The sequence below is a fragment of the Oryza glaberrima genome, chromosome 3 (assembly GCF_000147395.1).
Source record: "Oryza glaberrima chromosome 3, OglaRS2, whole genome shotgun sequence".
Lineage (NCBI taxonomy): Eukaryota > Viridiplantae > Streptophyta > Magnoliopsida > Poales > Poaceae > Oryza > Oryza glaberrima.
The window spans coordinates 19933855-20005943 of record NC_068328.1 but is presented as its reverse complement, the minus strand read 5'-3'; the positions used below and the strand labels follow the sequence as shown (position 1 = coordinate 20005943).

The following is a 72089-nucleotide window of genomic DNA, read 5'->3' as shown; positions in this document are numbered from 1 at the left end:
TGTAAGAAATTTACATAAAATATCATAATTAATAGATACAATTGCCTTCCCAGGACTTTATCCATGTATGGCAATCATCTTGAAGTACGTCAACTCAAACCTGATATCAAATACAAGTCGTATTGTCGGAATCGGCTGCATCACTTAACCCAGTTTGACTCGGACTTAACCGATTCTAATCGTAGCTGATCTGGGCTCCAGCCGATTCTTGCTCTGTTCTCGAATTGATCTCCGCCTTCGGCTCCACTTCAATCTAATCCTCTTTTCCGATGCTGATATTACCAAATTTGGTCGTTAACACATGCCCCCCAAGTCCGGAATATTTGGTACTGTTTCGGATTTTCTTAACATCGACTCCGAGCAAGTTTTGCACTTTACCGTTTTCCTACTGTTATTCAAGCGCTTTAAATACTAGGGAAAATTGGAACCATGCCATTATAATTTTGCAAAATTTGAGATATGCCATCCTGACCCACATGTCATTAACTCATGTGGGTCCTACATGTCATTGAGATACCGATGGCATATCTCAAACTTTGCAAAATTATAATGGCATGGTTTCAATGTACCGATGCCGCAGAGAAATCTTACACCATTACTCCCGTTTTCACCGCTCAAGCGAAACTCTGCCTTCTCTCTCTCTACGGCGATTCTTCCAACGCACAAAGCGATTTCCAGGCGACTTCACCCCCGGCGAGATCTCCGCCCACAACGATGTCGTCCTCCGCCAGCCCGTCTGCCGCGCCATCAGCTGAGTATGCCGAGGTAAGTCCCCATCGGCTAGATACCCTTTCTCAACAGCAGATCGATTTTCCTCGCCTCACATTGCTCTTCTTCTTTCCGGTTGCTTTGGATTTGCAGCACCTTTCCAACCTAATTGCGATTCCCAGCTTGTCGCATGAAAACCACTATTTTCTGGGTCCAATCGGCAATCTTGACCCCACTGATTTTATCATTGGTGAAACCAATAGGATCCCCTTTAGGCTAGCCAACCTTAACCTGAGGCACTGGAAAAATACTTTCAAGTCTTGGCCATCTCTTGAGAAAACCACCCCTGAGAAAAGTTAGATCACATGGTACCAGCGCGTATCGGCTAGTAAGAAAGTTCACTGGGATGAGATTGGAATCGGCCAAGCACTTGACCTAACCATAGCCAACTCAGCTAAGGACGAGCCCTTAATGGCAGCCGCCTCTTATTTTTGGTCCAACACCATTAACGCCTTCTTGTTCAACCAAGGGCCGATGACTCCAACTTTGATCGACATTACCATGATCACCGGTTTAGATGTAACTTCATCGGCTAATCTCATGAGCATGAACACCAAAAATCAGTTTGATTACAGAACCAAAAGCATAGGTGGCTGGTCTGGCTATGTGGCGGCATATATGGGCCAAGGATCTGTTACCCCTCGAGAGCATGTAGCTTTCTTGCTCATGTGGCTAGAAAAGTTCCTCTTCTGTGGATCCAGTTGTGGCCCTACAACCAACTGGCAATTTGTAGCTGAAGCCTTAGAATCAAAGAAAGAATTTCCATTAGGCAAGATCCTCCTCGGTTACTTATACCAAACATTGAACAACGCATCGGCCAAAATAGCCGTTGGCTCATTAGTTGGTGCAGGTGGACCATGGTGGCTGCTACAAACCTGGTTGAACCTGATGGTTAGGAAAGTTGTCAATCGGCCGCCTGTGATAGAAGCTGAGTTCCCATTGCCAGAGCCGATTGTAGGAGACGATGGAGAAGAACGCACTCATCACAGATGCACATCATACGGAGAATATGCATCCACACCAACCGATGCTCGAGCGAAGCTATCGGCTGAGCTACTCAAGGACTGGTTCTGCAGCTTCTACGAAGATTTTAAGAAAGATGCACAGGTCTGGTTTCCTTATGAAGACTCAGCAGATCTTGAACTTCCATCAGACTTTAGATTTAAAGACATTAATCATGAAAAATTCCAAAAATCCAGAGAAGTTCTTACAGCTGCAATCAGCCCATGCATCCTTCCTGTCGACATTCACCAAGGGAGAAACATCTAAGTCTCCTACGAGTTTTATCACCCAGTGAGCTCGGCCAGACAACTTGGATTGTGCCAACTCCCAATTGGCTTATTCTTTGCCGACAAGATTCAGTGCCGAGGAGAAATCAAATCCACTCTAATGATGGATCGGCTACTTAACCTACCAGGACCCCCTCTGGGCAGTATTGATAATATTGAGTTGGCAGGATTTAGAAGCAAAAATTTCGACAGATGGTGGGGTGAATGGAAGTTGCACTTGTTTTATCAATCAGCTTCGATGTATATGACAGATCTATTCCCTGATGTCATACCTCAGGTAAACCTCACCATTGTTAGCTTGAATAATTGTTAGCCTATTCATTACTTGACTAATCTCTTGTTCTTGTTCTGCAGACAATCCACTCTTCGGCTAATTACTCATAGACTTTGTGGTTGCAGAAGAAGAAAACTGTTGTAAAGAAAAAACCAGCAGCGACAATTGTCAAGTCGGCTCCACCAGTAAGATGTCTTTAATTCTTTTACTTAATCAATCTCAACCGGCTCTATATAACACTTGTCTATTCTACAGCCTCCTCCTCCTCCTTCTCCTCCTGTACAACAACCGTCAAGTGACCGGACTCCATCGGCTGTAGGGAGTCATCACATCGAGGAGGAAGAACAACCAGCTGCTCCTGCTATCCCAATAAGTTTTCCTTTGTCTCAATAATTAGATCGGCTACATTTTACCCAGCTCTTACTCTTTCCGAAATTGTCTCTGCAGGTTTTAGCCGATCTTTTCTCTTTTGACATCAGAGATTATCTTGATGAGGCAGAAGAAGATACTTGAAGCAAAGCTTTAGCTCCTCTATCTGACGATGTAAAGAGAACACTTGAAGATATCTCTCAACGGCTAGCTAGAAGCCTCTTCTTTAGATAGCTTGGTAGTTGACTGCGGATCAATTAGGACACGGCTGCATGAAGTTCAAGCTCTGATTCCCGAAGAATTGGCTGATGTCCTAACTCCAGCCGCTTATCTTGAACAATATCAGTTCAAGCTGGAAAAAGCCAAGCTAAGACTAGCCGAACGCCGTGAGCGCAAGGAGATTGAAGCCACAATCCAGGTCAATCGGCAGCTTGTGCATGAAGAAAAAGTCAAACTCGATCAGCTATCTAAGGGTCCGATTAAGTCCAATATTGATCGGCTCGAAGCTCACAAGATCGATCTCTTGGCACAGCTTGAAGAATGCAATGCTGAACTGGATATGGAGCACAAAAAGCTAGCCGATCTCCCAAAATCTATCGAAGAACAAAAGGCAAGGCTCAAATCGGCTATCAAGAATGTTGCTGACCTAACAAGTCCCTGAAGGTCATCTCTGGAACTGATGCTCAAGATTCCCAAGCCATTGAAGAAGTTGACAAATTAGGCTATCCAGTAGTACTTATCTCAATAACTCTTGTGTAATAGGACTTAGAAATTTTTGTAATCGGCTAAGATGCCTTAATACCCCGCTGTTTTAACAATACCTTTGTGCCGATTAATACAACTTCTAAATTTGCTCAAAAATTTTCACTTTCATCATGCGATTTTTGAATATATGTGCCCGCCTAATTTTATAATGTCAACAGCATTAATAAAATTATACAAGCAACTTAGGGCGATATAGTAATACCGGCCATTGCACATCGGTAAACCATAACCGATTACAATTGGAAAAAAAAAACTAAGGGCAATATAACAATATCGACCATCTCTAAGCGATGAAAATTCATTGGCTATCATGTATCGCAACATCAGCCGATCATGCATTAACCCAAACACTTAGGTAATATTTCTTCAAATACTTGCCATTTAGTAATTCCGTTCTTCTGGAGCCGATTCTAACCTCCCATGGCAAAACAGCCTCATGTCCATAAACAAGCTTATAGGGAGGGACTTGGATCGATCCATGACACGCCATCCGATAAGACCACAATGCTTCGGCTAACCGAGTATGCCATTGCCGAGGATAATCAGAAATTTTTCTCTTAATCAATTTGATTAAGCTCTTGTTAGATGCCTCGGCTTGCCCATTAGCTTGTGCATAATATGGTGAAGAATTCAACAATTTGATACCCATGCTATCGGCAAACTGAACAAACTCATCGGACATGAAAATTGAACCTTGATCGGCTGTAATAGTTTGAGGAATACCAAACCGATAGATTATATGTTCTTGAACAAATTGAATTGCATCCCCAGAATCAACTTTCTTCAAAGGAATCGCCTTTACCCATTTGGTGAAATAATCAGTCGCCACCAATATAAACTTATGTCCTTTACTCGATGGTCGACTTATCATACCGATCATATCAATTCCCCAACCTCTGAATGGCCATGGCTTAATAATAGGATTCATAGCCGACGCCGGCGCTCGCTGAATTGCTCCAAACTTCTGACAATCTTGACACCCTTTATAATATTTGAAACAATCTTCCAGCATTGTCGGCCAAAAATACCCTGCACACCGAAGTAACCACTTCATCTTATGAGCCGATTGATGAGTACCACAAATTCCTTCATGAACTTCGCCGATTGCAACTTTAGCCTGATCGGCACTCAAACACTTAAGTAACACTCCATCAATCGTCCGATAGTAAAGCTCATCATCCAATAGAGTATATTTCAACACCTTATATCTCAATTTCCTAGAAGCTGATTGAGATGGATTATGTAAATATTGATGCACATCATACCTCCAATCACCGGCTGTTATTGCTGCAATTTCAACCTTAACATCTTTGATCATCGGCTTATACCCCGATGCCCCTTGGGCCAAATCATTAGCTTCAATATTTTGTTCTTGAGACACATGCTTTAAAGTAACCAGTCGAAATTCCTGCATCAGTTCTTGGCACTTCTCATTATAAACCATTAATGTATCACTCTTGCATTCATATTCCCCTGCCAATTGACTGATTACCAGCAAACAATCACCCATGATTTCAATAGCATCGGCTTCAACTTCCTTGAGTAATTGCAACCCTTTGAGCACTGCCTCATACTCGGCTTGATTATTAGTCGCATAAGGTTTTATAGTATAAGCAAACTCGAAACATGCCCCCCGAGGGGAAATTATAACCAAGCCTATACCACAACCATGAGTACACACCGATCCAGCAAAGAATAAAGTCCATGGCACAACTTCAACCGAGCCGATTGAATCATCACAATGTTCCACAATAAAATCGGCTATAGCTTGTCCCTTAATAGCCTTCGGCGACTCATACCGAAGATCAAACTCAGTTAAGGAAAATATCCACTTTCCAACCCTTCCTTTTAAAATCGGAGCCGATAACATGTATTTGACAACATCGGCTTTGCATATGACAGTACACTCGTTAGATAGTAGATAATGCCTCAACCATGTACATGAAAAATACAAACACAAGCACAACTTCTCCACAGGGGAATATCTAGTTTCAGCATCCAAGAGCCGATGACTGAGATAAAATACAACGCGCTCTTTTCCATCCAACTCCTGAATCAAGACTGAGCCGATTGACTTGTCACCGGCCGATAGATATAATCTAAAAGATATCCCTTTCTGTGGAGGAATCAAAACAGGAGGAGAGCTAAGATATTCTTTAATATCATCCAAAGCCTTCTGTTGCTCTGCCCCCCAAGTAAACTGCTGATCAGCTTTTAATCTCAACAATAGTGTAAAAGGCTCTAACCTTCTAGACAGATAAGAAATAAATCTTCTAACAAAATTTATCTTGCCGATCATCTCTTGTAGTTCTGTCTTGTTCTCCGGAGGCTGAATCTTCTTGATCACATTAACACTCCTTTGAGTCACCTCAATCCCCCTCTCATGAACAAGAAATCCCAAAAACTGGCCAGCCGATACACCAAAAGCACATTTTGTCAGATTCATCTTCAGGCCATATTTTCTGGTTCTCTCGAAAACCTTCCTCAAATCGGCTATATGGTCCTCTATTTCTTTAGACTTAACAACCACATCATCAATGTAGACTTCAACCAACCAGCCGATTAGATCATGATATATGTAATTCATGGCTCTTTGATATGTAGCTCCAGCACTCTTCAAGCCAAAAGTCATCACAACCCATGCAAATAAGCCGATTGCACCAGGACATCTAAAAGCTGTCTGATGGATATCTTCTCCGGCCATAAAGATTTGATTATATCCTGCGTTTCCATCCATAAAACTCAAAATTTTGTTCCCTGACGCAGCATCAACCAGCTGATCGGCTACTGGCATTGGGTATTCATCCTTTGGGGTAGCTTTATTCAAGTCTCGGAAATCAATGCACACCCTGACCTTACCATTCTTCTTAATAACAGGAACTATACTAGAAACCCATTCAGCATATCGGCAAGTACGAATAAAACCAGCATCATATAATCATTTAATTTCAGCTTTGACAGGTTCAAGCATATCGGCTTTGCATCTTCTCAGAGGTTGCTGGTGTGGTCTAACCCATGGTTTGATAGGTAGCCGATGTTCTACAATCGATCGCCTGAGTCCAGGCATCTCATAATACTCCCAAGCGAAGCAATCTCTGAATTCTTTCAACAGCTCTATCAACTTGGCTCTAAATTCTGTGGATAAATTCTTACAAATAAATGTCGGCCTTGGTCGATCACCTGGACCTATATCAATTTCTTCCAAATCATCGGCCGACATAAAACCCTGTCCTTGTTTGTCATCGAGATCATCTACCGTGTCCTTGATGTAGACATCTGAACCCTCCACAACGCCCTCAAAATAACAGCTTGGGTTCTCCATCTTCAATTGGCTGTATATTAGAATCGGACACTTTTAGAAAATCTCTATCCCAAACTTTTCCAGATAAACAATCGAGACCATCCATCTCCCAAAGAGCTAAATCGGCACTAGCAACATTGACTGACCTGTCGGCTGGCACAATCTCAATCTTGTCGTCTTGCCACTGAATCAAGCATTGATGCATGGTTGAAGGAATGCAACAATTAGCATGAATCCAATCCCTTCTAAGCAACAAGCTATAAGAACCATTCCCATCGATGACAAAGAATGTTGTAGGGATAGTTTTGTTGCCAACTGTCAGTTCCACATTCAAAACTCCTTTGGTTTCTGATAGATTGCCGCCAAAGTCTTTGAGCACCATGTTTTTCTTGATGAGATCTTCAGCGTTTCTGCCCAACTTTCTGAATGTAGCGTAAGGCATTAAGTTAACTGGAGCCCCACCATCGACCATCATCTTGGACATTGGCTTTCCATTGACATAACCATTTATATACAATGGCTTAAGATGCCGATTCTCTGTCCCCTCTGGCTTCTCAAAAACTGCCTGCTCAGGCAACAAAATCAATTTAGCTGATTCTTCTTCAACTTCATCGACATTGGCTTGCTTGGTCCCAATCTCGGCAGGTAACGTGAAAACCATGTTGACCAAAGCAGTTACGACACTTTTCCCCTTAGCTAACCTTTTTGCCTCCTCAGCTATAGCTTCATCGGCTACAGGAACCTGATTCTTAACACGCCACTCCTGCCTCGACTTTGTTTTCTGCAGCCGATGGTTAATTTCCTGTTCAACATCCTAAAAGCACTCCCTATTCCTCAATCTTTGAACCCTTCTCTTTTGATTCTTCGTGAAAATACCAGAAGGACACCACTGATTTTTCCTGATTTCATTGTCCTCTTGGCCATGATCTTGATTCACTGGACCCAATCTTTGATGAACAGGAACTCTTGTCTGCCTTAGCCGATTGCCCCTACCATATGATCGGCTTGAATTCTCGGCAATATCACTGCACCCAGGACAGTCTGCAATAGACGGCAGCATTAGACCTTCATTCCAACAAAATCTAAAGAACTCACAACCTCAATGAGGATCAAAACCATCGTCGTCTTCTTCATGATGCTTCTCCTGCTGCTTGTCATACTTCCTTTGATATTTGTTGATAATCTTAGCCGAATTCACCTGAAAACCCCTTGCACGGCCCCTATCGGCTGTTCGGCCAGCTGTATGCACCATATTAACAGGAAAAGGATTGCCATCAACCTTCATCAGCCTCTTAGAGTCGTCAAACTTGATTTTGCCTCCCTCAATAGCCGCTTGGATCTGCTGCCTGAAGACCTTGCAATCATTAGTCGTATGAGATCCAGAATTATGCCACTTGCAATATCTTTTCTTCCCCAATTCTTCAGCCGATGGAATTGTGTGACCGGCAGGAAGTTGAATCTGTTTCTCTCGGAGTAGCAAGTCGAAAATCTTATCAGCCTTGGTTATATCAAAGTCATACCTTTCCTCTTTACCTGAGCTCTTTACCCATTGGCATGGTATAACCTTCTTACTCCTTACCCACTCGGCTGCAGCTATCTCAGAATCATCATCTTCATCATCCGATCCATATTTATAAGGGCAAACATGATTAACCTTCCTAGAATTTTTCCTAGCCTCTGCATACCTTTGTTCATGCAAGGCTACCTTCTGTGTAAGATGTGACAGGCTTTCAAAGTTTTCAGATGATAACTTCTCCCTAATTGGAGCAATCATACCCTGAAAAGCCAAATCGGCTAACTGGGCATCAATCAAACTCAAGCTGTAACACTTATTTCTCATCTCCCTGAATCTCTGGATATACTCATGTATTGGCTCATCATGCTTTTGCTTGATTGACGTCAGATCGGACAGTTTCATCTCATGAATCCCACTATAAAAATAGCTATGAAACTGCTTTTCTAAATCAGCCCAACTGTTAATTGATCCATATGGTAAAGAAGAAAACCAAGTAAAGGTTGACCCAGCTAAAGACAACCGGAATAACCTAACTTTCAAAGCATCCACAGCCGATGCTTCACCACATTGAGCTAAAAATCGACTAATGTGCTCATAAGTTGATGTACTATCTTGCCATGAGAACTTTGAAAAATCTGGAACTTTGAACCGGTTGGGCAAAGGAACTCTCTCAAACCACTTAGGATATGGCTGCCGATATAGATTTCCAGCATCTTTCGGCCTAAGCCTGAACTGCTCCTTCATGACATCTGCAATCAAATCGGCCCATGGCCGCTATTGAGGTGTCCCTTGAGGTTGTTGTGGCATCGGCTCGAATTGGTTGTATTGAAGAACAAATTGGGGCTGAGCCGATCCTGCTTGCTGGTATTGAACATGAGGTGATGGTGGCTGATATTGATAATTCAAATTGCCCCCTGGTAATTTTGAAGATCCGGCTGAATATTACGCACCAAATGTTCAGGAATAACTTGCGGAATTACCGTGCCATCTGGTTGTACGTGATGTACTAAATGCTCTGGGACAACCTGATTTGTAGCATGCTGCACAGGCTGCCCACCAGGTGTTGCAAACCCTGCCGATGCATTCATTGAACCTTGCTGTTGAATCGGCTGGACAACCTGTTGCCTTAATGGAGTTTGCTGAACCGGTCGTACAACTCATTGAGCTGGGGGTGTTTGCTGCACTGGTTGCACAATTTGTTGGATTTGGGGTGTTTGCTGAATCGGCTGCTGCGGTTTGGATCAACAGTGTTTTGGGGAGGCAAAAACATAGATGCAACCTGGTCTTGTGTTAGCCGATCCACATTCTGTCCAGCGTGTTGTGGTTGTTCTCTTATCAGCAATCGGGGATTGACCAATTGGCCTGGAGCCGAAGGTGGTATAGTAGGTGCGGGAGCCGATGCTGGTGCCATCGGCTGAGCCGATGGTACAATAGAAGGAGCTGCTTGAACGGGTGGATGAGTGTTGGTGATCAAAGGCCGATAATTTGGAAATACTCCTCCTTGCAAATAAACTGGGCCTGCAGCTTGGTATTCAGCTATTGTACCATCGACCATTGACTTCATCATATTTGACAATGTATTGACTAACATCCCAGATAGATTGATCAAAGCATTGTGCACGGCATAGTCAACCCGATCTTGGAAGTTATTGAAAAACTCATGTGATGCATTGCCATCCTGATTAAAATTTCCTCCACGCAACCCCTGAGCACCATCACCTTGAACTCCATGCACCCCATCACCTTGAACCCCATGGACTCCTTGAGAATTGTCACCTTAACCTCCTAGAGAACCGTCTGTAGCACCATTGTCACTCGGTTGAGCCGAGCCGTCCGGAGCTTGTTTCCCGTCTTCACCTTTAGAAGAACTGGTCCCAGGATCATTGGCAACTACCTTTACTTTATACTTCTAAACCAGTGTTCCCTTCCTAGTCTGCATGAATGAGTTCAAAAACTGATCCCGTGCCTGCTGCATCATCGCGTCGAAATCTTTCTTCTGATCAGGTGTGAATTTTTCTGGATCGATGGGCACGACGTTTCCTTCATTGACGTCGGTCAATCCCAACTTCTGGATCTTTTCCTTAACAGTGCTTGGACTAGCCGAGGATGGCGATAGCGGTGGTTTCTCGGCCATGAGGAAGAATTGCTTGCTGACTTCTTCTTGGTCCCACTGGGCTTGCCAAAAGCGTGTTGACGTAAAACACTAGGCCTGCGAGATCTGCTTAACTCCAGTGCAGGTCCAAAGCTCGCCTTCGGGTGTGTTAGCGTGCCAGTTGATTTGATTCTGCAATCAACAAGAAATAGAGACAAAGAAACCGTGGTTAAACCTATAAATGATAGACGATCGGCTAAGTGCCGATGACATATCATTTATCTTTGAGCCGATGTCATATGTAAATCAATCGGCGGTTATAAATAGATAATAAAGAACTAAACCTACTCGATCGACTGTCGATATCAACAATATATAATTTTATATCGATATATACATAAATCGAGTGATTGGGATAGATCGGTCGCCATGCCGAGACAGTATAAATCACTTAGATTGAAATATATATTAATAACAGAACTATATATGTTTATAGCATAGCCGATCGGATAGATCTAGCATGTATCGGCTAATACTCCGATACAACTCTATGTTAAGATGTTGAAACAAATAGAATATACCAAACAGAAGCTTAATATACTTAGATGCAATAATATCCTGACATAAAGGGCAGATTTAACATGTCAATGAAACATATTAAGCAAATATAATTAAATCAGATAAGATCGGCTGAAACTCCGATACTACCCTAATTGGCAACCAGAAGGCAGGCTAGAGATTGATATTCTAAGCACGACTTAATAGATCAAACTCAACTGATACAGCATTAAGTATGAAAAGAAGAACAATATCTAGACAATCAAGTCGCTGGAAGTTTCATAGAGTGGTGGGTATCTTATATAATCTAAACCAACATCGATATTTAACCTAATCGGCTGCCCTCTATTAACAGATGTTAGCCGATTGTAGGCTAGATGGCGATATCGTTAGAGATTATGTAAGATATATGATAACTCGGTGAATTACATAAACAAGATTAATGTATCATAAAGATGGAAGCACTAATCCCGAGAACACAAACCGTCTTAACAAGTTTTACCTCTTGTTGAAGATCGAAACCGATGCAGCTCAACCCGAAAGCAAGAACTCATCGAAATAAAACTAAAGAAAAAAGGGTGGCGATGCGCCGAAATTGTATTGAACGTGTGTGTTAAAAATTACATAGGGCTCGGGGTCTATATATACCCGAGAATTACAAGATATGTCCATACCGGACACGACTATTATCTCTAACAAACTCTAAGATACCATAAGTCTTTGCGGCAGACTTTTGCCCATATTTATCTGTAAGAAATTTACATAAAATATCCTAATTAATAGATACAGTTGCCTTCCCAGGACTTTATCCATGTATGGCAATCATCTTGAAGTACGTCAGCTCAAACCCGATATCGAATACAAGTCGTATTGTTAGAATCGGCTGCATCACTTAACCCAGTCTTACTCGGACTTAACTGATTCTAATCGTAGCCGATTCTTGCTCTATTCTCGAATCGATCTCCACCTTCGGCTCCACTTCGATCTAATCCTCTTTTCCGATGCTGATATTACCAAATTTGGTCGTTAACAGCTTTGTCCAAGCCATCCACTCTCTCTTGAAGTTGAGCATTTGCCACCTCAAGATTAGCGTGAGACTCTTTGGTTTGCTTGTAAAGCCGTACCAAAGCCTCATTTTTCTCTCTCCTTAGCAAGCTCACCCTTGAGTTCATGAGACCGCTCTTTCTCACGAATGAGTAATGCCTCTTGCCTCTCAAGGGTTGCATACTGATCCTCAATTCTCCCAAGCAACTCACTCAAGTGTGGTAGAGACTCCTTGGTTATGGACTTGAACAATTCCTCATCCATAACCTCATCCTCAACATCATCCTCCTCATCACAAACAAGATCAACATTGAATGACTTGAGAGAGGAAGGTACCTTAGGCTCTTTTGCCATGAGGCAAATGGGAGCATCCTCATCACTTGAGTAGTTGAAGAGTCTTCGTGGTGATGAAGGCTTGACGGCAAACGTGGCAACTCCTTCTTCATCACTTGAGCTTGACTAGGAGTCGAAGCCGAAAATCATCCCAAGGTGAGCTTGGCCATAACGTTCCCGCTTGCTATGCTTGTGCTTCTCCTTCTTCTCATCCTTCTTTTCGCCCTTCTTATCTTCCTTGATGTGGGAACCATCCTTGAGGTAAGGGCAATCCGCAATGAATTGCTCGGGCTCTTTGCACACGTAGCACACCCTTGCAGAATGTCTTCCACTTAACTTGTTGGAGTGGTGCTTGGAAGAACTTCCCTTGAAGAAGCCACTTCACCTCATGAACTTGCCGAACTTCTTGACGAAGAGAGCCATTTCTTCATCATCGATCTCCTCCTTGCTCTTGCTCTTGCGGTTCTCTTCTTCTTCTTCCTTTGCCTTCAATGCCAAATCTTCCTTCTTGATGCTTGTCGTTGAGCTTTGGTTGATGTATTGGATGACCTCCTTGGACTCTTGCACAAGCATGTCATGGGCAAGGATGCACCCGAGCAAATCATGAGGTGTGAGAGTCTTGTAGTCCAGACGCTCACGAATGATAGTTACTAAGGTAGAGTTCCTTGGAGTGATTGCTCGAACCATCTTCTTGACCACAACCTTATCGGTCATGTCCTTGGAGCCAAGTCCCTTGATCTCATTGACGATCTTGCTCAAACGGTCATACATGTCGCTTGGGCTCTCTCCATCCAACATCACAAACCTCTCAAATTGCCCTTTGAGGATCTCCACCTTGGACTCGCGAACACTATCCGTGCCTTCATGCAAATTCCGAAGCGTGTCCCAAATCACCTTGGCACTCTCAATACCGTCCACGCGGTTGAACTCACTTCCACTCAAGGCGCTAAGTATTGCATTAGCGGCTTGAGCGTTCTTGTGCTCGTTCTCGTCATCCTCCTTGGTGGGATCCTCGGGTTTTTGCAAAACATAGCCCTTTTCGACTATTCTCCAAATAGATGGGTTAATAAACTTCAAATGCATCTTCATCTTATGTTTCCAAGCGGCATAGTCCGTGCCGTTGAAGTACGGAGCTTTGCCGCTATAGGTACTTACATAAGAGGTAGATGTGGATGGATAGTCATAAGGAAACGTAGATCCCTTATCACCATCTTTGCCATCCCCCGTTTGGCCCGACATGATCTCTCCAAGCGGTTAAGCCTAATTAGGAGATTAGGCTCTGATACCAATTGAAAGGGTCAATTAGGCCTAGAGGGGGTGAATAGGCTAATTTAAAACTTTATGTGGAAGCTAAAACTGAGTTAGGGTCGGAAAGTCTGATCCACAGTCAGACCATCCGAAAATATCAGATAGTCTGATGTTGGATCAGACTGTCTGATCCACTAAAGAAACACAACAAGTAGATCTAGTGCACAAACAGGAGTATAGCGCAAACAGCGACTAGATCTATAGCGGCACAATTAAGCAAAGCTAAAGAAGGGATGAAGAGATATCACCAACAATGAAGTTCACCGAGTTGTTCCCGGAGTTCAAATCCTTGAGGGGATTCTACTCTCCGTTGAGGAGCTCACTAAGAGCGGGGTCTTTGCTAACCCTTTCCTCAAGAGGTTGCACTAAGCACTCCTCCTTCCACTAAGGGTATCTCTTTCCTTGCGGAGGCGAGATCCGGCCTTCACAAACTTCTCCCGGCCAACCACACGTAGATCGGTGGCTCGGGAGTAACACCTAGCCGTCTAGGAGTCCTCAACCTCCAAGAGTAACAAACACCACACAACTCTTGGTCAAACCCTAGTGCTCAAGATCGAGTGAAACAGACAGTAGGCCCTCAAACACCAAATCCACAACCACCAAGATCCATCACACAAAGAACGAGGAGGGATTTGAGAGAGGGAGAAAGAGCTCAAATATCCAAAGCACCTTAGCACCAAGCTCAACCCAAAGTGAATGTGAATGAATGAGTTGGGTAACCCTAGAAAAGGGTTAGGTGGGGGATATTTATAGATCCCCCAAAATGTGGCCGTTGGGAGAGAATATTTTCATCCCACCTCGGAAAGTCTGTGGTGACATCGGATAGTCTGATGTTTTTGACCCCCAAGCACGCCAAAGACAGAGAACGAAATTCTGGAGAATTTCGGACAATCCGATCGATCGGATAGTCTGATGTTATATTGGATATTCCGTTATTTTTGAATCATGAATTTCATCCTCTCACAGAGACTTAAGTTCCATTGAATTTCGGAGTCTCTGGGTCATCCGATACTCCGATCACATCGGATAGTCTGATTTGAAAAATCACTCAAGAGGAATAAAAAGCAATTCAAGACAGAGAGTGAAGTTCTGAGAAAGTTCAGACAGTCCGATGTATCGGACAATCCGACCTTATATCGGATTGTCCGATATTTTTTAGCCAACACTCAGACCAAAGACAGAGGGAAAAATTCTAAGAAATTTCGGATAGTCTGAGCATCGGATAGTCTGATCAGGATCAAATAGTCCGACAGGAATAAAATAGGAACAGTCCAAATAAAGAATTTTGAGCACTAGTGTTCTACCAATTATATGCATGTGGTAGCCCTCTTAATAGTACGGCATCCTAATACTCAAGAACACAAGATATACATGGAATAGAAGATAATTACCACAAAAGATGCCGCAAAGCTTGTAAATTCAAGTTCCACTCCTTTTTATCCTTGCATCCATCTCAACAAAGAGCATTAGTGAACCTCTAATTGTGTTGTTATTAACACCAAAATAAATGAGGGGTCCTAGATGCACTTTCAGGGTGAATAGGCTTTCCTGAAAATCACAAACAAATCGCAGCGGTAAAATTTAACAGGCCCGGAACCTCCTGGTGTAGAAAACCGGAATTTCCGGTCTGCTCAGACAATCCGGAACTTCCGGTGTTCTTGTACCGGAACTTCCAGGCAATAGAAAAACCTGGGAAAAACTAACAGGGACTAAAGCTAAAATTCACGAGATGAATCATAGGATAACTGCAGTAGCACAATCACAGGCACATGCACAGAAACATCACAGAGTGGACAAAGATGATTTTTTTTTCCCGAAGTTCGAATCTTGCAATCCTACTCTCCGTTGAGGTGCTCCAAAGAGCCGGAGCTCGATTAACCCCTTGCCTCACTTGTGCAAAATCCTTAGAGGAAATCTACAGCCTTCAACCCCAACACCTCTAGGTTGTTCTCTAGAATTGAGTGACCACCAAGATCCAACTCAACCTCCTTCTAGAAAACACCACAAGTGTGAGTAGCTCTGCTAGGAAAACCTCTAGGACTTCAGCACAAGGTTCTTTACTTACTTACCTCGTTTTCTTGCGGAGGTGAGGAATACCTTCACAAACTTTCCCGGGACATCCACAATTGCAAGGAAGCTCGCGGGCGACACCTAACCGTCTAGGAGAAGATCTCCAAGAGTAATAAGCACCGAGATGACAGCCCACGAGATACCCTAAGTGCTCACACCAATCTTAGCCTTCAAACCTTCTCCAACTCTTCTCCTTCACCCTCAAAATCTCACTCTCTTACAAGAATGGCTCAAGATTGGGTGGAGGAAGCAAAGAAACTCATGGGAGAGGCTAGCAATAGCTATGGAGTGGAAAAGCAAAACTGAAATGGCCAAAGGGTGAGCTGGGGACGATCTAGATATATATAACGGCTAGGTGACGTCATCTAGCCGTTACTCACATTTTTGAACTGGGAAGGGTCCGGAACTTCCTGACCACTGGAAGTTCCGGACAACACTTAGGAAAAATTTCACCTCTCAAAGGTCCGGAACTTCCGGGTCCAGGGACCGGAACTTTCGGCCAGCCTTCTCTGCCCGAGGAAGGGCTATTTCCAAAAATAGCTCCCAAAAATATTTCAACACTTGAATCTCCCTAAGAGCACTTGTTGTATCCCAGAACCACACCTGGAACCCCTCTTAATAGTACGGTTTTTCCTAAAACTCGAATGCAAAAATTAAACTATCCTATGCGCCCTTCGAGTTCCAATTCCGCTTGAATATTTGTTGTGGGGGGTTCTCCAAGCATCTCTTGATCACATACAATCATCTTGGGACTAAACACCTGAGTATGCTAAATAATACTCATTAGTCCCTTAACCCTATTCGTCATTAATCACCAAAACCCATTAGGGGGATAAATGCAACTTCAACACCAAGCTGTGAGATCGATTAGGTCGGGTGGTTGGGGTGGAAGGTGAATCCTGTGGTGGAAAACTCCCCATACTTGCTTGGAGAAGGAACACGCCACAAGTAGGTGATAGCATATCAACGGCTCCATCATGCAAAGGGGACAAACTAGCTAACTTGGCAATCCCCATCAATCTAGGTTGGCTGACATCAAGCAACTCTTCCATGTGGCAAGGTACATGAACATCTTACAGCGACCTAGAATCTTAGCCCCCCCAAATCAGCTCAGCGCAACCCACGAGGACTTTCCCCAAGAAGAACAGAATAGCTATCGTTAAATGTTAGCTTCAACATCAGAAACTTGATCCCACAACTGAAGATATTCTAGTAGTGTCCACATCGAAAGTCTGTCTTTAATTTCACGCACCCACGTGTAATCGTCGAGAGCCGCTACCACCGTGTGCATGCTCCTTAGTACAAAAGAAAAGAGCACCTTTCTGAAACTCATTCTTCATACAACTAAGGGTGTGTTCGGGAGGGAGAGTTCGGAACTTCTCCTCCCCGCAAGGAAAATGAGATCGCTTATTAGCGCATGGTTAATTAAGTATGTCGGAGGAATGGAGATGCGGTCGCCATCTCCCTGGGTCCTTAGGGCTTTGACAAATTAAGTCAACAAGAGACATACAAGATCTACATCTACAAGAGACGTACAAGATTTACATATTCAAGAGATGTACAAGATTTATATCTTCAAGAGACTTATAAGATTACATCTTCAAGGCGTCTAGAAGAGTGAGGAAACATAAGAGATCTATATCTTCAAGGTGTTGAAGACGGGGCGTACCACTTAGCACGCCTCAATCAGGTTATATCCATCAAGAACTCCTTCAATCATTGACATCTTGGAGAAGCTCGTCCGAGTCAAGAAGAAAATCTATAAAACAGCGATGGAGTTGATGCGAGCGCCCTGGGCATGTTGGATGCCCCCGGCATGCACTATGTCCCGAAAACACGATAGTCCCTGGCACACCCCCTTGATTTGGGCATGCCACAAGCCCTGGGCTCATCACCGAGGGCTCTGCCTCCTGCCCTGGGCTCGCCCTGGGTTTCTCTGTATACCTAGGTGGGCCTAGTGGTTTAACTGCAGCTAACCTCATGATTATCATTGTAGGGGCTACCCGCATCTGCATCTTGGTGGTGGCACCGTATGTAGCCTCCTACATGCCACATCAACCAAAGGAGTAAGAGAGAGGCAGCGTGTCACGTCCTCAAGCGTCCACCGCCCAATATTCCATCAGTTGTCCCATGGGCTGACCCATGGGCTCATGATATAACTAGATGGAAACTTCTTCAAACTCAGCACCATCTAACAGTTGTGGGAGAACTGACACATTCGCCTGGCATGTCAGGCGGGACATTGACAAGACTAAGCATATCGATTTCGTTGGAGTGGGCCCTGCTTCTGCATACATGTATTGGTATGGTGGACTCCCATTCGCCTATAAAAGGAGGATCCATGCCAATGAATAAGGGGTTCGATTCCTTAGCAATTAGATCTCGTAAAAGTTAATTTCACAATTCTTAGTTAATCATATAATCATTATTCGCATATGTATTTAGCATATGATTAATATTTTAATATTAGCCCATACAATACACGGGTTGATGACTAGTAATCACAATGCAGCAAAATTTTTCCACAAAATCAATGAGGATGAAAGTGGTAAATGTTTAAATTAAAAACAAGTTATGGATGGATTAATTGTTAAAATAGAATTTTAAACTAAAATAGAATGATGCCCCGTCATTGCGTATTTTTTTTCTTACAATTCTAGCAAATGTTTCAACGGCAATAATTTGTTTCACATAGATTTCAGACTTGGACATAATATAATCCCTAATTAATCCAGACGACACTCCTATTAGTCTCTAGGTGATCAGGTACACAGAGATATCGGCGAAGGGCACCAAATCAGCATGGAGCAGCTTTTGCTAGTTAACAAGGGCGCATGTCCTCCGGATCTCCCCCTGGCTGCCGGTGAGCACGCCCACCCTGCCCATGTTCACCATTGACACGCCAAAGTCCCGGAGGAAGCTCTCCTCCGATCTCATGTACTCGTAGACGAGCCCCCTGGTAACGTCGTTCCGGAGCAGCGCCTCGTCGGAGTGGAACATGCCCTTCCGCTCGGCGACGAGGCCGTAGTAGGTGGCGTCGAAGGTGGTCGAGCTGCCGGGCACCATCTCCAGCTGGGTGGTGTTGTCCTTGGCCGACCTGCACTGCCGCCGCAGCCCCGCGGCGTACGTCGCGTCCAGGGTCGGGTCCGTGTTGTGGTGCGCCGTGAAGTTGCGCAGACGCTTCGCTATCGACGGACAGTGCGTGTTGCCCAGCGCGTGGGCGCCTGAAAGTTCAAAGTGTCATGCATAAGAATATAAACAAAGTTACATAATCTTTAAGAATGCTAGGGTACTTTACGTCTGTACTGCAGCATTCTTTGATTTTTTATATTTTCTGCGTCTGATTTTCATTTTGGCAATTTTGAGACCGACCATATTCCGTTTATCCCCTTATTAGTAATTGATTATTCCTTGAAATGTGTGATGTTGTTCTATACTTTGAACAAATCGTAATAGTTTTTTTTTTTTGAAATTACACAGTACAACGCAGACACTCACAACGCACGCGCACTTACTCCTATGAACGTACGCACGTAAACCCTACCCCTATGAGCATCTTCGAAGACTAGGCCGGCGAATCCTTGAGATTGACGAAGTCACCACAGGCGTCTCGCTGTCGACGGGTACGTCGCCTACCACTGAAAGCACAACGCCGTTAAATCCTAGAAAAAATTCGCTCTCATAGGGAGTCGAACCTAGAACCTTAGATGCTACTGAGGTTCTTGTAAACACTAGGCTACAGGTCCTTTCGCAAATCGTAATAGTTTCTCCTACACGCGACATCAATAGGCCAGTAGTAAAAGAGACATGTGACTTCATGCTCTGTCTGATGCTAGCTTTGACGGTCGACATTATCATACAAAACTACAATGGGTTTCAAGTAGGGCATCATATCGACCTCATGACAAAAATTACATATACATGGTTGTTATTCAAAATTTTTAGCTGAACAGGGGGTTTAGACCTGAAATAATTCAATCAAAAATATTGGAAAGTAATTAAATACATATCACCAGTACTGACCACTTCGTTGTCAATTTGTTACATTTTGGAATATTTCACTCTTAGTATAGGCCCTATTCATGTTGCCAGACAACGGAGCAGCTGCAACTACTATGAGTACACAGGCACAAGTAAGCTACTTGACTGCTGCAGCCATTGCCGCAGAACTGGATGCCGAACAACCGCGTAAAAAACTACCCAATCCATTTTATATTATAAGACGTTTTGATTTTTTTAATCATTTTTCTAAAATTTAACAACGTTTGTAGAGAAATATAGCAACATCTATAACACAAAATAAATTAGTTTTACTAAATTTAATATTGTATATATTACGATAATATGTTTGTTTTGGATTAAAAATATTGCTATATTTTTCTAAAAAAATTCAGTGGTGCGAAAATGGTATCATTATGTTTTCACTGAGATGATGTCATACTATCTCCTTTATATTTTTTTCCTTGCATATTTGTATAAGTAATGATTGGAAGTGCACGGGTGATTATCGGCAACTACATGTTGTCCTGAACAGGAAACTACTCATGGTCTAATTTTGCCACTATTGGAGTGCTATCTTGGTGAATCCACTAGAATCTTTTAATGTTTTCACATGAAGCCAATTCAAAATTTTTACTATATATGTTATTTCAGACCGAGTATAGTTCTAATTTTTTTTCAAACTTTCAACTTTTTCATCACATCAAAACTTTTCTACACACACAAACTTCAAACTTTTCCGTCATATCGTTCCAATTTCAACCAAACTTCCAATTTTAACGTGAACTAAACATATCCTCAATATCTCATCAGGTGAAGTTTGAACACTTTTGGTCTGCAAGAAACTGTATGTGTGACGCCTGAAAGCTAGGCTGAATGGAGATTAAATATGTGGCTACGTACCTGACAGAACAGCCAGATCCTTGAGGCTGAGGCCCTTGGAAGCAAACCTGGTGATGAGCCTGCGAATTCCATCGAAGGAGTCGGGCAAGTAGGTCACCGCCTCCTTGGCGCTCGACACGCGGCCGTCTCGCCGGCCGGTCTCCACCTCGTACAAGTTGCCGTCCTTGCTCCACCGTCCTTGCCTCACCGCCTTTGTTGCCTAAGCACAAAGACTTGCATCTTAGAGTGATTTTACAGTTTCTGATAAGGTATTGAGAGTTACAATATTTTTTTAAGTGTAAAATGATCTCTCACGATATCTCCAGTACTAAAAGAGATCAAACTTTATATTAAAAATTATATTAAAATTGTGATAAAATTTTTCAACATATTAAGGTATGAGATGGAATTATTAATTAATAATCTTCATTAATTACTACTCCCTCCGTCTCAAAGTAAGTCCAGTTTTGTACTGTTAATCTCCAACGTTCGATTGTTCTTCTTATTTAAAAATATTTTATGTTAGTATTTTTTATTATTATTAGGTGATAAAACATACTCCATTCGTTTCACAATGTAAGTCATTCTAGCATTTCTCATATTCATATTAATATTAATATATATCTAGATTCATTAACATTAATATAAATATAGGAAATATTAAAATGACTTACATTGAAAAGCGGAGGGTAAATACTAGTACTTTATGTGTAACTAATTTTTTCTAATAACACGGATGATTAAACATTAGACGCGGATACTCACGACTGTATTTATTTTAAAACGGAGGTACTAGTGATTACCAAGGAGACGGCGTCTCTGGCGGCAATGGCGAGGATGTCGGTGCAGGAGACGGTAGCGGGGCACTTGTGCTCCAGCTTCTCCTTGATTGCGTCGATGACGTCGTACGCGTCCAGCGTGTGATTCGGCTTGGCGTCCTTCTCCGCCGTGTTCTTCTTGGTCGAGTTGATCAGCACCGATCCTTCACACCCCTGTACGTTCATCGACCAATTCCATGGTAACATATCGATCAAACAATCATGGTCTTGAAAGAATGCTAATTTGCACATTTTAATTTGTACGGACCACTTCATCTACGGCATTGCGGATGTTTGTCTTGTGGAAAGAAAAAATTTGGCACTTGTCAGGGCTTGTGAGTGGATTACTAGTGTTTTTTTATGATTATTTTATACAGAAAGTTTCAGAGGGTCACCACTTTAGTTTGTGGACGACTGATGATGGACTGCATCTCATCATTTTAGACCGGCTTTGGATGCCATTGCACTCAAAAAGGCAATCAAACAGGATGCAGAAAAAAGGCCCATTTTGAAGGAATCTAGCTAACCCACATATCTTATCCTCTCCTCCTTTTTACTTTTTCACCTTCACTAGCTCACAGTTAAACCCTTTTTTTTTTAGCTTTGAATAATGAAACCTTTGAATCAGTAGTAAAAGAGTAAAGATGACATTTGGACTTCAATCTATAAAAAGAAAATAACGAGACAAGTAGTAATAATGCATTTTAGTTTACCCTGACGAAACAATCGTGGAAGTGAAGCCTGAGCAGCGGCGCGGTGGTGGTCGGGTCGTCATGGACAGCCGCCGCCACCACCTTGCGCACTATCTTCTCCGCCTCCGGGCACGACTCCTTGTAGAACCCGACCGTCAGCCCACCGCCGCCGCCGTATCCATGGACGACGGGAACAGCCGCCGCCACCACCAGCAGCAGAGAAGAAAGCAAGAACCACCGGCGAGGAGGAGGAAGAAGCACGCGCACTGCCATGGCAGTACACTACACTACACTACGCTGCAGGTAGCTTAGCGCTCTAGCAATGCTTAAGTGCAGCTGGCTTGTCAGAGAGAAAACACTTGTTAAAAATGGAGTGCCGTGTGTGTGTTTGAGCAGGCAGCGAGTGAGTGGGACGTGTGCCTGTGTGTATGTATATAAAGGGCCAAGGAGGCGAGGAGTGTGTGTATATGTGTGGATGCCATCTACGGAGTACGAGATCTTGGGGAGTGTTATATAAATGGAGTTGCTGTTTCCCCGGCTGTCATGGGCATGATGCCATGTGATTAGGCGTGGGTTTCCGGGATTTTAGCACCGTGACAGCGTGGTGGAGATGTTATCTGAAATGTAATTAAACTCTAGCAGGGCGCGCGATCGACCTATGCTGATTAACCCAGTGCTAGTTGTTGCCATCAGAATATCCTGGTGATCGCGGATCAGATGCTGACAGACGGGCCAAATTACCCTCTCCGGGTTTTTCTTTTCTTTTGGATTTGCTAAAAAAAAAAAACCTTGACAGTTTTTCCCTCAAAACTTTCCGTTTGTGAAACCGTTAGATCGTGTGGAGATTTGTTTGAGGGAGTGAAGATTTTTTTTTTTTTTGGCATAGCTGCACAAGGCGGACTTTCATACGAGAAGCCAGATTGCTAAGGGGCGATCGATTGCCCCAGCGATCAGATTCGTATCGCCCCCTCCCTCCACTTGGTTTTTTTTTTTTTGCACCACATTACTTTTTTATTTTAGTAAATTTATGTATCTAAAGTTTATACACCTCAAGTTTACACATCCAAAGTTTAGAAACCCAAAGTTTATAAATCAAAAGTTTATATATCCGATTCAAATTTGAAATTGAATTCAAATATTTTTTATATATAGTATTTCTATACATCTAAAGTTTATAGACCCAAAGTTTATAAGTCAAAAGTTTACATCCCCGATTCAAATTTGAATTTGAATTATATCCGATTCAAATTTGAATTTGAATTCAAATATTTTTTATATATGGTATTTCTATACATCTAATGTTTATACACCTAAAGTTTATAGATCCAAAGTTTATAAGTCACAAGTTTACAAATCCGTTTCAAATTTGAATTTGAATTCAAATATTTTTGTATATAGTATTTCTATAAATAAATTTTTCAACTTTATATTTTTTATTGTTTTTTAAATTACGTAGTTCCTACGGGTTGATCTCGTAGTTCCTACGGGGTGGAGATAATGGGGGTGTAGTAGGAAGAGAAGAAGGGAAGGAGGAAGGGGGGGAGAGGAGTCTATAGGGGTGGATGGGGATCGATCGCTTGGGGTCTTTTTTTAAAAAAAGACCACATAGGTTGTCTTTTTTAAAAAAAGACCACATAGGTGGTCTCGTAGCATAGCATAGCACATAGGCATGCTAGCCACCGTGCCTATGTGGTCTTTTTTATTTTATTCTATCTCTATTTTTTAAATATATGAAGCCATTAATTTTTTACAACCATTCGTCTTATTCAAATGAATAATATTTAACTAAATATCTTTTCTTTTGTTGTGGCTTGATTTATCAATAAAGGAACTTTAAATATTACTTATATTTTTTTATATTTGCACACATTTTTGAATAAGTTGAATGATCTAAGTTTGTAATAAATCAACAATGCTATGTATTAAAAAAACATAGGGAGTAGTAATTTATATAAGTTAAGTATATCGTAGTGTAATTATAATGTACATCCTCCATTCAAAAGTCTTAAGGATATTTTATTTATTATTTTTCAAAATGATATAGGTGTGTGTGTATATATAGTCTTCCTGCATCTAAGACTTACATAAAAATATTGTGTTTTTGTTTTGTAGTGCTAGATTAAATTATTGATTGGAAATCGAAACCCGAATAACCATCTTAATATTTAATACTCCTCATTGGTTTGCATGCCTGCAGGCGTATAATCCTTGGTACTTTTTTTTTCTCAATGAAAAAAGTAATATGCCTTAGATTTGGATGGAGGGAGTAATTGTCGAATGTTCTATGGCAACTATTTTTTTTCATATTGGTCATCTTTAACTTTTGGATAAGACTATTTATCTTATAAAAAACTAATCCCTTCGTTTTATATTATAAGTCACTTTTACTTTTTTTTTCCAAATCAAACATTTTTAAGTTTGATCAAATTTATAAAAAAAATATATAAATATTTCCAACACAACACAATCAGGTTATCAAAATGTATTAAATATTACTTTTAATAAAACTAATTTGGTGTTGTAGATGTCGCTAAATTTTTCTATAATTTTGATTAAACTTAAAGAAATTTGAGAAGAAAAAAAATAAAACGACTTATAATATAAAAGGAGGGAGTATGTAATTATCATTTGTTTTGCCCTGATTTATTTTACCATTAAAGGCAATGTCTTATATATTTTTTTAATATTTGCACAAAATTTTACAAACTTGGTGTTTCATAATTTATTTTTATTTTATATATGAAAAAGTACTGATCAAAGCTTGGTACAACTCGATCATGAACTCAATGTGAAAAGTACGACCAGCGTGCGAACGAGAAGAGAGTACCACAACGGTAGCTGCGGTGAATGTTGCGCTGTGGGATATTCTGTTATAGTTAATCGTGTTTACTGCATTTCCTGCGGATTAATTAATTGGTTGATGATTGATTATTAAATTAGCTAGTCGTATAACAGAGCAGCCAGTCAGTAGTAGATGGAATTACGATGCGATCGGATTTCAAGCATACAGGACCCCAAGTGCGGACCACGTGGGGTCGGGGAGATTATTTGCTTTCTTTTCTATGCGGCCTGATGGCCCAATCTTCTGCCGTATGTCCTGGTTGATCTTATCTATAGCTTGCTAGCTTCATTAGCTTAGAGGCGACTTTGACCAAAGCTTTTACTCGCCAATCAGCCATACACTAATTAAGCTTCTCTTGATATTACCCTTCAAATTAAGGATCAAGGCATGCATGTTCCGGTGTTCATTATGACAAGTACCACGGTGGGGTGTGTCACATGCATGTTTTGCAGCTGGAGATGTATAGAAAACCGTGTATTACTACTTGAGCGAGGTACAAAAGGTCACCGTCGTACGTCGGCAAGCTCGAGCGGCCTCAGCTGTTATGCCCTCGGGTGGGTCGGCACACGGGCCAAACTCTTGCTGAAGTGCTTCTCCAAGTCATGCTCTACTGCCGACCGTGCTCGGCTGCTCGCCTTGCATTGTGCCCTCATTTCAGCCGCCACGCTTGCCGATATGGCGATATCTGCTACTGCTACTGGTACTGCTTTTATTTTCCTCCTTTGTCCTCTTGCTATTTATTTTTTGGTCATGGCTCACAATTCCTGCCGGTTAGGATTGTTTTCTACGCACACCCTCTATTATAATAAAATAAATCAATATATATAATATTTTTAGATTCGCAATCATTTTAGTAGTTAGGAATTGATTTATTTTAAACAAGAAGCAAGCAGGAAGTATGATTGGTCCTTAGAACTCATATGTGTTTGGTTTTATAGGATAGGATGGATCGAGCCCACTTTTGAGGGTATTTGGTGCGTCTATCATCTAAAAATAATATTCCTTTAAAATTTATGTTGGCATTTTTCTCAATCAAAGCTAGAGTTCTCTCGTGTTGATATGTGGGCTATGTCTTGAAAACTAGGACCATTACACCCCTCATGCCGAACTGATAGTTAGGATCATTCCATCCAAATACATGGATGAGTCTAACATATCCTATTTCATCCCGAAACCAAACACACGCTAGAAGGAGAGGCAAAGTTTTTAAGGCTAATGGGGACTATAGCTTCTCTAGCTTTTGAAAATTAGAATAAAGTCCTTGTTATTATTTCATGACTCCAATGATATTGTAGTTTAGCTAGTTTGCTCTTCTTTTATACTTGATGTGATATACTCCAAATCAATACATGTAAATAGGAGTAGAGCCATTACCCATATCAAGTCCGAACCTGTATAAAATTTTTATCCCATGTCCTCTTTATTCTATATTCATGTATGCCATGTATACCTTGTTATCAGTAGTACCTTACGTCCCTAAATACTGTGGTCGAGTATAACCCGTTGAAAGTGATTAGCTAGATAGAGGGCCTGTACTCCAAGGTATTATCAAGATGACTTCGAGACATTGGCGGAGGGCTCGGTAGGGCGAGGTGTGGCGTTCGCCATACCTCGCGCCGCCCGCTAACCCCCCCCCCCCCCCACCCCCTCATGTCACAGAGCGGCAACCGCCAGCCGGAAAGGACGCAGAGAGTGCGGCGACTCTGGAGGAAGACAAGCGATGACCGAGACACATCGTGGGCGTGTCCACGCGTGGCCGTGCTGGGCCTCTCGTTGGTAGCTAGTAGGCCCATTGTGCTCAGGCCTGCCAGTGGTTTCAAATCCACCCCGCACCTACACCAACCCAAAAGCAACTACACTAGCCCACCCAATCCAAACCAACCCACAAAATAATTTTCTAAACCCCACCCAACCCCACCTGCACATTCTATCCACCCGATCCAATCCAACCCACAAGTTGTTCCCCACAGGCAACCCATGGATTCTACCCATGGCTAACCAAAACACACAAGCACACAACAGTCGGCTAACAAAAACACATAGTGACACAGCCACACAGTGACACAGGCTCAACTGAAATTAGTCAGGCAATTTGTACAACACTTTGCCAATATTACACGAATAGTTAGTTTAACATGTAGAAGCATGCTACTTCCGCAGCTCAAATCAGTTAGCATGCAAGCCATGATCCTCTGATGTGATTGCTTGATGTGGTTATCCCCACAACCAAAAGGTGGTTCTACTCTCTTGATGCTCATCCATCTCAGGTGCTTTGATCTGTAATAGCATCAAGAGAGTAGAACCAAAAGGTTACAGTAAAGATTCAATAATACTGATACCACAAAATTTAAGTGTAAAATATCAACATAGAGCTAAAATCCATCATACAAAAAACTACTACCTTTTCAGACCATCATACTTTAGAATAAGTTAGCGTACAAAAATAAATGATATGGCCACACATACAAGCATCAGCTACCAACTGCATTATAGTTTTCAAGTTAATTTGAGAATAATCATGCAAACTATAGAGACCAAGTTTCTTACAAGCTAAGAAAGAAACAATGTTACTTTGTTAGTCTAGCTAGTAGTAGATAGGCAAAAAAATATACATTTAATTACCTTGTTTCTTCGGTTTAAATAACCAATCTTTAGCACAAACTAGTGCCTCAAGCATATCCGGTGTCAAGGAACTTCTTGTGTCTCCAAGTATCCTTCCTCCACAACTAAAAGCTGATTCCGAAGGCACAGTGCTGAGTGGAATTGCTAGAAAATCCCAAGTCATAATTGCCAGTACAGGAAACCTTTTAGCATTTCTCTTCCACCAAGCCAAAACATCGAAATCTTTACTATCATCCTCACAAACTTCTTCTAGATATGTCTCAATCTCAGACTTATGTAATCGTGTTCGGTTTGACTTGAAAATAGCAAACTCTTGGTCAAGTTTTCTTTTGCCTAGAACTGGCGAGCCTACACCACTAGCTTCTCCTTGCCCAGAATGTGATAGGGAGGATACACCCCTTCTCCTTGCAATTCATTCATATACTCTAAAGTAAGACTTCATCCACTCTATAACAGAATCCACTTTAGTTTCAGCTTCATTCATATTGGGAGACACCTTGGCATAAAAGAATTCCAAATAATCTCGTTTTCTTCTTGGATCTAAGACAGTGCTAAAGACAAGTGCCAAATTAAAATTGTTTGGCAATTTTTCATCCCAATACTTAGCAAACTTCATATGCATAGCACTAGCCAATTGAGTCAAAATACTAGTTGTTTGCCAATCAAAATCACTTAAAGCATGGCGAATGCAGAGAACCAGGTGCAAGAATGAGTGTGCTGTTGGTTTCCTGTCAGCTGACACAAGTCTAGTAGCCTCTTCAAAGGCTTTAAGAAACTCACAAATTGATTCAGCAGTCAGCCACTCTTCGTCAGATGGTGCAACCTCACCATTTTCAGTGGCATAACTATTAAGGACAGCTCTATAGACCAATACTTCTAAAACCATTTTGAAAGTTGTGTTCCAACGGTTAGGTACATCAACAGTTAAACCAAATTTTGAACGAAGGCCTGAACTGTTGGCAATTGAATTGAACGCTTGGATACGTGAGGCTGAATTTTCTATGTATTTCAAGAGCTCATGTATCTTATGTATTGCCCCACGAATTAACCTCATTCCATCTTGAACCAATAAATTGAGGATGTGTCCGCAGCACCTAACATGAAAATGTCTAACTTCAAATAACAACTCATTCTTCTGATTTTTCACCATTTCCTCACAAGCAGCCGTGTTATTACTAGCATTATCCAAAGTTAAAGTAAATAGTTTGCCCCTCAAGCCCCAATCAGTCAAACACCTCATCATGGCTTCTTCTATAGCAAAGCTAGTATGTGGATACTTCACAGGCTTCAGGCTTATGATTTTCTTTTTCAGACTGAATTCTGCATCAATATAATGTGTCGTGACAACCATATATCCTAAGTTTTGATTTGAGGTCCACATATCTGATGTTAGGCACACACGTGAATCAATATTTTGTAATTCATCATGCAGTTCTTGTTTCATCCTAATGTAACAGTTGTAAATCTTATCATGAATTGTTTGGCGACCAACAACTTTAAAGGTTGGTTGCATGGACTCCATCCACTCAGCAAAGTAAGGATCTTCAATTTTTCGAAATGGTATCTCGGCATGGATGAAAAATTTTATCATCAATTCTTCACTCCTTATAGGATAAAACACAAAATTTTCCACGGGTTGTTTCCGAGCAATTGCTATGAACCTATTTCTAACTTCAACCTCAACTAGTGGACAAGAGTCGCAAACATGGTTTATGAGATGACTAGTTCCTGATTTTCTAGTTGCTGTCAACATTAACCGACAATATTTGCACTGTGCTTTGGGGACACCATCTACCATAACAAGCTCCTGCTCAAAATGTTCCCACACCTTTGCTCTTTTACGTGGTTGTGAAGATAATTCATGACTAGAACTATTGCCAGTTGAACTTTCTGAATTGTGTGTAGACATGTTTAATAAGCTTGCTTGTGACAATATTAAAAAAATTAACATTCAATCTGCTACAAACAGCCAAATTAATATGAATCTAATTCAACCCATATTTGTAATCTTGTAGAATCTACTATCAATCTGAGGTATTTCCAAATCAGTATTACCAGGCATAAGTCATAAGTCCTGAAAACGAGAGAATACTTGCCGGATCTTGAAGGGAGAGAGTATTGCCGGATCTTGTGGGGGCCGGGGCAGGGACACACGGCAACAGATCTTGCATGGAGGAGAGCAGCAGCTTCTTGGCGCCGATGGAGCGGAGATGGCGATCTGGCGGAGCGGTGCCGAGAGATGACGCCGGAGCGGAGGACGAGCGGGAGGCCAGGAGCCAGTGGAGCTGCAGCCGCTTGCAGCCAGGTCGAAGTGGCGAGCAGCAGCAACTTCTTGGCGCCGATGAAGAGGAGATCGTGATCTGGCGGAGGCGCGGAGCACGCCGGGAGATGACGCTGGAGCGGAGGATGAGCGGGAGCCGGTGGGGCTGCAGCCGCTTGCAGTGAGGACGGAGTGGTGAGGAGCAGCAGCAGCAGCGACGCCGTCGGTGGCGATGGTGGCAGCGGCGGCGGAGGAGGAGCGGAGGACGCGAGCGTGTGGATTCAGTCCATGGATTAGTCCCGTGGATTCAGTCCATGAATCAGTTATTTTACTCAGCCTGCATCCACCCTAAACCAATCCACATGTTTTGTAAGCCCAGTTCAGTCCGGTCCAAAATGAAATCCCAGGCCGTTTCAATCCAACAAAAGGATCCAAATGAGGATCCAGCCCACTTAATCCAAACAAAGTCAGCCCACTGGCAGGCCGAATTGTGCTTGCTCTGTGTGACTATAAATGTGGAACCCCATCTCCTCCACCTCCATCGCGCAGGCAGGGCAGCACGGAGGCCGGAGGGCACAACAGCAAAAGCAAGCCAAGCGCTCAACCAGCCATCACTCCATCCACTCATTGCTATTTATCTTATCAACCTCAAATATACTATACTAATTAATCTTTGCTATTTGTTTTGCATATTCTACATATATCTAATATCTTTCCTCACTCACTAGTTCCTACATGTATGCAATGTATCATTGAAAGTCTGAATTTTGAGGAGTTGAGGCATTTTTTAAGTATCTACTCTTCTATTTGTACTTGTTTGCAAATGGATGATGAATTGTGAACTTGTGATTAGGGCTTGTTATTAAGATAATGTTGTGTCATACAACATCGTGCATTGAGATTGTTTTTTCCTATATTTTTGATATGTGCTAACTCTCGCTGCTGCCACACCTAAATTTTTTTTCATCCTCCGCCACTGCTTCGAGAGGAAGTTTTTTCCAATGAAGGCTTTTATGATCGCTCTGATCAGGGAGATACAACCCAATCGATGTTCACCCTCCTTTGGATCAGGCCCGTCACCTTCCAAGTCTACTCAGCACCGATGCTCCCGATCAATTATCCCACTGTTGGGAGGACCATGTCAGATCGACCCAATCAACTTACTCTTGTCCCAAAAGCGGTGATGTCCAATTCATAGGACATGGTACCACTCCTTCATTGAATGTAAGTTTTTTTCACAGGGTAGCAGCCAACAAGCCGTTGTTTTATATTCTGGTCGAGTTCAAGGTGTTTCTCAGAGAGGTGCCAAGTAAACCACACCCTACCGAAGCTTTTGAGGGCCAGGAACTTTAGTTTAGTATTCTCACTACTACGAAAACCATTTTTCGTGGCGGCCATTTTGGATTTTTGCTGGCGGAATTTGCAGCCGCCACAAAGCAAAGACCAGTGAAAATCAAGATCTTCGCTAGCGGTTATTGCCCGCCAGCAAAAATCTATTTTCGCTGGCGGTCGTCTTAAGCCAGCCGCCAGCAAAAATGCATTTTCGCTGGCGTTGGCTTAAGACGGCGCTGGCGGTTGTGTTAAATCGAAAATACCCATGCAGCTGCAGAGCCCGCCAGCAAAAATACCCATGAAGCCCCATGTTTTGATTCATTAAATTTCAAAATTCAAATCCACATCTAGATGCTCATTTCCAAATTCAAACACGAATTTACACATCATTTACTCATCATCATCAGCACAAATCAAACATCATTTACACAGATCAAAACATGTGCATCATCTGGAACAACATGCAAAAAAAAAAGAGAAAAAAAAATCAAATCCAGCCGCGGGAGCACGGTCGACGGTGTCGAGGTCGGTGCCGCCCTCCCCGTGGTCCAGCGGCGGCGGATCCGGCCTCCCGGTGGCCCGACGGCGACGGATCGGGCCTCCCCGTGGCACGGCGGCGGCAGATCCGCCCTCCCCACGGCCTAGCGGCGGCGGATCCGCCCTCCCCGTGAGCCGCCGCCTGCTCCCGAGCGCCGCCGCGTTCGCGCCCGACTCGCCGCTGCCCGCGCCCGAGCTCGCCGCCGCCTTCGCCGCGCACTCCGTGTTGGGAGATAGGGAGCTGGAAGAGGAAGAGAAGAGGGTCGGAGCGGCGGTCATATGCGGCGGTGGAGCTGCGGTGACGGCAGCCGGCGGTGGTGGGAGGCGACGAGCTGGCGCGGTGGAGAAGGGAGGGAGGAGACGGAGAGAGAGGCGGGAAGGGAGGAGAGACAGCAGAGACGGTGGAAAAGGGATAAAGATGGGACTGGTGGGTGGGCGGTGGATTTTATTAGCCTCGAATTTTTTTAGCGGTCTTTCTTACCTACCGCCAGCGAAAACGTGATTTTTCGCTGGCGGACACTTAAGAGGTCCGCCTCAAAAAATAGAGTATTTTTCATGGCGAACCTCTTAGCGTGGCCGCTAGCAAAAATCGGTTTTCGCTGGCGGTCCATGGCCCCCCACCCCTCGATATGTTTTTGTTGGCGGTTTTCGCGTATGCCCGCAAGCGAAAATAATAGGCCAACACCATGAAAAATCGTTTTTCTAGTAGTGTCTAGTGCTAAGTGGAGTAGAATAGAATAGCTCTCGTTGTCCTCGGAGTCTTTGGAGGAATTCGGGTATGGCTCTAGTAGCTTTTCTTATTTCTTTTGTAAGACTTTCGGAAGTAATAAAATGTTATTCTTTATATACTCTCGGTACTTTAGTTTATCTGAGTATCGGCCTTACTTTCTATTTGCATCGGTATAGTCGTGTAGTCAGCCTACCAGGGATGTGGAGTGGTGTGGATTTAGTGTCCGGTTATTCGGTTGCTCTATGTCATCTTGGAGGATGTAGAGTAGTATTTAATAATGTAGACGTGGTGTCTAGATTATTAAGTATCATTATCTGGGCATATATGCTACAGGTCAGTCGAGGTGAGCCGCTGATGATGACAGCTCAGTACGGGCATTCCTCCACGATAATATATATTCCTAAGAAACTTTCCTGGGGAGGGTACTCCTCCGTATTTAGCCCCGGTTGGACCATGACAGGTTGTCGTAAGGAACTCGGCAATTCGAAGTGGTCCCTCAAAGCACCAGGAGGGCACTGTTAGGGGGTATTGGCTACATGGTTGTATACTAATAGATGTAAACTAAGATTGAGTGTATACTATTATTATAAGAATTGATTGTTTTTCTATTTCTTCTTCCACATAGCTTAGGAATGATTAGTGAGAGATATGAGTTCTTTGCTTCATGTCACTTTACCCTATAAATATATTAACCCATGCTTAGACTCTGATCATACAAGTGGCATATATACATTATTAGCATAGTTCTCTCTTACAATCTTCCCTTGGGATTAAATAAATACGATACTTTGGAATACTCTCGGGTGAAATGCTACAATGGTATATCCGTGCGCTTGCGGATTCTTTCTTTAACAATATATATTTCTTGTAATGTCATTCAGAAATATCAACAGGAATCGGTCTCCAGCCATCATCCATCCTTCATCAGCTAACTCCATAATTTCGCACCCAATGCACACCATCTGATACAGCCTTTCTAGCCTTAACAAATGCAATATGAGATCCTAAAATCACGTCGTTGACTTCGCTCCATATTTTCCTTACTTAACGGAATATACAAAATTTTACAGTTAGCACTACCTTGTAGGATTTAAATTTAAACAAATTTTACCTGAAGTTAAATATATTTAGGAAAACTAAAAACTTGCCCCACATTGGGTAAATGACAATTACCCAAAAAAATGAAATTCAAAAACAAATATTGCCTTTTTTTTCTAAAAAGATATAAAATGTTTGTAATTTAAACAATTTACGAAATTTTTAAATTTTGTAAAATATATCTAAATTCAGCCAAAATAGTTTCAGATTTAAATCTTGCAAAGGGTGAAATCATCTTTTGCAATGTTTTTTTTCCATTAGAAGATAATATATTAAAACTATGGCCGAGTGTTTGTTAGTAAACAGCTATAATATTAGGGTGTCATAAAGCAAATTTTGCATACAATTTTCTTTAACAAAGCCCTCACATGCAACAACATGGAAAGAAAAGAGGGTTAATTTGCATTTTTTTAGCTTGTCATATGAACTCAGATGGTGTTCAACTTGGCAGAAAAAAACAACATGAACAATTCACTTATTCAATTTACATGATTAGTGATTATATCACGCCAACCTCGCCAGTTATGGTATTAGTGTATTTTAATATTATTTGTTTGAAATTCATTTTATGCAAAAAGTACTCCCCCAATATTAAGAATATAAGGCTTATTAGCTTTTTTTTACATTCTCTAATACTCCATCTGTTTCATATTATAAGTGGTTTAGCTTCTTTTTTTCAAACTTTTCTGAGTTATAAAAATATAGTAACGTTTTGAATCCCAACAAACATACTATCAAAATATATTCAAAGTACGTTAGGTTCAATTAAATTATTTTGGTGTTATAAGAGTTGTTATCATTGTTTATAAACTTGATCAACTTGTAAAAATTTAACTTATAAAAAAACCATTGTGATTTATAATATGAAACGGAGGGAGTATTATAATCGGGCCATTGATTTCTTTAGTAATGTACTAATATCAACAACTACGAAATTAAGATCATACGAAAACATTTTCTGAAATAAGAATACAATGATATTATGTGTGTGATACTAACACATACTATATTGTTATTAGTAGATTCTTAGGTGGCATTTTCTAATTGAGTTACAGATTTTTCGTAGGTTTCTGTTAGGCTTTTCAGATGATTAAACGGTGTATTTCGTGCAAAAAATTTCTATATAGAAGTTGTTTTAAAATATCAAGTAAACCTATTTTTCAAGTTTGTAATAATTAAAAGTTAATTAATCATGCACTAATAGCTTTCTTGTTTTGCGTAACCTAACTTCACCTTCCTCTTCATCCATCTCAATTTTTTTCAATGATGATTTTGCTAAAAACAAAGAGCGCCTTTACTGAAAACAAAGGGCATAGGTCAGATGTGCATAGGATCATCTTGTTTTCTATATAGCTCTATTAAAGCATGTTATTATAAGGGAAAAGAAAAGGGATGTTAACCGATATATTTTATTTTCGAGGGGAAAGGCAGGAGCTCTGCCAATTTCATTAAAGAAGGAGAGAAACAACGTACCTCAAGGGGTGCCACCCAAAGAAGGTACAATGCAGTCGCAAAAGATTTTCAGGAAATGTAAAGCTACAAGCATCAATAAGCGGTGCTAAATCATCTAAAGAATCTGAGCTTCATCAAGTCGTGTAGATGGTTAAACCATCAAGATTTCGCCTATTTTCTTTGATCATTTTTCTCCGACAAGCTTCCCACCATTCCATAATGTCCCCATTGTAAAGGGATGTCGTGGGCATATGAAGGCCTAGTTTTGACCAAATTTTGCTCCATACCTATCTAGCGAACGGGCAATCCATGAAGAGGTGTCTGGCTGTCTCCGGCTCAACTCCACAAAGGGAGCAAATTAGGCTATTGTCCCAACCCTAGAGCTGGAGCTTATCGGAGGTTAGGATTTTCCTTTGGACCATTAGCCAACCGAAAAATTTTCACTTGGTTTTCCATCTTTGCTTTCCAGATGTAGTTGAACCTCTCCTCCTGTATGCTCCCCAGGAATTGGATCCGGTAAGCCGAGTTTGTTGAGTAGATGCCATTTGGGATCCATCTCCAAGTTACTATGGTATCCGTTTGCTCCTCTAGAACCTCTCCTCCTGTATGCTCCCCAGGAATTGGATCCGGTAAGCCGAGTTTGCTGAGTAGATGCCATTTGGGATCCATCTCCAAGTTACTATGGTATCCGTTTGCTCCTCTAGATGTACCTGTTGGATTAGGTGCCAAAGAAGAATGAACTCTCTGACCTGGGTGGTTGTGTTCATCCTCTTCATCAGTCTCAACCAACAGTTGTCTTGTAACTCCTGTCCTATGCCACTGTCCTATTTTTCCTTGTCACGAGCTGAAAAAGAGATGGAGTCAATTCCTTGGGCGATTGCCCTTCCAGCCATCTGTCATGCCAAAATTTAACTTTTCCCCATTTGTTAACTGATAGTAAATTTAATATGTTTTTGTCATTTATAGATAACTAAATGCCCATGCTTTGCTATGGCTAAAAGGAAAAAAATAATAATATTGTTGCCTAAAATAAAAAAAATATTTTTTATGAAATATTTTACCCACCTTTTAGATTTAGTTACTACATCTGTTTCATATTATAAGTTATTTTGATTTTTTTCTTAGCCAAACTTCTTTAAGCTTGAACAAGCTTATAAAAAAATATAGCAATAATTTTAACACAACACAACTTATTTTTAATGAAACTAATTCGGTTTTGTTGATGTATTTTTTCTATAATCTTGATCAAACTTAAAGAAGCCTTACTAAAGAAAGACAAAATAACTTATAATATGAAACAAATGGAGTATGTCATGTTGAAAAGTATAAGGGGTAACATATAAAAACCAGAATGGAGTAGTGTCACTAGAATTTTTTGAATTGGAGTATAGATAATGAGACACAAACTTTTATACGGATTAAGTTCTTTGGAATAATTGTTGAAATAGATTTTTTCTAAAAAAAGAGAATCTCATGGGATATTAGGAAACAATACAAATTTAAATATTTTTTTAACTCGTGGTATGGGAGTATGAGACAATGCTTGCTGCACCACGATATCTTTTTCATAAAACTTGATTGTTTTGAGGAAAAAGAAGTTCAATAGATAAAGTAAAAACGGGGCCTTGTAGCAGAAGTTCTTCTGGTGGCAAAAGCGGGCTTTCGGGACTTGTGCTGTGGATACTGTTGTGGGCTTTGGGATTTCATGCGGACTTGAGTCCAAATCCAGTCCGCCAATCGCATCCAGGGTCTCTCTCGTCGGCCTATCCCAACGAAATCTCTCCCAATCCCTCTCTTATCCCCTGAAAACCACTCACCGTCCATTTCCCCTCTCCCCACCCCACCTCCGCGTCTCCTCACCATGGCTTCCGCCTTCTCCCCCGCCACCGCCGCGCCCGCCGCGTCGCCGGCCCTCTTCTCCGCCTCCACCTCCCGGCCTCTCTCCCTCACCGCCGCCGCCGCTGCCGTCTCAGGTAACATCTCCTCTCCCTCTCCGCTTTTCCGTTTCCAAAAGCACCGCATTCGAATCCCCCAAGCCAGGACCTTGGCAATTTACTTACATTCGAGAGTGGTTTCTGCTGCGCAGCCCGTATCCCGTCACGGAGAGGGTTCCGCCGCGGCCGCTTCACCGTCTGCAATGTAGCCGCCCCCTCCGCCACCCAGCAGGTAACCCCACGCCCTCAAATCCCTTCGAGACTTGGGTGGATTGTTTCGCTCATGTCCAGCATCTTGGTGAAATGCGCGTAGGAGGCTAAGGCGGCGGGCGCGAAGGAGAGCCAACGGCCGGTGTATCCGTTCGCGGCGATCGTGGGGCAGGACGAGATGAAGCTGTGCCTGCTGCTCAACGTCATCGACCCTAAGATCGGCGGTGTCATGATCATGGGAGACCGTGGCACCGGCAAATCCACCACCGTCCGCTCGCTCGTCGACCTGCTCCCGGATATCCGCGTCGTTGTTGGCGACCCTTTCAATTCCGACCCTGACGATCCCGAGGTCATGGGCCCTGAGGTCCGGGAACGCGTGCTGGAGGGTGAGAAGCTTCCTGTTGTCACGGCCAAGATCACCATGGTAGATCTTCCCCTTGGTGCCACTGAGGATAGAGTCTGTGGCACCATTGATATTGAGAAGGCGCTCACCGATGGTGTCAAGGCGTTCGAGCCTGGTTTGCTTGCCAAGGCCAACAGGGGGATTCTTTATGTGGATGAGGTCAATTTGTTGGATGACCATCTAGTAGATGTGCTTCTGGATTCTGCTGCGTCAGGATGGAACACCGTGGAGAGAGAGGGTATCTCCATCTCCCACCCTGCTCGGTTCATCCTCATTGGGTCTGGTAACCCCGAGGAAGGGGAGCTCCGGCCACAGCTGCTTGACCGGTTTGGGATGCACGCGCAGGTTGGTACTGTCAGGGATGCTGAACTCAGGGTGAAAATTGTTGAAGAGAGAGCTCGGTTCGACAGGGATCCAAAGGCGTTCCGTGAGTCCTACTTGGAGGAACAAGACAAGCTCCAGCAGCAGATTTCATCTGCTCGGAGTAACCTTGGTGCTGTGCAGATTGACCATGATCTTCGTGTTAAGATTTCTAAAGTGTGTGCGGAGTTGAATGTTGATGGATTAAGAGGGGACATTGTGACTAACAGGGCTGCCAAGGCGTTGGCAGCACTCAAAGGCAGGGACACTGTCACTGTAGAGGACATTGCCACTGTTATCCCCAACTGCTTGAGGCATCGGCTTCGGAAGGACCCACTTGAATCAATTGACTCAGGATTGCTCGTGGTTGAGAAGTTTTATGAAGTCTTCACCTAAATTATTCTGGAGGTAAATGGTTTTCTATCAGAAAGTTCGGCAGGAGGGCTTTTGTTTGAGTTTAATGACATTGTTTCAGAGGCTTGAACTTGATGTCTATTTGTACATCTATCATTAGTATAGATTTTATTCCCCTTCAATCGAAATGCCTGCTATGAGTTGCAGATGGTTCGTACATTTGAATCTTCCTTGTAGTCATTGATGCAGCCAATGATTAGGAAAGGAGCATCTAAGTCAAGCTAACATCTTATATTTCTTTTTGAAAAAAAAAAGAATCTTGCAACATATATGAACAATCTTTGAACTAGTGTCCAGAGATAATGTCATGCCATAAATATTCTGCTGCTTTTGTCATTTCTCCTAGATGAAAGGTCCTAAAAATAGAAAATACAATTCTAGAAATCTTGAATGGATCTTTTGCCCAAGTAAGCTTCAATAGTAATTATCTGTTGGTATTTTAGGGAATTACATTCTGTGCTACTAGAAGTTTTCATCATCATTTTTACTCACTGTTTCAATGAAACAATGTACAATGGAGGTCCTGGACTCACTTGTCATTGGGTCAATGAGGAGTTTTGCAATTTCTTAGTGGCATATAATAAGAATAGCTGAACGCCCAGGTGTTGTGATTGAATAGAAAAATGAATTGAATGTCACTTTAACTGTGCTTACATGTTTTTAATATTGGTAAAACATTAAACACGTCTTGTGCAAACATAAGGGTATAAGATAAAGGGTGCATCAGTCCATGGGAGCATATTTTCCTTTTTCTTGTACATATTTTCTTTGTACAAAAATACATGACAACGAAATGTTATTCTCCAAAATGATATATTATTATCTCAAATGATAACTGATCGAGTAAGATTATAAAATAATCTGTAATTGTGACAATTGATGGTACTAAAGAAATTCTTGACATTCCAAACTATGAAAAGAAGGTGAGTTCAGGTCTCTCTGACATTCTACATGCATAAAAAAAAGCACGCATTCATTTTGATTTATCAAATTATTGGTCACCTGTAATGCCTAAAAAATATAGTAACAAACTTCAGCAACTTGAGAAACTCTTTACAAATATGTTAATGAAAAGGACTCCTGGATATTGTAGGTTTATTTATCTCACCCAACAATAAACTTGAGAAACAGTTCCTTTTTGTGTTGAGTAATTAGATCAGTTAGTGACATGCATAGTGCGGATGCTGCTTTCATGAGGGTATAGGTACTGCAGAACACAAGTAGCATAACGAGCAATTTACTAAATCAAGTTGTATAAGAATGTAGTACCAAAATTCACAACTTTGAACTATGGACAAATGTTCAAGTTTGTCCACACGCTAATTACTTGAACTGTAGTTTTGCTGAAGACTGTTACTTATACTCTACACTAGTAATCGTGCACGTGCAAGGCACGTTTTGGCAATCTATGTACAAAGGTAGAACAATAGTAACTTTTTTAAGGCAATCCTTTTTTTTAATTGTGCACGTCCAATGCACGTCATGACATACATTAAACTTACATTCATTCGAAAATCAAATTCATAGTAGTATATAATCAAAAGCTAGGACTTTTTAATAAAATTATCAGTCAAGCATCATGTCCTACAAGTCAATAATATTATATATTTAAAAACAAAGGTAGTAATATTCATGCATCAAAGTGTGACTGCAATTTTGGATCTTTCATCAGGCCCCTTGATTGAGCAATGTACCAGTTAGACAGACTTAAGAGAAATAATTTTTTTCATGTTTAGTATAAAATTTCTTAGAATTTCTAACTGTTCCCTATGCGCCAAGTGGGCGATAAAACTGAAGGGAATGTCTTGGTTAGGTATAATTTATTCGAAAATTGTAAATATAACCCCTTTCTCACTCCATGCCAAATTTTGCACAGAACTAAATGTAATGCCCTGCTAGGTTGCTATAGAGTACAACCACTTAACATTGGTAACACTTGATGAATTACAACAGCTAGACGATTATGAGGGTACAAAACACCATATGAGGAAAAACGCATTAGTTTAACCTAAGATAATTTATTGTGCTAACCATCTTCCTCATGTATTGCCTTCCTCCAACTGAATCATGCATTATGCACTTTGTGAATTACTGCATTGATATCCTAGATCATTCATGCTCCGGATCTGAGCGATGGTCAATCGAATCACCATGGAAAAGCTGTTTTCATTTTATTTTTTTTTAATAATGAGTTTCCCTTCCATTTATGCCTATGAAGACATGGTCAGACTTAACTGTGCTGTAAAAGAATTTTATCACTGCCCCATCTTGTTGTTGCCTTTTGCTCTTGAGCAGCAACTTGTATTTTATTTTTCAATCTCAAACCATTAAAGCCACAAATGGATCAATTTTGATTTAACAAAATTCATAGTAACTAAAGCTCCTTATGACATACCATCCTAGTGATATAAACTATTCGTTGTTCAATTTGGAACTGCACATATATGTCAAATGAAGCTCGGATCCAAATTATAGCTATTGAAGCGGCAATCTTATGATAAGAAAGTGATCTAGCTAGCTGCATACAACTTCCAACCTGCAGTTAGGACTAAATAAATATGTAACCCTCTTTTCAATTTGGCAATTTAGAAAAGTATTAACTGGCATATGATGAACATCAAGAGTATCTCGACAATTCCAGATTTGCATCAAAGTGGACATGCATGAATGGAGGGATGGCAATATAAGTGAAAAAAAAAACAGTAGTTTTTTTTAAAATAAATTCAGTCACAACCCATCAATAGACTATCAGTAGCACAGTGCCGTGTAAAAATAAAGAATTGCAAATATGTACAAATATGTTCAAGTGCATAGCAGGGAAATGTTGGGCTAGTTGTTTATGCGCAATCAACACAATCTATTATATATAGGTGTTCAGGAGTAAAGAAAAACTCTCATATTGTCTGCAATATATATATATATATATATATATATATATATATATATATATATATATATATATATATATATATATATATATATATATATATATATATATCTTGTCTGCAATATATATATATATATCTTTGACTTGTAAGCAATACTGGTTTAGCTGCCAACTGGACCTGGAAAACGTAATCAAACTTTGGAGATAATTAGACAAAAAAGAATCAAATAGCATGCAAGCGTATAACAGTACCTAAGAAGCATTTTGTCGAACATTTGCTGCTCACGCAAGAGTGTGATGCAACATCTGGCACCAAAGGTTATTACCTTGTGTCTGTTGCTTGTTACCAGGATTGGGAAGAAATCGTGGTTAAGCCGTTTCAACAAACACCCTTGCAAGCACAGTTAATCAGTTTGTCTAGCAATCAAGAGACATGACATGCAATTCTGAACTTTCTTTTCATCCACAAATTCTTTCACTTCAGTTTCGTGCGAAACCAATCATGGTAGACAAAACAACAAATTGAGTGAAAGGAAGATGGCAAAGTTTAACTCACCTACAACTGAGCAGCCCATTCTTCTGGCCGGTGCATCGGATCCGCTCGTCGATCTGGCTTGACTGGGGATTTCATCGGCACGGGGGATGCTTGACTAGTCGATCTGGTTGCGGCGTCGGCGGAGGCATGGTGTTGTGGTCCTGTGGGCAGGGCGACGGCGTTGGTTGCGGGCAGCGACGATGGTAACCCACCCTCAAGTGGCTCGCTGCGCCACCGGCGAGTTCCATAGCGATGCGGAGGCGGCGGCAACCGGGGCGCAGCTGAGCGGACGACTCCTCTCGTGAGTCGCGAGCTCTCCTTCGCGCTGGGACGGAGGAAACGGCATGGCAGATTGGTGGGTTGTCTGGGCACGGTACAAAGCTAGGAACGCGATTTGGGGAGGAAATAGCGGCCAGTGATGGAGCTGCGGTGTTTGCGCAGCGGGAGGATGCCCCATGCGAGGAGGTGTTCGGCGTCCGGGGATAGCGCGGCGCGGCAGCGGTGTAAACACGGGGCGGATTTCGCGGTGGTGGGGTGCGTCGAGGTTACGTGATTTCACGGTAGGATCGCCTGCTCGTAACCATTTGGAGCCATCAGATGAAAAGATGATTTCACCTAGTGGACTGACGGATGAGATGATGTCACCTGGCTGATCGACAGATGAGATGAGATGGGATGATTTGGCAGGTAGGATTGGGAGGTACAACTCCTTCTTTTTATATTAGTATAGATAATTGTAGCATTACTACATAATTTAATCGGTAAGTACCCTTATTTCCTCCTGCTACATCATTTTTTACTGAGTTTCCCCCTTGCCTTCTCATCATCGTGTGGTCTTTGACATGTTCACTACAATTGGTGGATTGATTCATTCAGCTACTTCTGCTTCCTTTTGCACTAGCCTTTTATTTCAGTGAACTCTGGTTCTGTACAACAACTGCTGATCACAGTATTACTTATGAAAATAGGAAACATATGTTTTATATTAAAGCGTCTATGTAGGAACAAGCAGGTGAAAACATCAGTTAAACATAGTTCAGGTGTAGTAGACTGAACACCTGCAAATCTATCTGTGCACCATAGCAAATTGACTGAATTGTGATTTGCCAGCACATTAGAATCACCCTTTCTTCAGTTGCTTTTACTGTCGAATGCTCGGTAACTAATCGCCATAAGAATTCACTGAAGCGTGTGTCCCGACGTGATCAAACTACATGGACTACACCTTGGTGCAGACCCTGGCATCCTTGTACACCTTGCCGGGGCGACACACGTAACCTTGCTCCGGCGCGCAGTGCGCGTCCTGCGAGCACACACACATCCCCTCCAGCGCGCAACCCGGCGCGTCCCTGGTCGGCGCACGGCCGCCAATGCCAAGCATCATGTCGCTCCAGTCGCTGGAGAAGAGGCCGTCGGGGTCATAGGCGTCCTTGATGCGGAGGAACTCGCCGATGCGCGGGTACTTACGGGCGGCGCCGACGAAGGCGAGGTTGCGGTTCTTGCCCCAGTGCGGCAGGCCGCCGTACTTGAACACCCCCATCTGCTCGATCTCCTCCAGGACATCCTCGAACAGCCGCGCCCTGTTGGGGTCGCGGCTGCGGTAGTACGTCATGTCGAAGTCCACCATGTCGTCCGACTGGCCGCCTCCTGCCGCCGGCTTCCCGAGGTGCGCGGTCGACGCCTTGACGTAGCGGATCAGGATTCCGTCGTAGAGCTCCACACCGCAGAGCGCTTTGGGGTTCATGTCACGGAGCCGCCGGACCTCCCCGACGAACGCCCCGGCACGGCTCACCGGCAGGCTGAAGGTGGTCTGGTGGAAGAAGCTGGAGCCCCTCACCCGGGGGTCCCACGGGCACGCCGTCAGGAGCGCGTCCTCCGGCCCGGTGATACAGCCGCCGGACGCCTGCATCCGGTGCTGCGGGCCCACCACCGGGTACCCGGTGAACAGCCCGCCGCTCCGCCGCATCAGCCCGTACCCGGCCGACGAGAGCGCCGCGTGGGTGACCCTTGACGTCACGCACTTGCCGCTGCCGTTGCCCGCGCGCTCGAACAGCTCCTCCGCGAGGCGGTTAGTACGGATCAGAAGTCTCGGCGTGGCACGGAAGCCGATGAAGTCGAGGACGCCCTCGCCGGAGGCGTTCATCGGCAGCCGGTCGTCCACGCGGTACACCGCTCGCCCGATGCCCGGGTACCAGGCGATGTCGGCGAACTCGTGCTGGTAGCCGAACTTGGTCACCTGGTCCGCCAGGTCGTCGTCGTCGCGCTCCATGAACGTCACAGAACGCTTGAACAGAGGTTGCAGCGCCAGAGTCACCTGCACTAATCCCATGGCTGTGCATTACTTGGTTTGTGCAACGGATCAAATTTTAGAGGGAAAGAAAGGAAATAAGATGGTTTCAAAATTAAATTTATCCCAAAAAAAACTTTCTAAATTCCCCCTTTTTAATCACTATTTAGTATTTATTCGGTCCCTCCTTTTGGCCTTGCCGGATCTTAAAGAAAAAGTAAGAGGATCTGAAAGCACAAATTTATAATGAAGGACAGGATGCAAGATGCATCATGACAGCATGTGAAGAAATGAGAATAAATTCTTTGTAGCCCAAACAACTCCAAAAGAACTAAAGTGGAAAAGATTGTGATAATTACACTAAAGCTGGTTATTTTGTACTCCAAGTATTATATTTTGTACTCCAAGTATCACACAATCCCGGCAGATCGACTACGTACTCATTAAAAAGCGATGTACTAATTCGTGGAAGTACTTGTACGTAATAAGAAATGAGCAATCTGTCACACTGTATAGGAGTGACTCTGATGAATCAATTGTTTAGATCTCAAGTTTCAGGTAAAAGGAGTGTTTGCTAACACATATCCCGCTAGATTTGCATGTTAATTGAATAAACATGTGTCACGAGATAATATTTTTTTAAACTAAAAGATGACCGCGTTGGCCTATATTTTTTTTTGGATGTACATAATTAAAGGAGGAAAAATTTTAAGACCAGAAAATTCAACGAATAGTAATTCCTCTATTTCACATTATAAGACGCTTTGGGTTTTGATATATTCATGTGTCTATGTATATGTTTTATATATGTGTTTAAATTCTTATAAATGTTAGTGAATCCAGACGAAAGATGAAGATGCCAAAACACCTTATAACGTGGACTGAACGAAGGGAGTTAGTCTGATTATCACTATGTAAGTGCCGTTAATTCTAATTATATAAACAAACCAAACTATTACATCATATTCACTTGTATGTCCAAGGGTAACATCAACTGTAGTTTGATCCTTTTGTATATCATCGTTTGTCAATCGTAGACAAAAATTAATTCTATGTTAGAGTTGATTTTGAGTTTTTTTCGACATAATTCAAACCACTAATCATACACATACATTTTGCCCATAATTGTTTTTTTTTACTTGCATATCAGTAATTAATTGTTGTTTCTACTGGATCGGTCAATAGGAAACGGCCCCTGTACCAGCTGGAGTGCTTATATGGTACTACCCCTTTTTATTAGCGTCTCTACCAGACTAGCGATGTACCCTGTAGGCTGAAAACCTTCAGAAAACGTGTTAAGTTTTAGTGCATTTTCTTCAGACGTTTTTATCTCCTATCACCAAGTTGTCCCACAAATTAATACTGCATATTATTAATAAGAATTGTAAAAAAAATCATATCAGTGATCAACCCATTTCGATACAATGGTTGATGTAAAACCAAAATGAAATTGTCAGTCTTTAGTCACAAAAGGTTTTAGAAAAATAGACGAAGAGGCTGCAATTTTTTGTGGCGAAGAGCACTTCAAGAAAAAAAAAAGGGGGGCGGGGGGGGGGGGGGGGGGGGGGGAGGATAATCAATATATTTTCAATAATGCCAGGAAGAAACAGAAACAACCTATAATTAACTTAGCTAAAATGTTTCGTCGTCTTGTTCAATACTAGTCCTACATATAGCTACATATAACTTAAACGTACGCATACAGTGGAGCATACCTAGATACCTTACCTGAGAAATGACTCCGAGGACGCCTAGGGAGACCTTGGCGGCGTCAAGCTCCGGGTCGGCCGCGGTGAGCACCCGCACCTTGGCGTACCCGTCGGCAGCGGGCGCCGGCGTGACGATGCGCATCCCGACCACGTACTCGTGCACGGCGCTGCCTTTCCCCCACAGCGAGCTGCCGTGCGCGCCCGTGCCGAGCATGCCGCCCACGGTGAGCCCCCACCAGTAGGGCGCGTACGGCAGCGCCATCCCGGCCTTGCCCGCCTCCGCGATGAGCTCCCGCAGCGATATGCCGCTCTCCACCGTCACCTCCATCCTGCCGGCGTCGACGGCCACCACGCGGTTGAGCCGCCTAGTGCTGATGACGAGGCCCTCGCCGTCGCCGTCGCCGGGGCAGGCCAGCTGCGGGATGCTGTGGGAGTACCTGGTGGCCACCTTCATCTTGGTCCCGGACGCTGTCGCGTTGGCCACGGCCCGGACCAGCTCCTCCTCCGTAGAAGGATACACGGCGGCGGCCGCGCGGCACGTCGACCGGTCCGGGAAGACGCCGTACGCGCTCGACACGGTGCAGTTGGCCGTGCCGCTGCCGGACGAGCACTGCACCGGGTCCGGTGGGGGGCTCGCGGCGGCCGGCGCCTCAGCCGCAGGCCACGCCAATGCCACGACGAGGACGAGCGGCAGCAACCGCACGAGAGTGATCATCATCTTGTTGTGCTCGAGGCTCATTCTAATTAAGCGACGGCAGCTGCAGCCACTACATATATATGTTGCAATCAACCATTGGTAGCAAGCAAAGCAGCTTGCTTCCACGCCTATATACTCCCTCCACATTATAATATATGACACCGTTTACTTTTTGACCAACATTTGACTACTCATCTTATTTAAAATTTTTATGCAAATATAAAAATACTTATGTCATGCTTAAAGAATATTTGATGATAAATCAAGTTGCAATAAAATAAATTATAATTATATAATTTTTTTAAATAAGACGAAAGGTCAAACATTTGTCGAAAAATCAACGGCGTCATACATTAAAATAGACTGATGGAATTTAATTTTTGTGTGATGAACTAGCGGCCGTTCTAGCTAGTGACAGCGGGAATTGATGATAAATATATGCTCCATATATATGCCCAAGCATCAAATTTGCCTATAAAAAACATGTACTTCATTTTTTTTTATAGAATCTGCATGCATGTGCACCAAAGTAAGTAAAGCATGCAAGCCAGATTGCGATATATACGAGTATATGACCAAGATTTGATAACACGTAGGAGTGCAACAAAACATAGCGTGTGGTGAGGAGCTTGCTCTACAGAAACTAGCCTGGTACTAGCAAATTAAAGTAGAGGAAAGCTTGAAGCATTATCTTCTTCTGCTCATGTGGTCTATAACTAGTCAGGTGTCAGGATGTCCGTTACAAGCTTGCAATAAACTGCTTGGCGCATCTACTTCATATTTGGTGTTGCCACTTTTAGATTTAGCAATTAACTATTTGTCACACCTATCTCAGTGACATATGGGTCCACATGTGTCTATGACATATGGGTCCAGTGGCAAATAGTTAATTGCCACATCTAAGAGTGGCATATAGTTCAATATCTCTCATATTTGTGTCTACGCGCATACTTCTTCTTCCAACTGGGATCGACGTTATCTCTTATATACGAAATGCCATTTAAACTTTCTATAAACACTTATAAGCCATCACACACTGGTGGAGAAACCATCTTTGATCGGTCGACCCAAATCTACAATAGTCCCGGTTGGACAAAAAATATTTTTAAGTCCCGGTTTATAAGAACAACATGACTAGATGATTTTTATTCCTGGTTGATAACAGCAACCGGGACTAAAGATGATTTTTAGTCCCGATTGGTTCCATGTCAGACCTTGTTAGGCGCCTAGGATCTTTAGTCCCGGTTTGTAACATCAACTGGGACTAAAGATCTAACTTTAGTCCCGGTTGGTGTTACTAACCGGGAATAAAAATTAACACATACTGTATAATCCCTATTACTTATCTTCTTCTCTCATCCACACAACAAGCTCTCTCTATCTCTTTTTTTCCTCTCTAACTCCCTATCTCTTTCCTGCCTTATCTCTTTCTTTTTCGGATAAGCGGCGCTGGATCGAGCGAGATCGAGCGCATGAGCGGGCCGGCGGGGCGACGGCCGGCGCGGCGGTGCGGAGAGCTGTGCGGCGGCGGCATGCGCGGTGGCGGCGGGCGGCGCGGTTGCGGGTGGCGGCGCGCAGGCCGCGCGGTGGGGCGGTGGCCGGCGCGGCGGCAGCTTGCACGGCAGCGGCGGGCGGCGCGGTGGCGGGCAGCCCCGCAGAGGGCCGCGCGGCGGGGTCTGGCCGGCGCGGAGAGGAGGCGGCAGCGGCCGGCCGGCAGGCGCCTATGTGTTTTTTTTAAAAAATTTGTGATTTATTGCATGATCTGTGATGTATTTGATTTGTGTGTGATGTGAACTTGTGATGTATTTGCGATGAATTTTGTAGAACTTGTGATGTAATTTGATTTATGTGTAATTTTTTTAGGATTTGTGATGTATTTGATTTGTGTGTATAAGTAACTTTAAGATTTGTGATGTGGATTTGGGATGTTACTTTGATTTGGGATTTGGGGATATGCATGCCACTTGATTCGGGAGAAAATAAAAAAGAAAAAAAAGGAAGAAAGGGGACCATCTGGACTGCTGTTATTCCCTCTTTAGTCCCGGTTGGTAACACCAACCGGGAATAAAGATAGGGATCTTTAGTCCCGGTTATTTCGCTCGGGACTAAAGATAGCGATCTTTAGTCCCGGATTCGTAGTTAGGGGGTTACGAACTGGGAGGAAAGATGGTTTCTCCACCAGTGACATGTACTTGTACAAACGTTCGTAGATCGTTATGTGGCGTTCTAATAAATTTGAGAAAATACTAAAAATACTAAGAAAGAAAGAAAAACATTCGATTGTTGATTTTCTCTTAGGGCCCCTTTGATTTGGTGGAAAAACATAGAAATTTTGGAGAATTTAAATCCTATAGGAAAAATTCCAATGAATGCTTTTGAATCAAAGAATTGAATCCTATCCAATCCTTTGAAATTCCTATAGAATGGACAATCCTATAGAGATTTTGGAGGAAATTTAGCAAGAGCTCCATCCTCTTGGAAAATTTTCTTTGAGTCTATTTCTTTTATCCGATTCCTGCATTTTTTTTCCTACAGTCCAATTAAACGATCATTCCTGTGTTTTTTTATGTTTTGCAATCCTTTGTTTTATACTTCAATTCCTGTCAAAATCCTGTGTAGATCCTCCCTTCCAAATTGTCGTCGCTCGTCCATTCCCATGCCACAAACCCCAGATCGGTCATATGAATAGTAATAGACGAGAAGCCATGGATTCCACTCATATAAGCCATTCCCTATATGATACGACCGTCGCATCCTGACTCATGGTGTTCAACACATCATTGGACAGTGATGGTCTTCATATCTTGATCGTGTTTTACGGCGACTAGTTTTCTTTAGTAGATTTAAGATGAGGAAGATGAGTTCGGTGCAATGCTGTGTCGCTGATAAAAAAGATGTGTTTGGGATATATTCATAGAGGAATGCGCTATGTCATACAACATATAAGGAAAGAGGGCAAAATAAAAACACGCAGACAACGGGAATTGGGGAGGAACTGACATAGCTAAATTTATTATATCAAAATCTTAATTATATTACACATAAGTATTCGCTTTGTTTTGTACTATAAGACACATTTTGTTTCGTTAGGATTAAGGTTTCGACTCATAGTTACTTTACTAACATAATACAAAAGTATAATGATAATACAGATCTAATAACATCGATTTTCTATTGAGAAAGCAATCTTATGTTATCCTTATCTATTATATCTATCTATCTATCTATTATATACTAAAAGTCCAATGAAACTTCCTACGAACGCTCTCAAGTCGTCACGTGGTGCTCCTAAAAACGCTCCTAAGTCGTCACGTGGCGCATTGATAAATCCTAAAAATTCTAAGGAAAAAACAAAACATCTAACCGTTGATTTTCATTTAATCGGGTAGACCCATTATTTTCAACTATTTTACAAAATTACCAAATCACCACCGTTAGATCTATCTTACGAGTACAAAATTACCAAATCAATTTATCTCTCTTAAATTATCCCTCGGTCCGTGTACCTGTACAGCATGTACGTTTGTACGTACGTATCATCCCACCATACTTCTTTTTCTATTTTTTTCTTTCTTATTTAGATTAGATGAAAAACGAAAATAAATAATTCAAGTCCATTCACAACCATTGATTTTCCATAAAACATGGTGGACTAATTAGATTTTTGTTATTAAAAAATTGAAAGGCCCACGTGTGCCACGTCCTCCCTTCCATCATGTACGTCCGTACTTAGTACATACATGTATATATCGGTCCCTCTACCCATTCGGTTCCCTCTCTCTATGATGTATTATTAGCAATCAAACCGTATTCACAACTAGAGCCTCACACACTATATACTACATTCGTCCTATAAAAATTAAATTTTTACCTTCGAACCTTTTCCCATAAAAGTTATATTTCTGCTAATGTGGGACCCAGTAAACTGATTATATTTCCTTGTAATCTTCTTTCTTTCCATCTCATCTCTAACCTATTCTCTTAATATTCCTTTTAATAAAGTTTATACATGGAATGTGTATATGTACTGTGTTCATTAAATAGGGTTATTGAAGTCATTTGTCTATCCTCCTAATATGTCCTTAATTCCCTAGAAATTCAATTTTTATGGGACGGAGGTAGTATGAAATGTTCCCAAATGAATTATCTATCACATAATGCAAATATTTTGGAGTATACAAACCCATCAATTTACCATAGCCTTATGTCCCATATAATCTATTTATTAATAAATAATGAGAATCTATACCAATCTTACTTGCTTATTGATAGTTTTTTTTTAAAAAAAGTTGCACATAGGGTGTAATGATGTCACTATTTGTCATATCATGCATTTGAACTTAAAATAATATTTGTATAAAATAAAACAAAAGTGTAAAATGAACCAATTCTAGAAAACCTTATAATTTCTTAGAACCATTGTGGTTCATAACTTTCCCTTAAATTGAGACAACCATGCATAACCACTTCATCATTTTAAGTGACTACATATCAATAGACTTCTCTCTGTTCTATGGCATAGCAGAAGATAGTTGGCTTTGAATATTATATTTCTTACTATTAAATTTGGGTTTTAACACTCGGGTTTGACTAAATGTATTTAAACAAATATATAGATCGCACATATTATAGGAAGCGAGGTCTAGAATATATCTACTCTATATTTTTATTGATTCATACATAAGTACGTATAACAAATTGCATCAAATGTGAACCAATTAAAAGAAGGAATAAAACACATTTATTATAAATAACCTTTTTGAGATTTTTTTTAAAAATAAGAGCCCAAAACATTTAATTAAAAAGAAAAACAACACCTTACTTTAATTTGGATTTAAAGACCCACGTCTTCTTAAATGATGAAGATGATTAACTTTATAGATAGGTGCTTATATAGATAAATCAAATATTACATATTGTAAACTAACAAATATCTTAAAAGAAACATTTAAGCTATGATTCAGGAATGCCCGCGCATTCGCGCGGGCTACCATCCTAGTTATTAAAACAGCCTTGAAAGAAGGCACCACGTTCGCTGTGGAGGCTAGAAATTTCCACATTAATTGGAGAAAAAGAAAAGAAGAGTTAAAGTAGAATACAACTTAGACATATCTGAAATTCGGAATTAAAAATAAGTAATATTGGAAGAAGAGTCAATACAGAATCAAATACGAGATTAATTAGAATTCAGAATTAAAAATAAAATAAATTCTGAAATTAGAAAAAAGAAAAAGAGAGTTCAATTAGAAATACAATTTATAAATAACTGAAATTCGTAATTAAAAATAAGTAATATTAGAAAAGGAGTCAATATACAATCGAATACGAAAATAATTAAAATTCGGAATTAAAAATAAAATAAATTCTGAAATTAGAAAATAGAAAAAGAGAGTTCAAGTAGGAATACAATTTAGAAATAACTGAAATTTAGAATTAAAAATAATTAATATTTGAAGAAGAGTTCTTATAGAACTGAATACAAGAATAATTAAAATTAGAAATAAAAAAATAAAATAAATTTCGAAAATAGAAAAATAAATATAAGAGTTCAAGTAGGAATACACTTTATAAATAAAAAATATCAAAATAAAAAATATGGAATTTTTAAAAATTAATCAACCTAGAACTCAACGATGACAAATAACAATAAATAAGGGACAAGTAATAGGCCCGTAAAACAGTAAGATGGTGAACGGTTGATGAGAAATCTAAAAATTATAAACAAAACCACCAATAGAACCCCCAAGGACGATTAAGAGGTGGTACGATAGATAGAATGTTAAGCAGCATAGTCACGATAGTTGGCAGGACTTTTATAAAGTAAAAAATAAATCGCAATGACAATCATGTTTTATTTTTAAAATCTTAATGATAATAAACAGGGGAGGCAATGGGTAGGCCATACAGGAGTATAATAGTGTGCAGCCGGCGGCGGTTGGCGGGACTTCTAGAAATTTAAAAAATGAGTACTTAAAATTCGAAATAAAAAATAAAAAAAATTTAAAAATAGAAAAATAATTCTAAGAGTTCAAGTAGGAATACACTTTACAAATAAGAAAATATCGGAATAAAAAATATGGAATTTTTTTTAAAAAAATAGTCCATCTAGAACTAAGGAATGACAGATAACAATAAAGAGGAGAGAAACATTAGGCCCATAAAGGAGTAAGTTGGTGGTAGTTGATGCGACATCTAAAAACTATAAACAAAACCACAAATAGAATCTCAATGATGATTAAGAGGAGGGACGATAGACAAGCCGTTAAGCAACACGGTCACGATGGTTGGTGGGACTTCTAGAAAGTAAAAAAGTAAATCGCAATGACAATCATGTTCGATTTTGAAAATCTCAATGATAATAAAAATACATTAGTATAGTATGGCGAAGCCGGCGGCGGTTGGGTGGATTTCTAGAAAATAAAAGATGAACCCCAACGATAGTTATGTTCAATTTTTAAAATCCCAACAACAATAAATATGGGGGACAACAGGTTGATCATGAAGAAATACAATATTAATGTTTGACAACATTCCTAAAAATTATAATAATTGAACCTGACGAGACAATGAACTCTAAAAACTAGAAGGTGTATTTTTTAGTGGTTTAAAGGAAGATAAATAAAAGCCGTGATATATTGGGTAAACAAATAAAGGGTTGATAAAAGAGTAAGAATTAAGGACTGGTGTTACTTTTAAATAAAAACTATAAAAGATTAAGGATGATAAGATTCGATCTTTTAAGGTTATAAGACAACGTAATGGCTATTTAACAAATTTTAAGTAATGACAAATATAGAAAAATAGATAATTTTATATGGGTGCTAGCCGCGCAATTGCACGGGTCACCCAGCTAATTAGTAAGAAAAATACAACTTATTCTTTTAAAGGAGTGAGAGTATATATATATATATATATATATATATATATATATATATATATATATATATATATATATATATATATATATATATATATATATATATGTATATGTGTGTGTTTGTGTATCTAAATATATGACGGCCGTTTTGTACTTCCGGGAGTACGTATTCTTATTATCATCCGATTGAGGTTTTGATCTCATTAAGGAAACATATAATCCCTCCATCCCATAATATAAGGGATTTTGAGTTTTTGCTTGCACTGTTTGACCACTCGTCTTATTCAAAAATTTTGGAATTATTATTTATTTTTTGTCACTTACTTTATTATCCAAAGTACTTTAAGCATAACTTTTTGTTTTTCATATTTGCACAAATTTTTAGAATAAGATGAGTGGTCAAACAATGTAAACAAAAACTTAAAATCCCTTATATTATGGGACGAAGGGAGTATAATTTACCGTTGCGTGCATGCACACCTGATTCCGGATTCATTGCAGCGATTCGTTGCAGCGGCATGTGATTCAATTCAACTTATTAAATGTTAACCATAGGATGAATAACCAACATGATCCTTGAACTTTCGCTTAAGGATTAATTTAGTCCTTGATATTTTGTATTGTCCAAACAAGTCCCTAAAGTCCATTGTGTGATTTAATATAGTCCTTAAACCCTCTAAAAATGCCATGTGTACATGCCACATCATCTATGCAAGCATATTGAATATTTAAATGTCCATTCTACCCTTACGTTTTCATAGGAAATAAAGAACAACTATTGAGAAAAAAACAAAAAAAAAGGTTTTGGCAATTGGTAAAAAGATGTAGCATTGGTAACAAAAAGAATTTGGCATTTTCCTTTGTTTTATGATTGCTTCTTCTTGTTTTTCCCTTTGTTTTTTTTATAAAAAATGTAAGGTTAAAATGGACATTGAAATGTTAGCTTGACATGCATGAATGATGTGGACATGCCACATTGCATTTTAAGTGGTTCCAAGGACTATATTAAGCCGCATCATAAGTTTGGACATTACAAAACATCAAAGACGAATTGACATCTGAACAAAAGTTGAAGGACTGGACTGACTATTCACCCTTAACAATATTGCTAATATTCAAATTAGCATATACTATAAGTTATCAGATACTACTACTCTTTCTTTTCTTGCTAACTGCTTCTTAGAAGTATATGCTACTTACGCAATGCAACAGTACATATATATATATATGTATATATACGTGTATGACGTGACCATGATTACCATTGATATAACCATTGCTCACATCATGGATCAACAAGAATTCATCACGATCAAGTCATCTAAGTGCTGGAATCTGATTCGGCCACCTACTACGCTGACTTCAAACGGCCACTCCGTTTTCGGCCCGCGAGTACTTGATGAAAAGCTCTCAGAGTCCTCTTTCCAATGGATCCAGCCACATCTCCAAATTCCATCTCAGTCGGCTGTAATCGTATAAACAAGGTGTTACGTCACTTATAATGGGCGTATGAACTTGTAACTTTATTTGGGACCCCGGCCCATGTGGGGTGCGCCCCAACCAGGTGGAGCTCGACTCTGGAGACCCCTTGATCGTCCTCCCACCTCCTTAAATAGCTAGGTATCCCTTCAGGGTTTCTTGGGTTTTGTTTAGATTAAAGTTTCGCTTCGCAACTTTGCCGTGTGATCCACCGGTCGATTAGATCGTCGTTTTGCTAGTTACGGAATCCGAACTTATCATTTGTGTTCAATTCCTATTTGCAATTTAGATTGCTTTTATCTTGTTCTGCTTGTTTCTTCGATTTTTTTTGCAGGAATAAGGTTGATCTGCACCGGCAAGATCAACAACCCATGGAGGGCTGTATTGATCGCTAAGGCGGAACACCACAACGTCTCATACGATTGTAGTCGGGTCGTCAACGTTTCACCTAAATCGTAGTTATCATCAACTCATCGAAAGATCGGACCAATAGAAAATAGCCAGAAAATATTGCACCCATTAGAAAATAGCCATAGAAAATATTGCATCCATTACCTAGCCATCTTTGTGCCCACTGCATTGGTCTTTTAAGTTTTTACTTTGTTGAGTTTTGCGTTGCATCGTCGAGTCGTGTTACTGGTTTTAGCGTCTAGTTAGTTTGAAGTTTCGAGTTATGGTCACGTTTAGTACCACTGTTGTCACCGCCGCCGTGAGTTTGTTGTCGTCGGGACCTGCAAAAAGGGGCTCGTCTCACCACCGGGGGTTCGATTTTGGTAGTTTTTAGAAATTTCCATCGGTCAATTTGGGAATTGCATGTAAGGTTTGCCTAGACGTCTAGGTCTTTGCAATGATCGAGAGCTTCTGTTTTTGCACGCGAGGAATAAGGAAGGGGACAAGTAGATTAGATTGGATCGGTTAAAAGTTAGTTTCCGTTTATATCTTGTGCAAGTCCGCACTCGCCGTCCTTCAACACAAAGAAATGGCACCTCTCTCCTTCGAATCTGATTTCTCCGTCTACTCTCGGTTTCAATCTATAACGTGAGTTGCCCAACAGCTTGGTGGAATTTTATCGAGTGTCGGATTGAAGATCTGTTTGCAAAAACAAAACCTATGAACGAGAGCATCCCATTTTTTATAATTTTAATTTTAGGTTTGCACTTTTGCAGTTGAGTTCCTATAATTTTCATATTTACGTTTGAGTCCTTGCAATCTTACATTAAGGTTCTTGAGGTCTTTTTTTTAAAAAAAATCCAAAAAAAGAGAAAAAAAGTAGAAAGGTGCTAAAAAAAGAAAAGAAAAGCCGAAAAAAAAAACTACTGTTGCCTCTAACTGGATCCGCCGCAAGGCCGCATCGCTGCAGGTGCAGGAACCACCTCTGACCAACACCCCCTTTTCATCGCCGCTCTGGATGCCACAACCATTGCTCCCTCCACGTGCTGCCACCCGTGCCCCCACACGGTGCTGCTGCAGCTTGAGCTCCTGCAGACCACCACCGTAGAACTCGCCACCGAGAAGGCCTGAGATGAATGGATAAGTGGACTGGAAATGTGGGGATAGGGTTTGTATGCTAAGGGGCATTTTGGTCAGTTTAGGATAGTAAATACATTTTTTTTCCTATATGAAACCCTAAAGGTGTAGTGAAAATAGGGTTAGATGATTGCTTCCATTGTAATACTTAGCAAACTTATAAAAGTGGGATCGAATAAGCAAACTTATAAAAGTGGGGTCAGATCGATAGTTAGGCTTCAAAACAAGGTCAAATAAAAAATCGCCCCATATATAAAATATATTATTTTTGACATATGGAAATTGGACAAAATATTCTAACTAGACCCAATTGTAATACTTAGCAAGTGTAAACCCTATACAAAATACTACTTGGCCCATCTTTCAAAAAAAAAACTACTTGGACTACTTGTCATACTCTAGACTTAAATAAATAAAACTACTTGTGGTGGAGTCGCATGGTCGCAACGTTACCACTGTAGTCGTGCAAGTGCTGAGGGTTGTCCCCATGGAAGAGCACGTGTTGCGGGTCGGTGCTGGGGCACTAGTGGTCGGCCATATCCGGAACAAGAGCTGGGGTTCAGTGTAGCGCCTTCTCCTTCACCTATGCAGCCGCCAGCATTTATTTTCAGCTGGCCGGCACCCTGGCTAGCGGCTCATCTAGTGGAGCCACAGCCACGCAAGCACCCCCCCCCCTCTTGCGACTCCGCTTCGTGGAACTCCTCAGCTGCCTCTTTCTTCACGCTTCCCTCCACAGTCATTGCCCTCTTCATTGTCATCGGAGTTAGAGTAGGAGTCGTCGGAGTCCTTCTTCGGCAGGGCCCTGTACTACCACTTGAAGTCGTTGTCCCTTTCATTTTCGCCTGTCATTTTGCATGGCAATGGAGGCTGTGCTTTCCACTCTAACGAGGTGGTGTCGCCGGAGGAGCTGCCGGTGTAGCCTTCGTCCTCCTCCTCACTGGTGCTAATGTATTGGGCTGCTGCAGTGATTCGCTACCGCAGGATTGTGGGTGGAGAAAGGTGAGACATAAAGATGGTGTGCCAAGAAAACCCACATTACTTATTGTTGACGGTCGTTATCGACTAGTTTCGACCGTCAATATTACCCAATTAATGAAGACTAACTATGCTTGTAATGCATTATTCCATAAATAAAATATTCTATTCCACTATATGCTTGGAAAACTAACCATGCAGGAGAAGCTATCAAAATGGAGGAGAATCGACAGTACAACAATCGATCAATCAAACAGACACTGCCGAGAATCAGACGTGTGGATAGATGGGCTGAGAACTCAGATATGACATGATCAAATAAGCCCAAAATTCCCTGTTCTGAGTTAAGGGGCAAACGAGGAATCCACCTGCCGAATTGTGGGCTGATTGTGCCTGGCTAGGGTTCGGCCGAACCCCTTGGTTCGGCCGAACTACCAGCTGGCCCAATCTAGTCCATTTTCCACCGGCAGTTATCTACAGGTATCTTATGACGGTTGGGAGCAATTCTACTAGTAGAAACCGTCATAAGCATGGACACATGGCACAAGGAGGTGAAATATGCTCTTTGGATGCTTCATCATGCTACATGTCAAGAGGAGAGCAAAGATGCTCCTAGGATGCTTGGAGCATCTCCACACTCCCAACGCACCTCATGGGCTATAAATACCCCTCCTCTCATTCATTCCCACACACACATCAAGAAGAAGATCAAGAGCTCTCTCAAGTATTTTTTAGTAGTTCTAGTATTAGTGGAGTAGGAAATATAATAGTCTTTATAGTCCTCGAGTCTTCAGGAGAATTCGGGTATGGCTTTAGTAGCTTTTCTCTCTTCTTTTGTAAGACTTATTGAATTAATAGAATATTCTTCTTTATACCCTTTCGATAATTTATTCCATTCATATTACTTGAGTGCTGACTTTACTTTATACTTGAATTAATATAGTCGTGTAACTAGCTTTCCAGATAGGTGTATTGGTGTGGGTTTAGTGTCCGATTATTCGGTTGCTCTATGTCGGTTGCAAGGATGTAGAGTAGTATTTAGTAATATAAGTGCGGTGCTTAGATTATTAGATACCATTAATTGGGGTTGTATATTGCGGATGAGAGGTGGGCCGCTGATGGTGACAGCTCAGTACGGGTATTCCTCCGCGCCGGTATATAATCCTAAGTTAATTCCCTGGGGAGGGTATTCCTCCGTATTTAGCTCCGGTTGTATGGTCATGATGGGCCGTCGTAAGGAACTCGGCAGTCAGGGGTGGCTTCTCGAAACACCAGGAGGACACTGGGTACGGGGTATTGGTTGCATGACTGTATAATAGCAAGTATAGACTAAAGATGTATGTACTAGAAGTACAAGAATGATACTTTTCTTATTCTTTCTCCACTTAGCTTAGACTATATTTTAGTGAGAGTAGTTCTTAGTTCTTTCTTCTGTGTGTCACCCTACCCTTTGAACTAAATTAACCCCTGCATAGACTTTGATGTATATAAGTAATATATAAACTATTAGCATAGTACTCTCTTATCATATCTTCTCTTGGGATAAAATAAATACGATACCTTGGAATACTCCCGGGTGAAATGCTACAATGGTATATCCGTGCGCTTGCGGATCACATCTGTAACCATAATATAACAGGAATATTTCTAGTGCTACTGCTGGGAATTAAATTTTCAGTAGTGTCGCTAAGAAATACCAACACTTATCCTCTATTTATAGCACAATAGTTGTTCCATGGGAGCTAAGAAGGTGCAGCATGGTAGTGGAGGACATGACCGGCATTCGGCAGTTCATCCTCCGGGGAGAAGTGACTACAGTCCACGTGAAAACCAATGGTAGTGGATGTAGTTGAAGACTTTAAATTAGTGGAAGGGAAGAAGAAATGACATCAACACAACATGGAAAATTTGTTTTATATGGCAGCGCGTAGTAGACGAGTCATATGTGAACTAGCTACTTTGTGGGGATTGGGGGAAGGATTGGATAATATGCATATGTGAACCATTTTGTAATTCAGGATGTTGATTTGGTGATCGCAATTGAATTATTTTTTATTTGAGAAGTTGATTTTGGGATTACAACGTGTCGACTTGGCTCGGCTCTGCTCGACTTGGCTTGGCTCGTTAGAGATAACAAGCTAGCTCGAGCTAGCTCGCGAGCTGGTCACGACCTTAACGAGCCAGAGCACATGAGCTATGGGCCTGTGGACTGTGGCATAGCTGCATAGAATAGAAGGCCCAACAGCCTAACTTGGCAACAGAAAACCCTAGCTAGTGTCGATCGGTTGATCCCCTTTCACGACTCCTCGAGTCGATCCCCTTCTCGTCATTCTCGACTCCTCTTTCGCACTGCACCGCCGCCAGCCACCACCGCCTCTACCGCCTGCTCTCCTCTCCTCACGCGTTGGCGGCGCCGGACTTCTTCTCTCACCGCCCGCATCCGGCCATCCTTAGCCACCAAAGGAGCGGCGCCAGCGTCTTCTCTCGCCGCCCGCATCCAGCCATCCTCAGCCACCGAAGGAGCACGACGCTAGCGTCTTCTCTTGCCGCCCGCATCTGGCCATCCTCAGCCACCGAAGGAGCAGCGCCGACGTCTTCTCTCGCCGTTCGTATCCGGCCGTCCTCAGCCACCGAAGGAGTGCGGCACCGGCGTCTTCTCTCGCCGCCGCATCAGGCCGTCCTCAGCTACCAAAGGAGCACCATCCTCTCCTCCTCTGCTGGCTGCGACTGAGATGGATGAAGAACAAGAGGTGCTGCTTCGACTTCTGAGTTCTGTTTGGATGGTTTTGCTCGCGAGCCTAACGAGCTAGCTCAAGCTTTCAAACGAGTCGAGCCGAGCTAGGTTTCTAGCTCGTTAGGATGATGAGCCGAGCCGAGCTAGCTCGTTAGGAGCTAGACTAAGCCGAGCCAAGCTAGCTCGCTATCCACCCCTATCTATGCCTATAGGTATTGGGGGCGATCGGCTCAATTTGAACCAATTCATCGAGCTGCTTTTTTAAAAAAATTTGTCGCTCCTCTTCGGTGCCTGTTGTCAATCAGGCACAGATGAGGTCACCCTATCAATGCCGAGGTGCCTATCCCAAATCTGGTGTTTATGGGGTTTTGGAACCGACGCATATTAGTTTTTCTGTAGTAGTAGTAGTTCGTGGTATCCCTTCTTTCTTAAACTTAATGCCAAAAGTTCAAACCTCATGCTTTCACGTCATCATCAATTGTGAACCGTTAGATGAATGTATTAGATTGCTTCTCAGTCGTTGGATGGAACGCAACATAGAGCCCAACCCATCAGGCACCGGGTGAGTCTCTTCGCCTCCTCAGTGTCAAATGTAGCCCACATGAACACATTGGCCCAACTTCATACACATCTACATGTATCCGGCCCAACAATCCGTATAAAAGAGCTTTATGGTTGAATGCCCATTCAGATAACATTACAATTTGTTAACTTACGTCAGACCATTTTGCTTCTTTGTAGCTTATGCTTTGAATGTGCTGTTTGCTAAAAAGAATTTCTCCAAGAAAACCATTTGTTTCTTCCGTTTCTTCTTGAGATTGTACCTCCTATCTAACAAATTGATGTTAACCAAGTCCCGCAGCAACGCGCGGGGCATCCTCTAGTTCTATTTATATGGGTGGGTATTTAACCCTCTTACCGGGTAAACATTATGTAGCGGTTATGTATTTTTATTCGCCCGTGAAATTAACGTTAGGGGGCATGTGAAATTGATTTCTCTAGTAGTGTCTGATGTATTAATTACTAACTCAGCATCATGTTTACATTTTCGAGGGCAGGGCATAAGCAAGCACTCTGTAGACACTGGTTAGCTCTTCCAAAGAAATATACATGCCACCTTAATTGACAGCATTTTTTTTAATTCTCTTGCTTTCCATTCAACAGTTTGGCAGTCCCCTGACGATGGATGTGTACCGTAGAGTCAGCAATATATATTAATTTAAGTGATTCGATCAATCCGATCCGCTGGATCACCGATCCGATATGCATGTGTACCACGGTGACGAACTAATTAATCTTTATATGTTTAGCACTCCCTGATGGAGGAGCACTAATGCATGCGTCGATCATGCATATGCCACTCGAACATATAAGCTAGTGGGGTTGGGGGTGTGCCAGCGTTATACTGGCCTTTTGAGGCGACATGGCATCATTAGCGTCACGAGTGGTGAGTGCAGGTGAAAAAGCAAGTCAAAGAAGCTTTTATGTGGTCGATCATGTACAAAAAACTTGCTCACGGCTCCGCTACCAGCTTATACGAGCAGGGGTGATCCGATATTTTGATGAGTGGAAGATAACTACGGTTTAGAAAAAAAAAAACCTTGAGCTAAAATCGTACAATACGTGGTCGTGTTTTTCCATGGCTTATTGATATTATTATGTAGATCAACCTTATTCCTCTAAACAAATCAAACAAATAAACCATAACTAGATAAAAGTAATCAAACTTGTAGATAAAAATCAAATCTCACGATAAATCGGACACTCGGTAAGATGGGGTTCCGAGGACGAGTAACTAGGAGGTTTTATCGACACGCGCAACTATAAGGTTAAATAGCAATGATTAAATTTTAATCTAAACAGTATTAAAAAAAGATTTTTGCAGATAGCACGGAAAGGGTTTTCACGTGCGGTAGGGCTAGCCGTGCGTGCTAAATGGTATGCAAAAATTGCTATTTTTGCGTGCGGGTGGCGCAACCGCACGCGAAAATTTTGATTTTCGCGTGCGGGTGATTACGTCGCCCGTACGCAAAAATAAAAATATGAAAAAAAAATAAAATCCTAAAAATCATGAAACCCTAACCCTAGAAGCTGCCGCTGCGCCATCCTCGTGGTGGCCGTTGTCCTCGTCGTCGCATCGTCCTTGTTGTCACCGTTGACCTCGTCCTCGTCCTCATGGGGGTGTAGGAGGCAAGGGGTGGCCGGGTCCAGCCACTCCCATCACCGTCGCTGAAGCCAGACCCGTTGCCCCTGTGCCTCCCCATCATCGGATCCGCCGCTGCCGCACCTCCTCATCGTCCGATTTGCCGTCGCCAGCATCCTGTTGACGGTCGTTATAAACCAATTTCAACCGTCAATATAACTATAATAAAAGAGAATTAGTTACGCTTATAATACATATTTGTTTTAGAATAATATAGTACTACTTGTGCTTGGAGAATAATTTATTGCAGGAATTGAGCAAATAAAATAAAGAAAAATGAGGAAAACTCACTTCCAAGCAAGCTTATGGATAAGATGGGCCCACAAGTTAGGTGTAATCGTCCTGAAAACTGCGTCAACTACAATAACAATCATAAGGACCCACCTGTCAGTGACCCAGAGAAGTGAGGAGGCATGCTGGGCCAGCCCAGGTTCGGCCGAACCAGGGGTTCGGTTGAATCTTGGCTGCTACGGCTCCGGCTGGCCTTACACGTGGACATCTAGGATGGCTTGCTGATGGTGGTTGCCGGGTAGAATGGTCATTTCGCCTTTTCTACAACCTTCATACCGACCTTATAAATGGAGGAGCTCATTTCACTTCACATACACCCAAGCAATCTCAAGATTCCTCTCTACACTTTAGTTTAGTATTTTTAGTGCTAAGTGGAGTAGAACATAATAGTTCCCAGAGTCCTTGGAGTCTTCGAAAGAGTTCGGGTATGGCTCTAGTAGCTTTTCTATCTGCTTTTGTAAGACTTTCAGTATTAATAAAATATTCTTATTTATATACTTCGGTACTTTACTTAGTCTGAGTATCGACTTTATTTTACATCTGTGTCGTTATAATTGTGTGGGTAGCCTACCAGAGAGGTGCAGTAGTGTGGGTTTAATGTCCGATTTATCGGTTGCTCTATGTTCTTCGTGGGAGTGTAGAGTAGTATTTATTAATGTAAGCAAGGTGCTTAGATTAGTAAATATCATTATCTGGGCATATATGCCGCAGGGCAGTAGAGTTGGGCCGCTGATAGTGAGAGCTCAGTACGGGTATTCCTCCACGTTGGTATAAATTCCTAAGGCAAATTCCTGGGGAGGGTACTCCTCTATATTTAGCCCGTTTGGATGGCCATGACAGGTTGTCGTAAAGAACTCGGCAACCCGGAGTGGTCTCTCGAAACACCAGGAGGGCACTGCTAGGAGGTATTGGCCACATGATTATATACTAGCAAATGTAGACTAAATATTGGGTGTGTCACATCCTGATTTTCGTCTTAGGATTTATAAATTATTTAATAAATTATTTTTACAATTTATATTAAATGTTCATTAATTTACAAGTAAAGTTAAATGTGGGAAATAAAATTTCCTAAATATAAAGCATAGCTGGATTTAATTTTTATTAAATTCTCCATGGTTAATTATAATCTCTGGAATTTTCTCGGATTTTTCGAAGCTCAATTCCTAATTTTAATAATACAAAGAGCATTTCAGAAACCATTTAAATATTAAATTAGTCATAAAATGGTCTGATTATAATCTTGTAGTACTTTGAGTGTCCAATCAGTTTCAGGATTTTCCTTGAAATTATTTGAGCATTGGAAGTATTTTTAACAATTCAAAGATCATTTTCGTGATTAATTTAATTGGAAAAGTATTTAAAATCCCCTTCTCCTTTTCGGGCCGAAATAGGAAAAGTTCAGCTTCAGTCCTCGGCCCATTCTCCCTTACTTTCGGCTGGCCTTATCCCTCCTCCAAAGTCCATTTGTGGTCCCTCCTTCAATCGGGCCTAGTATAGGAAACCACACAGAAAAGTCTAGTTTGCGTCCCCGCGCTACTGTTCTTCTTCAAGCTCCAGCCGCCCGTGCTGAGCTCTGTGCTGCCGCTTCCTCCGTTGAATCCGCCGCATCCCGTGCTTCGTTTGTAAAATTAGTTGAGGGGATTTGTTTTCCTTATCCTCCTCTATCTTTTCCCCCAAGAATCGGACTTTATCCCGAAGAAATCAACGCGGAATCGAGCTCGATTCGTGTTTATCTCTCCAAACCAAACCCTAGGTTTTCCCGGCGCGATTACTTGCGTTCCAAGCCCGATCTCTCTCATCCATGCCTATATAAAGGATCCCCTATCCGCCCTCTTTCGTTTGCCACCCTCAGCTGAGCTCGCCGTCGCCCGTAGCGCCCTAGCCGCCTCCACCCTAGCGCCGCCGCCGTCGTAGCCGCTCCAGCCGTGCCGCTCGTCTCCGTCCATCGTCGCCTTCGGTCGCCGTCGCCACCATCGGGTTCGCAAGGAGGAGTTGCACACCGTCCACCCCTCGGCCGAAGCCGAAGCCCGCCGGAGCGCCGGGGACGCCGTCAAGCCGAGCCCGTCGCCGCTTCAATCTCGTCGCCGGCCGTCGTTTGTCGTCGTTCGTCGTTGTTCTTTGCACTGGTGAGTTCGCGTCGTCGTCCTCTTCGTGTTGGTGTCTTCGGATAGCCCAACCGAGCTCTCTATCGCCGGCGGAGTTGTGGTCCAGTGCCATGGCTGCGATGATGTCATCGTGACATCATAAAATCTTTTTTTTAGTTTTTCTGTATTAGATGAAATCTGATTAAACTTCAGAAATTCATAAGTAAATCATCGTAACTTGGATTCAAGTTGTTCAAGTTGCTAAATTCATCTAAAATCATGATCTACATGTTTGTTTACTTTTTATGTACTTTTTATTTGGTTTTTATTAGTCTTTTTCTCTGTTTTGCGTGTTAGCTTGTCGTTTTCATCGTTGCGAAGGTTCGTGAGTGCGTCGGAAGAGATTCAGAAGACTAATTGAAGACCGATTATTGCAAGGCAAGTCACACAGATCCCAAACAACCCTTTGAGCATGTTGAACCCGTTTAAAGCTAATGTTTTATTTCAACTTATGCATTATTTTTGAATGTCATCGGGTGGTGAGCCTTTCCCAATTAATTAATGGCCGAAGATGACTTTATTTTCCTATGGGTTATAATTTGATTAGCTAGAACCTTATATATTGGTTTGGTTCAGCTAAATGCTACATATGTAATTGATTAGCCATGCTTAGAAACATTAGCTCATTAATGAGATGAATCATACTACATTATTATTTATGATTATATTTAATGGTAGCTCACGATGGTTAATCGTGTTATGATAATTAAATGATAATTAAAACCTGTCAATGGTGGGTTGTGAGCACATGGTTTTGAAGGTCGTGCTCATGACAATTAAGGACCGGTTTGCGAGTTACCGTTGTGAGACATTAACCGTAACAACCAGAAGCTAGCGTGGGCAACGGCTTTACCTTTTGTATAGCATGATTCATTGCGGGGTGCCAGACTGAGAAGCGGCGAGAAATCTGTGGGGGTCGCTGGGGAGTCCATGCCTCTGGTTATATTTATAGAGGGGGTGATTATGATCCAGGAATGGTGCACTGTGGTGAGTTGTGTTGTGCAGAAGGTATTGTCACAGCCTCTATTCGGGTACTTTCCAGTATCGCGACGCATGGAAGACATGATGTTGAGGCTGTATCTTGTGGGTACAGTGGTACACCTCTGGCCAGATTAAAACTATTCGAATAGCCGTGCCCGCGGTCAATGGGCGGGTTGAGCAATGTTTTTCGTGATTAGTCTCACACCTCTCATAATAATTATTGATGCTATAATTGGTAATAATTTGCTTAGCTCCTGGTATGGAGTTAGATCTGTGCAGCCGGGTTTGGTTGTTCAGAATGGTTGGGCCTGAGCAGCATGGGTGTGCTGTTCAGTGTTGATTAAAATTGATGATTACTCTATTGTTTTACTATTATTAAATATTTGCTAAATACTGCTTTTGCAAATGAGCCTATATTATGCCATCCTTTGGTATCCTTGTGCACTTGCATATTTGTTGTGTGGCTTGCGGAGTATGTCATATGTTCACCTTGTAATAATCAATCAACCTCAGTTGAAGAAAAGGATCCAGAAGGAGAAGACGTTTGGCTTATACCCTAGTTGAGCTGCCTGTGGGAGTGGAGTTGAAGCCATCGCTAGACCGTTAATTCCGCTGCTGTTTTCTTTTCTTTTGTAAGTATGTAACGTTATTATTATGATGGATTTGTATATTAAATTGTCAGTTTGTGTACCTCGGATGATTCCTGGATAAGGATTTTATGCACAAATTAGTTCAGAAATTACTAGTGAATTTTCGGGTGTGATAGGGTGTATATTAGAAGTATAGGAATTGATTTATTTCTATTTCTTCTTCTACTTAGCTTAGGATTATTTATTCGAGGGAATCTAAAATTTTCGCTTCGTGTCACTCTACACATATATTAAATTAACCCCTTCTTAGACTTTGATGAAGGCAAGTAATATATATGTATATAATTATTAGCATGGTTTTCTCTTTCACATCTTCCCTTGGGATTAAATAAATACGATACCTTGGAATAATTCCAGGTGAAATGCTAATAGTGGTATATCCGTGCACTTGCGGATTACTTCTATAACGATAAATATACTATGACTATTTCCGTGCCATTGCTGGGAAATGAATATTTCTAGTAATGTCGTTAAGAAATACCAACACATCCCCACCACCAGATCTGCCGCCGCGCCTTCCCACCATCATGCCTCACCACTGCCAGATCCGTGGCTGCCGCACGTGAGGAGCGCAGCCGCCGTCGGATCCGCGTGGGCGACGGCCATCACGCCTCCCCACCGTTGGATATGCCGCCGCCACGCGGGCAGAGGATGGCTGCCATCGGATCTGCGCCGTCGCACGCCTCCTCTACCCTTCCTCGCTGTCCTGCCGCAATCGCCACTGTCGCCGCCGGAGTGGGGAGAAGTGGGGGAGTGGGGTAGTGGGGAGAGAGAGAAAGAGTGTAGGGAGAGAGTTATGGGAGAGAGAGAGGAGTGGAGATTCAGTAAAATGAGAGTGGGAATCTTTGGGGTATTTTTGCATGCGGGTGAGTTAAGAGCACTGCATGCGTAAAAACCCTTAGTTTTGCGTGCAGATAATTTAAGCGGGCCGTCTAAAAAAATGGATTTTTGCATAAAGATGTCTGAAGGAGACACAAGCACACACGTGTGTGAAAGAGATTTAGATTGTAGAAGGCAGAAAGGCTACGACGCGACCGCGCGAGCGGAGTCAGATGCGCCCCGCTCGCGTGACGAGGCATCTTTCCTTTTTTATCCCAAATCCCATTTCCTTTCTAAGTAGTTCATTTTGTGGTTTCTATTTTTTTTTTGGAAAAAGTACACCGAAGGTCCCTTAACTTGTCATCGAATTATAAAATCATCCTTAAACCGCAAAACCGGATACAACACATCCCCCAACTTACAAAACCAGTGTAAATTATGTCCCTTGGCAGTTTTGACTCCGGTTTTGTCCGATGTGGCAGCTGACTCAGCGTCGGATCCACATGGATCCCACATATCAGCCTCTTCTTCCCCTCTCCTCTCCACCTCTCTACCTCTCATCCACTTTCCACAGGCGACATTGACGGAGAGCAGTTGGGCATGGTGCAGCGCGCGTGGGCGGCGGGGTAGCAGCTGGGCACGACCGATGGCCGGCTGGGGAGGTGGTGGGCACGGCCGGCGGCTAGCGGGGGAGGAGCGGGGCATGGCTGGCAGCCGCCGGGGAAGGAGCTAGGCAGCGGCGGCGGGGAGGAGCTGGATGCAGCCACCGCCCGGTGCGGGAGGTTGGAGAGGATGCTGAGGTTGGTGAAGAAGGCGATGACGACCGTGGCGAGGAGCATGGCGACGGAGGCGGGGCAGGCGCGGAGCTGGCTGGCCTCGGCGACGTCTTGGCGCTTCCTTGTCATCGCCGTTGAACCCCATGACGGCAGATGGGCGGGGGGAACGCTGGCCCTAGTAGAGTGATGATGGCGAGGACGCAGTAGAGCGCGGTGGTGAGCGGAGGTCGCGGTAGTGGGGGAGGGAGAGAGGGCGAGAACCGCGGTGAGGAGGACCGAGGACGAGGTGGTTCGGCGGCGAGGTAGGGGAGAGCAAGGAGAGGACGTCATCGAGGCCTTTGAGCAGGAGCGCTGGGAGGAGGGGCGCCGCGGCGGAGGCGTCACGGGAGGCGGTGTGGAGGACGGATTCCGTGGTGGGAGGACCGCACGGCCTCCCGCCCGCCCTCCCCTGCCGCCGTGCTCCCCCAGCCGCGCTCCGCTCCGCCCCGCTCCCGACGGCTGCGCGCCTGTGACCAGCTCCTCCCTTGGTGGTGGCGGCGTGGGAGGGTGGGCGCAGGAGGCCGTGCAGCACCGGCGAGCGGCGGTCCATGGCTACAGATTTGGCATCCACCAACAATCTGTAGTTGCCACCGCCGCCTCGTCGCCCATCGCCGGCCGCCGGACTCCCTCCTCCTCTACCGGCCTCCTCCCCACCCGCCAGGTGCCCTGCCCAACTGAGGAGAAAAGTGAGAGAAAAGAAAAAGAGAGAGGAAGGTAGGAGGAGAGGGGAGGGGAAGAAGAGGCTGACATGTTGTAACATCCTGAAAATTCCTCACAATAAAAATCACTAAAATTTTGAACTTTTTAAAACTTTTGCATCATGCTGGTTGTTATGATTGCTATGGCTCAAACCGTAAATGATCACAAAGAAAGTAAAGAAAAGATCGACATTTAAGCAATAGATATAATTTACAAGAATATATTTTACCCTACGAATATTTATGCACAAGATATTAAAATCAAATAAAAGAAAAGTTATCATTAAGCTATTTCATCAAATATTAAAATATTTGAATAATGTAGGTGGGTGCCATAATATGAGTACACATGAAATGATGATCATTCAAATAAACTGAGCTCTCTCTATATATAATAGAATTATGGGAGTATTTAATTCGATATGTAGATCGATATTGCACCAAGTTCCTAATTGCATTTAGGGATTGAAATTTAATATATTAAACCCCTCCATAAAATAAACTAACATATAAATAAATTGAGCTAATGTGCTACTGTGTTAATAACGGTCTCTTTAGGAAATTATAGAATCTTTAATAAATCTTAAATATCGGACAATATTAAATTTTGGGAAAATTCACATTTGGACACTTAATATGGTCACCCAAATGCTTAGGAGTAATACAAATTTAATTTATAACTTTTCTCAATTTATAAATCAACCAAAGCCCTAAAAGTAGGAAAATAGGAATACTTAGGAAAATATATAATAAAAATAAAAATATTTTCAATATTAAATTTGAATACAAATTTCGATGGAGTAACTTAGGATTGGTGTATTTTACATTGTGACAAAATTAGTGGCAATAGTATATTTTTCCTAATTGCAAAATACCCTCTAAAATAAAAAAATAGTTGGCTAGCACTGTTCATTAGCCCTCCAGGTGTTTGATTTGGTTCCCTAACCACCACCCCTCCTCTGCCGCGCTCCCCCTGGAGCCCCGCGTCGCCCCTGCGTGCGCTGCGCCGCTGCCTTGCGCCCCGCGCCGCCGCGCGCCGTCTTGTCACCGCCGTCGCCGCGCCGTCTCCATTCCGCCGCACGCCATCGCCGTTGTCGGTCACATCGTCTCGAGCCCCACCCCTCCGTGCGTGTCATCGCCTTCGCCCGTCACGTCGTCATCATCGCCGCGCCGCGCGCCCTCGCCATCGCCGTCGCGTCGGCTTCGCTGCCACACCGCGCGCCGTCTCGTCGCGCCCCGTGCCCCGCGCCGCCAAGCCATGTGCCGCTGCTGCGCCGTCGTCCGTCGCGTCGCTCAACGATGAGCCCCGTGCCACGTCCCGTCACCACGCGAACGTCCTCTCAAGGCGCCATGCCATGTGCGCCTATGCCCTAACCTCCTCTAGCCCAGCATCTAGCCCGGTTGGCAATGGGTTGGCAAGCTTATCTTCTCTGGCTTGCCTATAAAAGCCTCCCCACCATCTCCCTTCCTCCCCACGCCATTTTGGCTGCCATCACAAGGCCAAGCCCCCATAAAACCCCATCCCTCTCTGCCTCTTCCTTGTACACATTTCGTCGAACATCTTGTGGGCGTGCTGCACCTTCTTCTCCGCTCCACCACTGCAGCCGATCTTCGTTGTCCCGCCGTCTATCAGTAAGTCCTCGCTCCTCTGGCCTCCCCTAGTTCCGTAGAAACTAGAGCCCCCTTTAATTTCACCAATTAGCAACTGTCGCCGTGCCGGTCCAGCCACCGTTTTGCCGCCGGTAAGCTCGCCGTGGACAAGCCATCTCGTTAGTAAAATGGAACCCTCACACGTCGTAGAGACTCACGTCCTCACCAATTTGGTTGAAAACCCTCCGTATCGCCCTAGCACCTAGCTACCCATGCCCGGCCATGGCGGCCATGGCGGCCATGCGGCGCCGCTCGCCCTCGCGCTGTCCTGCGCAGTGACCGCCGGCAGGTGGACGCCGGAGCCTTGCCGCTCCCTCCCCTGGTCACCGTCGGGTCGCCCTCGGCCGGCCTTGCCGCGCGCGCCGCGTCTCCCCTGCTGCTCCCGCTCGGTCTGCAGGGAGAGAAGAGGAAAACAGAGAAAGAGAGAGAGAAAAGAGAATAGAGAAGAGAGGTTAGAGTGGGCCCACCTGTCAATGGTTCATAGGATTTGCTTTAGAAAAATAATCCGGTAGGAAAGCAAATACAATCCTAAACCCCACATGTCAGTCACTTGGAGTTTTGGATAAAGTTTAGGAATAAAAACAATGGATTAGGAACAGTACCTTTTTACAATTTCTCGGATTTATTCAAATTTGAAACTTTAAACTAGCATAACTCTCTCATTTTAACTCGGATTTGAGTGAAACTTGAACCTAAATTTATCTAAATTCATAAGCTTTCCAATGGTATATAATTCACTATTTGATAAAATACATTTATAATTATTAAATAATTAATACTAAGATAATTCATAATAGTTAAAAATGTGCTAATAAATAAAATTGATATTGTACTGTAAAGTAGATGTCAAATAATTGTCTTTAACTCATTTTTTCACTGTAAAACCTATGTAAACTAATTAGGAGCATTGTTTCAAATTAATTAAAGCATAGGAAATACTAGTGCCATTTATTAATATATGTCAATATATAATTATACCCATAACGTCCAAACTATATAAATAATGTTTAGCCTCATATTTTGTGACTAAAATATGAACACATGTTGATGAGTCTTTAACTTTTTTATGAGAAATAATAGCAGAGCTTGTATGATTAAACCACCAATATGAAATTAATTAACGACATTTCCAATACAGTAGTATATGTTTAGGTTGGAAATCGACCCTTAAGTTGTATAGACAGTAACTCACTCATAAATCCACTTAAAATCACATGTACTATATAGCTTAAGAAAATAGCAGGTATTCAAATAAATGATTCAATATTAAGATATTGTGCACTCACATATACTGTACAGTCCATTATAGCTGTACGTTGTAGTATTAAATCGCTTGATTGCACATATTAAAATTAAAAAGGATATATGACAAACATGTATGATGGATAAATACTAATTATAGACCTTGACCTTATATAACCCAAGTCCAATTGTAGATTAGGATTATTCATTGTAAAGTTATGTGATGGGATAATCTGTAACCATAATATGATTAACCTAAACAACTCTAACATACAAAGCATGGATAATTATTAACCTTTTATAATTTATTGTGACAAGTAAAATATGTTCATAATTAAAGTAAAGCCTCCATCAATTAAATAATAATACAAATGATTCATTATTTGATTGATCCTAAATCCATCTAACAACAGAACCTCTGGTATGTAACCGTGCTATTTAGATAGATGCATATATAGCCATAATCCTTCCATAGCCATTTGATAGACTAAACCACCGATTAGCCAAATATATATGTATACCATAAATGCTATGTTGGTTAACTCCTAAATAGACCATGATGACAATAGAAAGATTAAGAAACTTTAGCCCTTGGCATGATTGGAATCCATTAG

General features: G+C 42.2%; 3 protein-coding genes across 3 annotated transcripts; 1 reads left to right on the top strand and 2 right to left on the bottom strand.

Annotated features, from left to right (window-relative positions):
- Positions 1-18353: 18353 nt before the first annotated feature.
- On the bottom strand, positions 18354-22528 carry LOC127765505 (peroxidase 27-like). The gene is made up of 4 exons (XM_052290417.1): positions 22100-22528; positions 21372-21560; positions 20590-20788; positions 18354-18911 (listed from the first exon to the last, which is right to left on the bottom strand). The coding sequence occupies exons 1-4, from the start codon at positions 22349-22351 to the stop codon at positions 18505-18507; spliced, it is 1047 nt and encodes a 348-aa protein (XP_052146377.1). The 5' UTR covers positions 22352-22528; the 3' UTR covers positions 18354-18504.
- Positions 22529-29711: 7183 nt separating this feature from the next.
- LOC127766305 (magnesium-chelatase subunit ChlI, chloroplastic) lies at positions 29712-38492 on the top strand. Its single transcript, XM_052291385.1, has 6 exons — positions 29712-29983; positions 31044-31111; positions 35421-35467; positions 36681-36924; positions 37038-37117; positions 37199-38492. Exons 1-6 carry the CDS (start codon positions 29712-29714, stop codon positions 38252-38254), a joined length of 1767 nt encoding a protein of 588 aa, XP_052147345.1. The 3' UTR covers positions 38255-38492.
- Positions 38493-42381: 3889 nt separating this feature from the next.
- Positions 42382-46429, bottom strand: LOC127767697 (L-gulonolactone oxidase 2-like). The gene is made up of 2 exons (XM_052293119.1): positions 45710-46429; positions 42382-44008 (listed from the first exon to the last, which is right to left on the bottom strand). The coding sequence occupies exons 1-2, from the start codon at positions 46427-46429 to the stop codon at positions 42914-42916; spliced, it is 1815 nt and encodes a 604-aa protein (XP_052149079.1). The 3' UTR covers positions 42382-42913.
- Between the last annotated feature and the right edge of the window lie 25660 nt (positions 46430-72089).

Bases quoted from the DNA above. Each gene is read 5' to 3' on its own strand.
- LOC127765505 (XM_052290417.1), bottom strand. From the start codon at position 22,351: ATGGCAGTGCGCGTGCTTCTTCCTCCTCCTCGCCGGTGGTTCTTGCTT. The intron at 20,789-21,371 runs GTAATCACTAGT...CTTTGTGCTTAG, and splicing joins CCAGAGACGCCGTCTCCTTG to GCAACAAAGGCGGTGAGGCA. The intron at 18,912-20,589 runs GTACGTAGCCAC...TTGAACTTTCAG, and splicing joins GGATCTGGCTGTTCTGTCAG to GCGCCCACGCGCTGGGCAAC.
- LOC127766305 (XM_052291385.1), top strand. From the start codon at position 29,712: ATGGAGGAGAGCAGCAGCTTCTTGGCGCCGATGGAGCGGAGATGGCGA. The intron at 35,468-36,680 runs GTAAGCCGAGTT...GTCCAAATCCAG, and splicing joins CTCCCCAGGAATTGGATCCG to TCCGCCAATCGCATCCAGGG. The intron at 37,118-37,198 runs GTAACCCCACGC...AAATGCGCGTAG, and splicing joins CCCCCTCCGCCACCCAGCAG to GAGGCTAAGGCGGCGGGCGC.
- LOC127767697 (XM_052293119.1), bottom strand. From the start codon at position 46,429: ATGAGCCTCGAGCACAACAAGATGATGATCACTCTCGTGCGGTTGCTG. The intron at 44,009-45,709 runs GTAAGGTATCTA...GGATTAGTGCAG, and splicing joins TCCTCGGAGTCATTTCTCAG to GTGACTCTGGCGCTGCAACC.